Below are 71344 nucleotides of genomic sequence, written 5' to 3'. Positions count from 1 at the left end.
GGAAGGGCGGACTGGAGCAGTGATTATGAGGAGATTTGACAGGACTCGGTGATTAATTGGAGAGGGGAGGCGGCTGGGGGAGGGGAGGCGCTGCCTCTGACAGCGGCTCTAGCATACACGTGCATGCACTCAGATTCAGACCGCATGGTTTCAGGAGTGGCTTTCCCCCACATTCTCCCAAAAGAGCAGATTCGGGGCTCATTCATATCTGGTTGCAGACCCTGGAAGAAGCTGACCTTGGTCCACTCACCACCTGACCTCTGGTTCACGCTGGGACCCCCTGCATGTGTGGGCTCCCGGTCTGCTGCACCGGAAAGCGGGAGTGGGCAGGGGTAAGGGGAAGCCTACGTGGAGGGGAGCCGTGGGCAGGGGCGGGCACAGAAAGGCCAAGGCTAGGCCTTCCCTCTGACAGGTACACACGGCCGCACGAGGACCAGGATCCACAGAGAGCGCACAGTTGTCCACAGGGACTCTGAGAGTCAAGGCACAGGCAGAAGAGACGCACAGAGGCACAGCCTGACGTAGGCTGTCAGACACGGGTCCTGTCGCACACAGCCGCACACCCACACTCAGCCAGCCTCCGACACAGTCAGCCCCAGACAGGTTGCACACTCAGGCTATTGTGCTCAGCCCGAGCCCCCAAGGGCTTCTGCCCCCAGCCTCACACCCCCTCCTTCCTCCCCAGAAGGACAGGACAGAGGGGCCAGCACAGGGGACTGGCAGAGAGACCAGCAGCCAAACGGGGCAGCTGGGAGGGAGGCCTCTAAGAAGGGGTTGCCAAGGCAACAGGCTCCTGCAGAACCAACCAGGGGCTTAGATTCTCGACTCTTATTTTTAGAAGTTGGGCCTGGACTGGTTGGGCCAGCCAGTGGGCCAGGCTTCCCCAGGCAGTGCCTGAGGGTATAGACACCAGCCTCAACCCTGTCCCTGGGGGTTCAAGGTGGGCATTGCTCCTGTGGAGACTTTCACACACCCCCAGCCTCTTCCCCAGGGACAGGCCCTGGGCAGGATCTTCTACTCCCTTCTGACTTCACACAGACCCCAGGTCCTTCCACCAGCCCAGCCTCTAACCTCAGGTCCCAGGACGGGGACACAGCCTGCCCTCCTATCTCAGCCTGTTGCCATCTATGGCTTAATTTACGGCGTGCTGGGGGAAGAAAGACAGATTTCCCCGGGGCAGTAAAGAATGTGCCCGCGACACAGGAGACAGAGGTTCGATCCCTGGGTCAGGAAGATTCCCCTGGAGGAGGGCATGGCAACCCACTCCAGTACTCTTGTCGGGAAAATCCGATAGACACAGGAGCCTGGTGGGCTACAGTCCACGGGGTCGAAAAGAGTCCAACACAACTGAAGTGACTGAGCACAGCGCAGGGGGAAGAAAGGTGGGGAGCTTGGCCAGATTTGTGTGGTGCTGCCTGTGAGGCTTGTGTCTGAATAGTGTATATGTGTGTACTTAGGGGTGATTCTCACCCTCAACTGCACGTGTCCATGGGTATGCGTGTGTGCATGAGTTCTCTCTTCTGCAGGGGCAAAGAGGAGTTCTCCCTTTCTCCCAGCCCCTCTCACCACCCCCACCCTAACCTCCATCCTTGTCTGGATCTCTTAAAAATGGGAAGAAGGCAGAGACCTCAGCAGGAATGGTGGCGGAGGGCCCGGGCTGTGTTATCCCCTCTTGTCCAGACCCTCCCCGGGTCTGGGCAGTTAGCTTCCGGCAGGGAGGGGGCGCGAGACTGGCAGCAAGGACTGGAGGGGCCAGACACACCCAGGTGGACAGGGACGGGCTGCGGGGAGCTTGGGGAGGCTCCAGAGAGCTGACGTTAGGGTGACCCCTCCAGCTGCTGGGGATTTCTCTGTTAATCTGGGACTGCTCCGTTTGCATCTCATTTGCCTATATTTGCATAACAAGGACCTGGCTGGCACCAGAAATTGAAATTCCTAGCCTGGGTAATTATGTGAAAAAGCCTCTGGAGACCAGCAGGAATCCTGGGGCCAGGGAAACAGAGGCAGGGAGCTGGATGTGTCGATGTACTGGTACCCATTAAATCTCAGAGCTCCATTCCTTCCCTAATCTCTGCAGCAGGAGGGGCAGGGATGTCAATGAGAATGGGGTGGGAGGGATAACAAGGTTAAGAATCAAGTCATCCTTGAGAGCCCCAGCACCCAGACAGAGCTGGGCACAGCATTCCCGTGGTGGGAAGGGCCTGGATTTGATCAGGGCAGGGTTGGCAGTCGGGGTGGGGAAGTAGAACTCAGCAACCTCTGCCCCTCCTGTCAGTCCCCTGCCCTCCTCGGCCCCCATCAGTCTGTTAAGAGCTGACTCCAGCCAGAGAGCCTGGGAGCATAGCCTGGGGCTGTCGTTTACCAGCTCCCATATTTTCAGACCTCAGCAAGCGAGGCCCTTGCCCTGAACCACACCCCCGCCCCTCACCGTTTTAAATGACCCCACTTAGGCTCTCTTCTGCACAGGGTGAGGAATTTAAATGTCCACAGGCTCAGGACCTCCCTGGTGCTCCAGTGGCTAAGACTCTCTGCTCCCAGTGCAGAGGGCCCAGGTTTGATCCCTGGTCAGGGCACTAGATCCCACGTCACAATTAAAAATTCCATATACTGCAACTAAAAAAAAAATATCCCGTATACGCAACTAATAAAAGTACCCGCATGCTTAGCGAAGACTGAAGATCCTGCATGCCGCATTAAGACCCGAGTGTGCCTGTGCGCTCACTTGCTTCAGCTGTGTCTGACTCTTTGCGACGCTATAGACCGTAAACCTGCCAGGCTCCTCTGTCCACAGTAATCTCCTGGCAAGAATACTGGAATGGACTGCCATGCCCGCCTCCAGGGGATCCTCCTGAGCCAGGGATTGAATCTGAATCTTCTGCCTTGAGCCACCAGGGAAGCCCCCATTAAGACCCAGCACAGTCAAATAAATAAATTCAATAAAGAAATATTAAAAAAAAAAAAAGTCAAGGTCCACAGGCTCACACAGTTGTGCCCATCTGAAGCTCCAGCCCACTTCGAGACCATACCCCACCCTCAGTTCAGTCCAGTCGCTCAGTCGTGTCCGACTCTTTGCGACCCCATGAATCACAGCACACCAGGCCTCCTTGTCCATCACTAACCCCTGGAGTTCACCCAAACTCATGTCCATCGAGTTGGTGATGCCATCCAGCCATCTACTCCTCTGACGTCCCCTTCTCCTCCTGCCCACAATCCCTCCCAGCATCACAGTCTTTCCCAATGAGTCAACTCTTTGCATGAGGTGGCCAAAGTATTCGAGTTTCAGCTTTAGCATCAGTCCTTTCAAAGAACACCCAGGACTGATCTCCTTCAGAATGGACTGGTTTGATCTCCTTGCAGTCCAAGGGACTTTCAAAAGTCTTCTCCAACACCACAATTCAAAAGTATCAATTCTTCGGTGCTCAGCTTTCTTCACAGTCCAACTTTCACATCCATACATGACCACAGGAAAAACCATAGCCTTGACTAGACGGACCTTTGTTGGCAAAGTAATGTCTCTGCTTTTGAATATGCTATCTAGGTTGGTCATAACTTTTCTTCCAAGGAGTAAGCGTCTTTTAATTTCATGGCTACAATCACCATCTGCAGTGATTTTGGAGCCCCCAAAAATAAAGTCTGCCACTGTTTCCACTGTTTCCCCATCTATTTCCCATGAAGTGATGGGACCAGATGCCATGATCTTCCTTTTCTGAATGTTGAGCTTTAAGCCAACTTTTTCACTCTCCTCTTTCCCCAACCTAGGATCCTGGAATTCCTTCCCCAGACAGCCCTAAGCCAGCTGCCAGGGCCTAATGGTCTCTTCCCACGTCCTTTCTCCTCAAAGCTGAAGGGTTGCAGAAGGGTGGCTCTTTGCCAAGAGCATGGCAAGCAGGAACTCAAGTGTTGAGGCATCAACAGGCATGCACACAAGGCCCCTCGTGCTGCCGCAGGGAGCAGAGTGGGAGAGAAAAGGAACCGTTGGATGGCTAGATGCCTCCTTTTATACTCTGCCCTGGGCTCTCTAAATGCTTGGGGTGGCTCTGACAAGCTGTTTGACCTTGGGCAAACCTCCCTGTGTGCCTAAGTGGGGTTAATAATAGTAACTGCCTCATAGAGTTGTTATGAGGATGAACTGAGTTAATTCATGGAAAGCACTTAGAACAGTGCCTGGCACAGAGTAAGAGCCTGTAAGTGTTAGCTATTATTATCTATTATCCTGGGACTTGGTTTTTTCCTTCCAGCTGCAGAAGCAGCACCTTTTCTCTCACTTTGAGGGTCTGAGGAAGAAGTAGGGGATGGGATACCCTTTCTACTCCGGCCCTTTCTCCCTCGGAGCCCTGGGCCCCCCGCTTTGCTCCCTTCCCAGCCACTGTGCCCCCAGGCCAGGAAGCCCGGATGCCAGAAGGACAGCCAGGTCATTAGCCTGAAAGTAATGATTTGTTTAACATCCTTTTTGGTTGAAAATGAATGAGTTAACACATGAACAAATGAAAAACAGAGACTGAATGGATAAAAGCCCAACAGAAGGCTGGATTGACTGACAGAAGGAGAAACTGACATGTGGATGTTTTGGCTTCGGGGGCCCTCAGATCTGTTTCCTCTCTGCTTTCATTAGGTGGTGGGTGGCTGCTGGGGAATGAGGGGTCTAGCCAGACACTCTCCAAGGTTAGCCCTGGCTTTGGCAAGTGGCTCACGCCTAGTGAGGGGGCGCCTCTGCCAGGGTGTGGGGGTGCCCAAGGGGGAGTGCCAGACACTGCCTATGCCTGGGTCCTTTGGTGTCCCGTGGAGGTCTGAGTGTGTGTGGATGGCTCGCTGTGAATCCCTGTGTCTGTGTCTCTGCTCAGAAGCTCCTCCCTGCCCAACAATGAGAGGCCCTGGGCAGGCTGTATCCGGGTCTCCAGTGGAGAGGTGGGGGATGTCGGTGAGCCTCATTACCTCCTTATTTACACTGTGCCCCCTCTGGCAAAGCCAGGCCTCAGCATCCCCGCCTGTCAGCTGGTGGGTGAGTAGTGATGGAGAACTCTCCAGGGGCCATCTAACCAGGCTAACCTTAGGAGAAGCAGGGGCAGAACCTGTCTCAGGACCACCCTCTGGGCCCTTGGGCTTGGCACTGAGCTCATCTCAGACAGTGGTAGGAGTGGGGGCGTGTGGGAGAGCAGGTGTGTGTACACACGAGTGTGTGATTTTCTGTGTGTGCCAGGAGACGGTGAGTGGGCAGCTAGGTCTGGGAGTGACCGTGAATAGGATTTTACGTGTTTATATTCATGACTGTATCTTTGTAGTCTGGGAGCTCTTGTGCATGATGGAGTATGCCCCAGACCTCAGGCTAAGTGTGTGAGTCCTGGGTCTGGGGGCTTTCCATGAGAAGCTCCAAGGTGGAGGCAGGAGTGGGAAGAGCCCCTTGGGAACTGGAGCTGTGGCCTTGAGAGAAACGTTTCAGGAAACCCTGGCTCAACTTTCAACCAGGAGAAATTACCCTTCAAGTCTATTTCTTCAGGAACTGTTCTCATTCCTCTCCTCCTATCTGGGTGAGGCCCGACGGTGCTGAGTCCCACTCCAGGGGCTGAAAGTCCCTCAGGGGGGAAACCAAGGAGTTCTAGAGGATGCTGGACTGTCCTTGAACCCAAACCCCTGGAGGCAGACCCCGGGATCATCAGAATTTGCAGGCTCCCCAGGAAGCATCCTAGAGACAATTTCATCCACCCCAGCACAGAGACAGGACACAGGGGAAGAGCCACACAGTTACCCAGACCTGGGCGCCGGCACAGCGCCACACAGGAACCGGAAGCCCACGCGTGCAGCCAGATCCGCTGGACACAAGCACCTGCGCACACACCACGACAGGCCAACACCCAGACAGGCACTTAGATGTACAGACACGTGTATGCTTACACACAGAAACATACACTGGTAAAACACATTCTTGCGAGGATATACATGCTTAGAGGTACACGCACACAGACATGCTTACATATGTGTGCACATACGTTCTGTCCCTTCCTACCCTCACCACGGTCCCTCACTACCCTCACTCTCAGACCAATGCCCAGCCATAGCTCTCTCTCACTATGCAAGGCCCTCTGCAAGGTGGACATCAGAGGAGGCAGATGCCACATGCATCTGGGATCCTGAGATCCTGAGAGTACTGAGCTGTGTCTACATGCCCAAATTGCACACGTGAGTGTCACTGTGTGTCTGGCAGTCTGTGCCGCTCTGTGCTGCTCAAGTTGCTCAGTTGTGTCTGACTCTCTGTGACCTCATGGACAGTAGCCCACCAGGCTCCTCTGTCCATGGGGATTCTCCAGTCAAGAATACTGGAGTGGGCTGCCATGCCCTCCTCCAGAGGATCAAACCCAGGTCTCCTGCACTGCAGGCAGACTCTTTACTGTCTGAGCCACCAGGGAAGCCCCTGTGTGGCTCTAGCTCTGTCTAAAACAGGGAAGTGTCTGTTTGCGACACTGTGGGTATTTTCCTGTGTGTGTGTGTTTCTGGCAGGACCAACGTGTAGTTCCATGTACCCATTTATGTGAATGTGAGTGTGGGTGACAGTAAGGAATGTGTGTGTCTGTGTGCATTTTACGGACTGTCTCTGTGAGCATATTTGTATATGTATGTCTATGTGCACGTCTGCATATATGCGCATTTTCCATGACTACATATGACTATGTGGTCCAGAATCCAGACTGGCTGGGCTGGCTCCCCTTCCAGCAAATGCTGCAGCCTGGGGTGGGGCTGGGAGAGACTGGACTGAATCCCTCAGCCATTGACAGTCGTATTTACAGAGCTCCGAGTAAGATGTAATTGCTTCTATTAATCTTTCTCTGGTTGTTAATTGCTCACTTATCGGGTTGTGTATTATGCCGACTGTTGCTCTTAATTCGCCTCCATAGCTGCAGGTGTTTGCCGCCTTATTAACTGTTCATCGGCGCAGCTAGGGATGGAGACTTAATTGGCCCCCAGAGCGGGACACAAGCAGGCCAACTGGGCACTGCCAGGCTCTCAGCCTGTCCCTAGAACCCTTACCTGTGGAGCACAGGTGGCTTCTAGGGAAGGAGTTGGCCCACTGCCATCCACTGGCAAACAGCAGTCCGGCATACAGCAGACTGACAACTGCAGGGTATGGCTCCAACATCATCCCGCCTCCTCCAGGAAGCCAACCAACCAAGCAGAATCCAGCTTCTACACTCCCTCTTTATCACCAACAACCATCCGCCACCTAGGATAGGAGCCAATCTCATTTATTTTAATTACCTGAACTTAACTGAGAACTAAGAGATCAACACAGAGTAGAACTGCCTCTTCTCCTTTAACATGTGCTCTGCCACCTCTCTCACCCTGGCTGTTAAGGTTACATAGAGAGAGAGGAGGACAAGAGGGAGCTTCTGCCAGAGCAGAAAGGTGACACTGGACTCAGGAGGACTTCCCAGTTTTTTAAGAGGCTCTCTGGAACAATTATAGATGGGGCAAAATGGAAACAGTGACAGAATTCCAGTTTTTCTCCCATCTGCAATGATGCTTTTGAACTGTGGTGTTGGAGAAACCTCTTGAGAGTCCCTTGGACTGCAAGGAGATCAAACCAGTCAACCTAAAGGAAACCAACTCTGAATATTCATTGGAAGGACTGATGCTGAAGCTCCAATACTTTGGCCACTTGATGCAAAGAGCCGACTCACTAGAAAAGACGCTGATGCTGGGAAAGATTGAGGGCAGGAGAAGAAGGGGACGACAGAGGATGAGATGGTTGGATGGCATCATTGACTCAATGGACATGAGTTTGAGCAAGCTCTGGGAGATTGTGAAAGGCAGGGAAGCTTGGTGTGCTGCAGTCCATGGGGTCACAAAGAGTCGGACACGACTGGACAAATGAACAACTAGAACAGAGTCCAAGTTAGAATGAGAACTTCCAGATCTGTTGCTCTATCCCAGCCACGCTCCAAGGATCCCTCTCAGCTTCTGCTTTCACAGCCCCAACCGGGAACTCACTTCCTGCCTGGCACTGCTGCACAGCTGCAGCAGTGAGAGGGTTCTCCATACTGAGCTGACTTCTGCCTCCCTTTGCCCCAAGCCACAGCAGAGGAGTCCCAGTTGTTCATAGTCGTCCCCAAATGGGGACACTAAGGACATAAAAGGCAAAGGAGTGGCCCCAGGGTCCCCCAGTCCTCTCTGGTAAGGCTCAGCTACATGGCTCTTCAAGCAAAGTTTCTGGCTGCAGCCTCCTGCTAGATCCTGCTCCATCCCAGACGTCACAGTCCTGGAGAATATTCGCTGGGTCCTCTTAAAACCTCATTTGGTTCTCAAAACTCTCAACTTCACTGCTGCTGCTTTGAGACAGAAGTAGAAGGTTTCTTGAAACGGTTGGCCACTAAGGTGAGGTGATGGCGGTGATGGGCAGGGCGTCCATGTTTTATCAATCTGGCCTCCAACCTCCAAGAAGGACAAAAAGGCCCACTAACAGTCCTCACCGTGTGCCTCAAATCCAGGCTGCTTTGACATCTGGAAGTTCTTCCTGGTGTTTTGTTGTCACGACATGAGCTCCAAAGAAGTCAGTTTGCTGTGGTTGGGGCCTGAGAGGAGCTGGGCTCCATGCAGGGCAGGAGAGAGCTATCATGGAGGGCCTACTGTATGCCAGAAGCAGCAGGAAGTGTACCTAAAAGTGTTATCTCATTGAACCCTCACATAACCTGTTGAGTCAGGGATTCGTATTCCCTTTCACAGAGAAGGACACTGAGCCACAGAGAGGGCAACTAAACTTGCCCAAGGCCACACAGACAGGAAATGGCAGAACTGGGATTCCAACCAGGCCCGGCATTGCCTGGTGGGACTGGGTCTCTGGTCAAGGGTACTTGGACAGATTCACTCAGATAGCTCCATGAGGTGACTGAGGGACCCAGGAAGCGGTGGTCACTATTACAGTTCACCCCCCTAACCCCAAATCTGGGAACGTTAATAAGCGAAACACTCACGCATGCGCAGCCCACGTGCCCATGAGGCGGGATGAGGGAAGAGCAAACGTAACTGTCCAGGGATTGTTGCCCAAACAAGTTCCGACTCCGCCGCTATGTTAATAGCATGCAGATACATATAAATTTGCACAAGCAACCGCTCAAATCTTCGGGAGCATTGGGGTGACACTGGAGCGGTTGCTATTGAAACCCAAAAGCGACCCCCCCACCCTCACCCCCACTCCCGTTCCCTCTACTGCACAAGCAAACGCATAGACACGTGCACAAAGACCCGGGGTTCCTCGCTCCAGGACCCAGAGGTTCGCGGAGTCTCAGAGGGTGTGACCGGAAGGACCCTCAGAGAAGGCGTTCTGCCTGGGGGAAGCAGAAGCCCGGAGAAAATCTCGGGAGAGCACGGCCTTCGGCCGCCCTCTACTAAAACCGAGGGGAGCTAGGAGCCTCTTCAGGTCCGCGGCGGCGACTCCTACTCCGGCCTAACAACGTGAGCCCCGCCCAGCGTTGCTTGGCAACTCCGAGCCCAGCAACCTCCGGCCACGCCCCCTAGTAACAGCTCGTCTTATCCGCGCTTCTGGCCATCTCTGCCAAAGAAAAGGCAAGGGGCTGTGGACTTCGGCCAGAAGGTGGGTGAAGGTTTTGCTGTCCAGACCTCGAGGCAGCCTGAGGATTTACGGGATCACCTATAGTCCTCTCCGCGGCGCAAGGTGCCAGAGGGCCGCATTATCACTCCCATTTACAGAAGGGAAAACTGACGCTCCGAAAGGAAGTTTCAGTCCAGAGTACGGAGCTGCTTCTTCCTTGAGTGCTTGGGAAAGCAGCAAACGCTCTCCTGTCTTCCTGAGAGGAAGCCCTGGGCCTTGAGAGGGGGCGCACAGCCGTCCCCTTACTGCCTTGTATTAAAATAATGACCCAAGTTGCTGCCAAGTCAGCATCCAGCCGCAGGTTGCATGGTAATTTGCGTAATTTGCATACAAGACGGAGGCCCAGACAAGGCCCTCGGAACCCTGCCCCCTCCCCCGTTCATCAATCCAGTTCCCACTGTCCCACCCAACCCCCGCACGTGCTTCCAATCCCTGCCGCTAAATTCCCACACTTTGTCCCTCCCCCAGCTGGGCCTCCAGTCCTGCCAGCCCCGAACTCCATCCCAAGGTCTAGGGCCCCCTCTGCTGTCGATCGCGAGTAGGGCAGCAGCAGAGCTCGTGGGGCAGAGAGGTGGTACACCCCCAACTACTGTCCCAGTGTTCCCAGCCCAGGGCGACCGAGGTAGACAACCGGTGGGAAGTGGTACAACCCTTCAAGCCGAAGCACCGGGGGTAAGGCTGGCATCCTGCCGCAAGTTCTCTCCTCCAATCCTAGCCCTGCTTCCGGACCCTGAGTTAGGCAGTCAGGAGGCAGTTAGTTCCTATGCAGCTCTCTGGAGGTGCACACACACTCAGATACCTTACAATTGCAGCTGCTGTTAGGAGCTCACCCTAGCCCCCAAACAAAGCAGCACCATCCCGCCCTAACAACAGCCTCCAAACCCACCCTGAGAGTCCACATCCCAAGCCAAGACCCTTGGTTTGTCTCCAGTATCAGTCCCTGGGGGCTGGCAAGAGTAACAAAGAAGAGACATCAGAGACCCACAGACAGACACAGAATCAAACGCACACACATGCCCACAGCACTAGACACACAGAGACCCTCAGATGTGCACAGAAACAGAGACATGGGGATTATGGTGGTGACCTCCAGCTATCCAAAGGGGAAAACCTTGGTAACTGAAAAATTAAGAAACCCCTGCAACTTGTTCTCCTTCTCTCCCTAACAATCTTTCAGTGTCTATGCCCTTTCAAAAACCCTCATTTCTTTCTCTCTCCCCAACCTAGAGCTGCCCTCTCTCCCATCACTACTTCTTCCATCCAGTTCAAAATACTTATTAAAATGTTTCCACAGCCCACCATGGCAACAGGTGAACCCTGGCACACAGGGATGGCCCTGGACCGCAGATACTCAAAGCTGCCCCGCCCCTCCATGCCTAGCACTTTAGCTCTGCCATACCTGTGCACACAATCTTCCAGATACACCCACCCCAACCCACACAGGGCCAGTCCCAGGGTCCCTCCTGTCCAGCCAGCAGATGCAGTCTCAACTTTGCCAAATTCTTTATTAAACCAAAAATCAACACCAAGCAAATAGCAGAACAGCAAACGTAAACAGCTAACCCTCTCCTTCCTATATCCCTGTTGCTCTCCCTGGAACACTTAAGAGTTCAGCACTGATGAGGGAATTAAAACCCCTCTTCTATGAGTAATGAGGGTCAGGTCTCTCCAGGAAGGGGACTATCAGTGCCAGCTCCATCTGTAGGGCCCAAAGAGGAGTCCAGGGCTGGGCCAGGGGGCTCTGGAGCTGCAGGGGGCTGGCAGAGAAGGCCAAGAGTCCCAGGGACTGTGGGAGGCTGAGCGGGGGTTTGGGAAAGTTCCTCCTGTCCTGGGGACATCAGTGAGGCTTGGAGCTGCTGGGTCATGGCCACCAGGGATTCGAGATGCTGGAGCAGGGCTTGGTTGGGACAGGAAGCTCTGTGGCGGTGCTGGTCATGGCCAACTGGTGATGCTGAATAGGGATGCCAGGACTGGCACCAGCCTGGTTTTGGAGGCCATGGCCCTCGCCCAGGACCCTGCCAGGTCTCAGGCTCTCCCCACAGACTCCCCCTGCCTCTGGGTGGTCTTTGCCAAGCACAAATTCCCCTTGGAGCCAGGCTGTCTTTGGCCTGGCTCTGCTGCACGGCACCCCCTGGGGGAGCGGAGCCCTTCAGGGCCACATGTGGTCCCTTGTCCTCTGGCTGGTAGTATCTCATCTCCACTTTTCTGTTGAAGGAGACCATTTTGTGAACCTTCCCCCTCAAGGCACCAGATCCTGCCATGGCCGGAAGCCCTGTTTGTGGGAGCAGCACAGCCAGCAACAGGCTTGAGTGAGTGGCTTCCAGGCCTGGAGAAAGATGGAGGAAGAGACCAAAGGCCTGGGCAGAGAGAACTCACAGCCCCCAGAAACTGCATTCTGTCTGTGGCCAAGAGGTCTACAGCTTAGACCCCAAGAGAGCTTTCCAGCAGTAAGATGGGGCCCATGAGGGGCTGAGAAAAGTAAGTAGAAGGGTTTAAGATGCTCTCATGGTGAGAGAACGGGTTCACTGGCTGAGAATAAGGCATGGATAGTTTGATCTCCAGACTGTGATTCTACCGTACAGTCCCCAGATCAGGCAGCCCAGGAACATCAAACCCTCTGCTCAGGAATAGGCACATCCCACTCCTTGATTCCACCCCACCCCCAACCCCCAACCATGCTTTCCTGGAGTCACGCCCTGGAAGCTACCCATGCACAAAAGCCAAGCCTGGCCCAGGACAGCTGTGGTAAGAACATCTCTCCTTTCTCTTTTATTTAGGCCTGGCTTTCAGTCGATTATTTCTGGTTCCTGCCTCTGCTCTGCCGTGTTTGAGTCCACCGTGACTGGCCAGTGAGTTTCTTATCAGCCTTATTGGAGAGGCTGTCTAAGTGGTGCCTAGGAGCCCAGTTTCTGCTACTGACTGACTCTGTGACTCTAGACAAGTCACTTGCTTTCTCCCTACCTCAGTTTCCTCATCTATGAAATGAAGAAACAAGAAACTAATAGTACCACTCTGATAGAGTAATGCTGAGGACTGACTGACTTAATATGAACGCTGTCCGGCACATACTAGGCAGTGTACCAGTCTGTTCTCACATGTGCCTGTCTCAGGAGTTCCCTGCTGAGATGTGCCTGCCTCCACAGAAATGGGGTGACTATGTCAGCAATGCCTGTCTGGCCACCAAGTGAGGGGAGGCAGGGTGTGGGACAGGCGTCGGGCACTCACCTGGACCTCCAAGAGACCGCAGCCTGGAGGGCAGGGGCTGGAAGGCAGGCAGGGGCAGCAGGACCAGCTTCACCTGCCCCATGACTGCCAAGGCGTGGCGCTGCTTGATATTGAGGTAGGAGTACAGCAGGTGGCAGCTCTGGGCGTCCCGAGAGCTCCGTGGGCACAGTCTGACCACGCAAACGTCCTGTGGTCGCAGGAAGGACAGCAGGTTTAGCAACAGTCATGCTTTACTCCTATGAACACGCCTGGTCTCGTGTGAACCTCTGAGAGCCGTGTGAGGAAGAGTGTCCCCATTTTTCAGAGGTGGGAAGAGAGGGACTTGCCCAGGGTCATACAGGAGGTCTTCAGTCACTGGGGGGGAACTGGACCCAGATATCTTAAGCCAGGTCTCTGCTCCAGAGTTGGAGCAAAAGAAAGCTCAGGGCGGGAGGAAAGTGCTAGGAGGAGAGGTGGTTCTCATGGCAGGGTGGTTACCTTGGCCTCAGCTGGGCAGATGCTGGCCAGAAAGTCCCAGACAGCATCAGGGGCGATGCAGCTTGCAGAGCGGATCACCTGGGGCAGGGCCTGCAGGCAGGTAAGACTGCCAGTCAGCCTCCCAGCTTCCCACCCACTTAGGGCAGACTCAGGACCAGCTACCCGAAGTCATAGCCTGTGGCCAAGAGGACGGGCAGGCAGTCGATCAGAGCCCCCCCGGGTTGTTGGGGCCCTAATTACTCCTGGAGGCCTACAGCCTGTCCTGGCCAATCTGCAACTTCTCAGAAACCCCTAACTCCCTCCTTAAACCCCTCATCCAATGTTTTAGCTGATCACTCGCTCATTCCTGGTTTCCTCTGAACCAGGAAACACCAGACCTTGTCCTGGGTCCTTCCTGCTTTATGCTTTGGGTTACAGGGAGTCCTTTGCCCATGTGTGAAGTGCAGCTGGCATCTCATTTGCCCCTACGCCTAGCATGGGGCCAAGCACAGAGAGGGTGCCAATGATTTGTTTCAGAATGATGAGTGTGTCAATGAATGGTGGTGTGTGTAGCTGAGGGGGCAGGTTAGTGTGCGAGGGAGTCCCCAGAGACTAGGGCAGGAGTACCTGGATGAGGCGACAGCTGTGTCCCGAGACCAGCTGGGCCCTGACCCGGAACCGCTTGATGCAGAACATGTCCAAAGACCCCTCCCAGGGCACCTGGCTGGGCAGGGCCTTTGTGGGCCCAGCAGGCATCTGGAGCCTAGAAGGAGGGAGAGAGAGACAGGGCCAGGCAGAACAGGTCATCAGGGCTTCCCCGGCAGCTCCTTAGTTTTCAGAGAAGGTCCTGTGACTCCAGTGGGTGCTGGAACACTGGTCCAAGTAAGGCCTTACAAGGCGGAGACCAGTAGGTGGGGGTGATTAGTTCCATTGCACAGATGGGCAAACTGAGGCCCACACAAGTGGCAAGATTTGCCTAAGGCCGTATGGAAAAGCCCAGGCTTTGTCTGCTGCCCCAGTGGGTGCCTCGCCTACCCACCCTGCTGGGTTGCCCACCTCCTTGCCCACTTCCCCACACCTGTCCTTGCGCGGTGCTAGAGGCTTCTCCTTGTTTTGGGGCATATCTGAAAAGGACACAGGAACCTGGCTTGAGGCTCTCGGGAAAGCATCATCCCGCATCCTCCCTGCAGCTTTGAGGGAGCCTGGCTGCTCACGCGAGGGCTTCCAGTCTGCCAAGAGCAGAGGCAGGAGCTGAAATGGAGGCCAGCAGCTAAGCTGTAGCTAGCCCAGGGCATTACAAACTGGGTTTGAACCAAGTCCTTTTCGAGGTGACCTGGGACACCCTGCCACCATCGCCCCAAGTCATGAATCCATGTTGCTGCTGAAGCCCACGCCAGTCCCGGCCTGCCCGCCGCCCCTGCGCCCCTCCTGTGTCTCCCCCGACCTGTGCAGATGCGGCCGCTGGGGTCTAGGAAGTGGTGCTCGGGCTGCTCCGTGCTCTCCCTCGATGTGGCGGGCAGGGCCGGGGGGCTGCCATCTATGGGCACCATGGGTCCCTAGGAGGCACAAGAGGAGAGAGGGGGTGGGCTGGGCAGGTGGCCGGGAGTCAGGAGGCCTCCTGTTATATGGGGGCCTCAGCAATGTGGTTTTATGTTTCTAAATAAACACGCCTGGTCTCATCTGAATCTCTGAGAGCCGTGTAAGGAAGAGTGTCCCCATTTTCCAGAGGTGGGAACAGAGGGACTTGCCTAGGGTCACACAGTAGCTCTCCAGTCACAGGGGGAACTGGACCCGGATACTGTAAACCAGGCCTCTGCTCCAGAGCTGGAGCAGAAGAGAGCTCAGGGCTGGGGGGACAGTGCTAGGAGGAGAGGTGGTTCTCACGGCTAGGCGGTTACCTTGGCCTCAGCTGGGCAGATGCTGGCCAGAAAGTCCCAGACAGCGTCAGCGTAATACATTCTTTAATAACAAAAGTACCACGAACTTGTTACAAAAAATTTAGAAAACACAGAGAATTTGAAAAAAAAAAATCACTCCTTGTCTCACCACTCAGAAGCAACTGCTGATATTTTGCGTATTCCTTTATAATAGCTTATCTATACCCAGAGTTTTGGGAATCCTTTTGCTAAAAGAGCTGGGGGATTTCCCTGGTGGTCCAATGGTTAACAATCTGCCTTGCAGTACAGGGGATGTGGGTTTGATCCCTAGTAGGGGAACTAATATCCTACATGACACGGGGCAACTAAGCCCGCACACCACAACCAGAGAAGCCGGCAGGCTGTAATGAAGATCCCTAGGGCCGCAGCTAAGACCTGACACAGCCAAATACGTCAATAAATAACTTAAAAAAAAAAAAAAAAAGGAACTGGGATTATACATGCAAGCTTGTCTTTTCATTTTGTCCGTGAACCCCAGCAGAGGCATCTACCATGTTATATGGTCCCTACAGACACCGCACCCATGGGGTGGACTGGAGTGTGTGCATCACCGCTGTTGCACTGTTGAATGACAACTGGGTCATGCCCACGCTTTCACTAGTACAGATAACACTGAGGACATATTTGAGCAGAAAGTATTTTCCTAAACTTTCAATTTACCTCCTTAGGATGAGTTCTCATAAGCAGATGACAGAATCGGGGAGAATGAACATTTTTAAAGTCCTAATGCCCATTGCTAAATCAGCCTTTTACCTTACGATAGAACCAGCTTTAAACACAGAGCAAACATTTCTTTAGGAAGATCTGAAAAGATCTTGAAACTTACTTTTGCCTTAAAACCACCTCTAGAGCAGTGGACAAGGCTCAAGCTTTGGAGTCAGACAGCCTGGGTGCCAGTCTCCCCCACTGCCAACTAAGCGACCTTGGATTTGAGGTGCCTCACCCATCTCACTCATCGTGAGGTCTGAACGAGGCACTGCTTGTAAAAGGGGTGCATAGTAGGTGTTCAACCGGAGGGACTGCTAGTCTGTGTCATCTTCCCCTCCCCTACTCTCCAACCACTCTCTCTACCCATCTGTCTCTGGCTCCTCCCCCTACATTTGCATTCACCTTTCTCAGGGAATGCAGATTGGTTTGGGTTGGGGAGCAGCCACACCCCCTCAGGGCTCTTCTCTGCACTGCCAGCAATGCTGGTTGTTGGCTTGGATGCTGGTGCAGAAGAGTAGGGATTTCTGTGGGTCATCGTCATGGCCGTTTCCCCAGGAAACATGGCTCAAGGGACCTGCCCAACACTCCCCTATCCTGGACACACAACTGATTAGGCCAGGGTGAACATCCAATCCATGGAACACCCAACCAAAGCCAAAGCAGCCTTCTCCTGGGAGTGGTTGAAGTGAGCCAAGGAGGCGCTCCAATTGGCTGCAGGAGGCTGACAATGGATTGGATGGATTCATTGATTGGAGGGCTGCTCCAGCCTGCTGGGCCAAGTGCAAGATGGAGGAGCCGAGGGGGTGAAGGAGCAGGATGGGCACGAGGATGGGGCAGACCCCAGGGGATAAAAGGACACGCTGCACAGCTGGCCAGGACTCCACGCAGCTCCCTGCTGGAGCATCCTCGGTCCTTTTGGGGAACAGAGTAAGCCTCTGCTCCTTAACATTCCCAAAAGTCACTGCCTCAAGCAGCGTGGCCCTCCTGCTTCCCAACCTGGGATGTGGTCGGAGTGCCTGAGGTTGGAGGGAACTGCAGAGACGGGACTCACTACTCCACACGTCGGATTAGGCCAAAAGGCAGGGGAGCAGCACTGAGAAGGTGTCGGCAGGCCCGGTGCCGGCGGCTGTCTCGCCCCATGCTCTCCCAGACCCTGTGCAGCAACCAACTCCAGTTTACAGCGACAACCCTGGGCCTCAGCGCAGTCAGGTGCCTTGCCCACGGCCACGCGGCTGGGGAGGTGAGGGCTGGGCCCGTGGGCACAGGCCCTGCCTGGCAACCACCAGGTCAGGCTCCCACTTACCACCAGGTCCTCCAAGGTCAGCATCTGGTCCATGTCCCGCAGGATCTCGACTTCCCCCTTATGGGTCAGCTTGGAGGCCGGGAGGCTACGTGGCTCCTTCTGCAGCTGCTCAATGATCTCCAGGCCCTGGTAGAGGGGGCAGCCCCTGCTCAGCTGGGGTTGGGGGCTCTGGCCACCAGGAGCCCACGTGCTCCATTTCCTCCTCCAAGGTCCCTCCACTGTCGCTCCCCTGCCATGCCAGCCGGTTCCCTTCCTCCACACCTCCACTTCTGCAGTTCCCTAACCCGGGCAGACCTCCAGCAGCTGCCCTACCTTTCCACAGTCCACTCATTCACCCTCCAACTCAAACCCTGCCTCCCCCAGGAAGCCTTCCTGAACTTTGCTCCTCCCACAAGTCAAATCCGCCCCAGACGGTATCCCACCCACTCTCTGTCCTGGAAAAGAGTGTGTGGTGTTGTCGAGAAAGCAGAGCCGCCGGCCCACCAGCTGCCACTAATAAAAACCCACAACGTGGTGTGGCCTTGGGCAAGCCCTTCGTGGCTCTAAGCTTCAGCTGATCTGTTCTTTAGAAATGAAATTAAGATTGTCATATTAAACAGCTTATATAGAGTGCTTAGCCTAGAGTCTAGCTCATAGTATTTGCTCCTTGTGATCCTTATTGTTGATCAATGTCATCCTATCTGAAATGTTTCTGGAAAGCCTGTCTGTCCCTTTCTAACAACCCCTGGAGAACAGAAGCCCAGTCCTCCCTGTAGGGCTGGATTTGTGGGCATGGGCTCCATGCAGTAGCCCAGGGCCCTGTTCTAAAAGGGCCCCATGCTTCATGCTGCTGTCGTCTTGAAATTCTCAATCATTCAACAAAGTGCTCGCGTTTTCATTCTGCAGGGGCCCCACAGTTTACACAGATGACCCTACTCCCTGACCCCGACAATGCCCCGACAGAAGCTCAGACTGCAGTGGGCAGACGCACCTAATGGATTCCACGCATTAATTCTAACCAGCCTAGTATCTGTCAGAACAAGGGCTTAGTGCCCCCAGTCCATCCGTGGGCCCCACTCCCTCGGTCAGCCCCCCTCTTTCTCACTGAGCCACCAACAACCATTACACAAACATCTCCCAAAGCTGGCTCAGAGCCCACCACACTTCCCCTGTCTCAGAGCCATTCCCAGGGAGGGAGAGACCCACAGACACAGAGTGTGTGGGGGTGTAACTGTGAAGGGTGGGAGGCTGTGGGCTTCCTCACCGGACCTGGGGCACCAGGAAGACATCCAGCCTTTTCTGGAACTTCTGGGGCTGGGACTGGAGCGGAGGCCTCGCACTGGGTCTCCCCACCATGGATGGTGGATGATATTCCTGGACTCCAGAGTCTGGGCCATCATCCCCAGTGCCCCCCAGCCCGACACACACACCCCGAGTCCAGCTCCACAGAAAAGCCAGGAGACGACCACACCTCCAGGGACGTCACCTCTACCAGGCTCTCCATCCTCAACCCCCTTCATTTCTGCCTCTTTTCCCGTTTTATCCCCCCAGTGAGAAGAGTCTTTCTGACTCTCTCCCCGTCTGCCTGCTCTGTTTCCTCATTTCTGCTTCTGTCTATCCTGTGCTCCCATCTCACAGCCTTCTTCCTCACTCTGTCTCTCCAGCTCCATCCTCAGGCCTCCCCCAAGTCCCTCCGCCAGGTCCTGACCTGATCCGACAACTCACCCTCTTCTCCTCCCGGTCCCGCCAGCGGGCCAGTTCTTGGGGGGCCAGCTGGACTGAATTCATCCGCACCAGGCCGTCGGGGGTGATGTCTCCATGAACCACTTTGAGAAACAGCTCCTACAGGGGTAGGAGCTACATAACGCCGCTTGGAGAACCCCCACCCCAACCCTGCCTGGCACTCCCAGCTCAGGCTCCCAGATACTCCAGGGCTTCCCACCTCAGAACGGGCCCCAGCCCAGCCCGGAGGCCCGCTCACCGGGTTCCTGGGGTCCCGCAGGTTGAACAGCAGGCTGCGGTACTTGGTCTTGTAGCGGCCGTTGGTGGCTTGTGTCAGGTTGAAGAGGGCTGCCTCGATGCCAGCAGCGATGCCCTCCACGACCTTCTCACTAAGCACCAGGTCTGGGTGCTTCTGAAGGCTGTGGGGTGGGGAGGGGAACAAGGGCAGGGCCAGGGCACTGAGCCTGAGAGCGGGCAGGGGTGGGGAGCAAGGTTTGGGCCAACTCCGGTTTCTACTCTGAACATTTTCCTAAGTGAACCCCTCTATCCTCACTCTGTGAGGAACAGGTATTATCATTCCCCACTTACAGATGGGTGACTGCTGCTCAGAGAAGATAAGGAGCTTGCCAAGGCCACATGATGAGTGGAAAAGCAAGGTCCGATTGCTCAGCCCCTGCTCTCCCTGACCAGGGAACCAGGGTATGGATGGAGGGGCAGAAGCTGGGGGGTGGGAGGGTGAGGCACTGGTCAGGGCAGAGGATGGAGACCTGGTCCTGGAAATAACCCTGATCATCAGCCACTGACTTGCTGTGTGGCCTTTGCAAAATCCTGCCCTCTCTGGGCCTTGGTCTCACCATTAGTAAAATGAGCGCTCTGAGTTCAGATCTCTGAGATGGTCCCAGCACAGAGTTGCCCCGTGTCTGAAAGCATTTTCTGTGGGTGATATCCACAAGGACCGAGCAGACACTCAGAGCTGCAGTGGCTTAAAGGAAAAGCGCCACCTTGAAGCCAGAGAGACCCAAGTTCAAATCCGGCTCTCCACTGGCTTGCTGTGTGGGCAAATGGCCTCACAGGACAAAACGGGGTTAGTGGTACACACACAAGCCCTCAGAACACGGCACAGCCCCAGGAGGTGGGACATGTGAGGGCAGCCCTTCAGGATGTCCCGGGTGTCGGAGCAGGTGGAGTAAGGCCTTACCGACTCCACAGCGCCTCCTGCATGGTGCGGACCACGGTGTCCCGTACCCCAGTATCCAGGGGTGGCTTCTCCTGTTGGGGCTGAAGCTGAGCTGTGGGGAGAGAGAGTCACAGGCTCCCAGGGGATGCTCAGGGCAAGGGTGTGGGGCAACTCAAGGCTGAGGGGCTTCGGGAGGTAAGGAAGGGGTCCCACCTCAGGGACCCAAGGTGTCTAGGATGTCTGTCTGCTGAGCCCAGGCAGCCAGCAGCCCCACCCCTTTGGGGAAGAACTGCAGGCAGATGGCGGGGGGGGAGGAGAGGAGTCCCAGCAGGGGTCAGGCCAGGAGCGGGGCATGAGCCCCGTGTGTCCTCAGAAATCCCTGGCAGACGGGCGGCTGCTGAAGGGCGCCCTCCACAGCCGCTCACCTGAGTCCTCGGCCCCTGCTTGTCCTCCGGGTCCCTCCTCTTCAGCCTCCACTGGGCTGCACTGTTGGGGAGGGGCGAGGGGCTGAGGCCTCGTCCCTGGGTACAGCCTCCCAGCCCCAGGGTCGGGGGCAGGGGCACTGTCTCTCCAGTCACCTGTGCACCCCCACATTCGCCCTGACCTGTGCCCAGGGAGGGAGACCACGTGGCCAGAGCAGAAGCACTCACCCCTAGACCCTCAGCACTGGGCTTCTGAACACGAACCCTCACCTGCAACAGAACGAGGACGCAGAGAAGAAGGGGGAGTCCCTGGGGTGCAGGGAGTGACTCCTGGGGATGGTGAAAGGGGTCAGAGAGACCACCAGGATCCCCCTCCCCGAGGGAGGTGGCTAGAGGATCTCGGAATGGCGGGACATGCCAGTTGGCCAGGAAGGAAGGTCCATGACCACTCTCTCCCCAGATGCATGAAGGCCACGGGCCCTCCCTCCCTCCCTTGCTGCAGCCAAGCTCCTGAACTCAGCGGTGCAGAGCAAGGAGCACACAGACACCAGGTTAGAAGACAGTCTAATGCACCCCTGGCTGTCACATTCTGTGTGGCCGTGGGCAAGTCACAGCATCGCTCTTGGCTGCAGCAACGACTCTGTGAACCACATGCCCATGTGTCTCTCCCAGCAGGATTAAGTGACGTCAGTGTAAAGACCCTGTTCTATACCTGGCGCCTCATGCGGCCCCGGGCCCTGCACCTTTTCTTCTTTCTGGGCCTCTGGACAGATGAGGCTGAGTAGGCCTCCATCATGTCCTCCAGAACCTCCAGTCTTGGAGGTAGCTGCCCCCCTGCCTGGCTGTAGCTCACGGCCCCCAGGAGGTAGATCACTGGTTCGGAACCAACCTGCCAGGGGAGAAGTGCCTTTCAGACTGCTAACCTCACCTGCAATTTACGGTCCTTTCTCTTCCCCGCTGAACTGTAAGCTCCATGAGGACAGAGAGCATGTGTGTCTTGGCCCCCACTGTACTCCCAATGCCTGGAAAAGGCCCGGCACACAGTAGGGTTCAGTAAATGTTTGCTGACTGCCTGGTCTCCATCCCAGGAAAGGACCCTGGCTTCATTTTCATCCTCTCGGCTTCACCCTTCCTCCCAGCCACGTTCACAGTTACCTGGACCCTGTACCGAGACCCTTCTCACCCTCATGACCAGAGGTGCTCATATCCTGTTCTGAGTCCACCCTCTCTCAAAATCTCTGTCAGGCCCCTTTTTTGGGGTCAGTGACTTGCCTTTTCCCCCTGAAGCAGACACATGGTGAACATATCCATCACCCCTCTGAAAGCCTACTGATCATCCCTCTGTTACCCAGAGAGAAAGCCCTTCATGACCCATTCAAGGTGCAGAGTAGTTCTGGGTCTTCTGATGACCTATAGAACCTATTGTGCTCCCCTTTCTGCTTTGGCTGCCAGGAAGCTCAGTTTTAACTTTAAACCTAGTGGTTGTACCTTTCCAGGATTGGTAGAGTAAGGGGTTGTTACTAACAAGATTTCCCCTTCCCCTTGCCCTTTTCTTGCTTTCTTTAGACTTTTATCCCATTTCAGTGTATTTTGATTCTTCCAATTTATTACAAGTCACCAGGAGTTGTTTTGAAAGTAGATGGGTCTGAAAACTAATCCTTGAGTGAATGATCATGAATGGTCAGGTTCCAAGGTTTGGGGGAAAATGGAAGTCTGAGATTCACATCATAGGCAGTGAGGATGCTCTGGAAGAGGGCAGGCAGGGGCAAGGGGCTGGGATTGTCTCTGGGGAGGACCCCTCCTACCCCCAACAGACCTCAAAAGCGGGAGAAAGAAGAGCAGTAATAAAAAGCAAAAACCTACGTAACACACAAGCTTCACTCCATGGGCCATTCTCATCGCCTCCTTGGAGAGAAAGAGGATAGAAAGATTAGAATTCAGAGGACCCAGTGACCACCCCCCTACAGCAGTGAATTCATAAGAAGACACCCACACAAAGGTGAAAGATGTATATTCAGTGTTCACCGGGTTGACATTTGTAACTAAAACATGGGGTACAATCCAATGTCCATCAAAAGGAGAATGGTTAGTAAATAGCAACATATCATACTATGGATTCTAAAAGTGAAAGCTGCTCAGTCGTGTCTGACTCTTTGAGACCCCATGGACTATAAAGGCCATGAAATTCTCCAGGCCACAATACTAAGTGGCCATTAAAAAGAGTGAGTCATCGTAAAAACCACGGTTTGTTGAGGGCTCATAAAGCAGCTGGCTGTGGAAGGAGCACGTCATACATGATCTTACTAAGATCTCTGAACAACACCATGGACTATGTACTATTTCTACCCTCATTTTACAGATGATGAAACTAAGGCTCAGAGAGGCTCTGAAAAGTCCCGTAGCTACTAAGCAGCAGAACTAGAATTAGAATCTAGTTCTGTCTGACTCCAAAAGTCCAGGCATTTAACTGCTGGGCTATGTGGGGAGCACTGCCAGATGTGGTAAGATTCATGGAAAGATGTCAAGCTGCACAGTTTGGAGAAAAAGAAAAAAATAGGTTATGGAGCAGTACATGTTGCATAAGCCAATTTATGTAAATATATATTTATAGACACATAAGACAGGTTATCTCTGGGGAATGAAATTCCAGGGGGACTTTCACTTTCTAGTCGTAGACACCTGGGTATTTATGTTATTCAAAATGAGCATGTGTTTCTTTTACAATTACATACTATATTTAAAATTAGAAAGTTCAGAACAATGTGTGTAGTGTGCTACCATTTGCTTTAAAAAGAGACAGAATTTTTAATTTGTATTTGCTTGCATCTGCATAAAATACCTCTGGAAGTATCCACAAGAACCTGGTAACAGAGGCTTCCAGTGGGAAAGGAACTGGGAGCTGCGAAGGAGGTTTTTCACTTTTTTTTTAAACCATGGGAATGAATCAGCCTTTCAAAAAAGTAAATTGAGAAGAAAAAAAAAAGGGGAGGAGATAAGAAAACAGGATATCTGGGAAGGAAAGCAGGCCAGAGATTAAGAATGGTCTTTTCCAGTTTAAAACCTTTAGGCTGGCCCTTCTTCTCAGGAGTCCACATACCAGTGTTATGAGGCTCCAAACAACAGGCAGCAGAATCAGACCGGCAGACTTCAGATACTGGACTTATCAGACAAGAACACAACGTATGTATGTACAATATGCTTAAATAAATAAAAGGTGAGGGGACCTTCCTCATCGTCCAGTGGTTAAGAATCTGCCTTCCAATGCAGGGACATGGGTTTGATCCCTGGTCAGGGAAGTAAGATCCCACATGCCTCAGGGCAACTACACCACCACACTGCAACTAGAGAAAGTTTGCATGCCACAATGAAGACCCAGTGCAGCCAAAAAAGAAAGAAAAAAAGAAAAGGCGAGGTCAAACATATCAGTCAGTTCAGTGGCTCAGTCGTGTCTGGCTCTTTGCAACCCCATGAACTGCAGCATGCCAGGCTTCCCTGTCCATCACCAACTCCCAGAGTTTGCTCAAACTCCTGTCCATCGAGTCGGTGATGCCATCCAACCATCTCATCCTCTGTCATCCCCTTCTCCTCCTGCCTTTAATCTTTCCCAGCATCTGGGTCTTTTCAAATGAGTCAGTTCTTTGCATCAGGTGGCCAAAGTATTGGAGCTTCAGCTTCAGCATCAGTCCTTCCAATGAATATTCAGGACTGATTTCCTTTAGGATGGACTGGTCTGATCTCCTTGCAGTTCAAGGGTCTCTCAAGAGTCTTCTCCAAAACCACAGTTCAAAAGCATGAATTCTTTGGTGCTCAGCTTTCTTTATAGTCCAAATATATGATGAAGGGCAAAAATACACATAAAAGACCAAGCATATTTGGTTGGGAACCAAACACAACTTCTGGAAATGAAAAATATGATAATAAGTATGAAAACTTAAAAAGTCAATATATAGGCCTAACAGTATTAGACAGCTGAAATAAGCTAGTGAACTAGAAGATAAGTTTAAAGAAATTATCCAAATTATTCACAGCACAGAGACCGTGAAACACAATCAAAGAAACAAAAAAGTCAGAGTGAAAAGCACTGATTTCACTCAAACCAAAGTTCCAGAAAGAGAGAACTGAGCAGAGGGAGTATTTGAAGACAGATGACTAAGAATTTTCCAGAATTGATAAAAGACAACAATTTACAGATTCCAAAAGCTTGGTGAATTTCAAAAAGTTTAAGTAAAAGTAGATTCACACCTAGACACATCATAGTGAAATTGCGCCACAGCAATAAGGACATCCTAAAAGCAACAAGAGAAAAATTAACCATCTAACACTTTGCTAGCCATCTAGCACTGACAATGTGCTATCACTGTTCTGAATACTCTCCATGTTAGTTTCCTTAATCTGCACCAAAACCCTGTGAGTCAGATATCGGTACTATTATTGCCCTTGTTTTACAGAAGTGGAAACTGAGGCACACAGAGGTGCAGAAAGCCTAGTCAGTTTCCTCAGTGTCACACAATTAGTAAACCAGAGATCTGAGATTTACATCCTGGCAGTCTGATTTCAGGGGTTTTCCCTGGTAGCTCAGCTGGTAAAGAACGTGCCTGCGATGCAGAAGACCCCAGTTTGATTCCTGGGTCAGGAAGATCCGGGGGAGAAGGGTTAGGCTACCCAGTCCAGTGTTCTTGGGCTTCTGTGGTGGTTCAGATGGTAGAGAATTTTCCTGCAATGCAAGAGACCTTGGCTCGATCCCTGGGTTGGGAAGACCCCCGTGGAGGAGGGCATGGCAACTCACTCCAGTATTCTTGCCTGGAGAACCCCATGGACAGAGGAGCCCGGTGGGCTACTATCCCTGGGGTCACAAAGAGTCAGACATGACTGAGCACGCAGCACAGGCTGATTCCAGAGGCCACATCTTTAACCACTGATGCTACAATACATGTATGCGCTCAGTCATGTCCAAGTTTTTGTGAGCCCCGTGGACTGTAACCCGCCAGGCTCCTCCGTCCATGGAATCTTCCAGGCAAGAATACTGGAGTGGCTGCCATTTCCTACTCCAGGGGATCTTCCCGACCCAGGGATCTAACCAGTGTCTCTTGCGTCTTGGCGGGTGAATTCTTTACCACTGTACCATGGGGGGAAGCCCAACGCTATAATGCCTCTCACCAAAAGATATTTTACTTACAAAGAAATGGCAGTTAAACTAACAGCTAACTTTTCAATAGTAATATGGATGGCAAAACATAGCAGAATAATATTTTTCAATGTGTTTAAAGAAAATAATGATCAATTGTACACCCAGACAAAATATTTTTTGAGAACGAAGATAAAGATACCATAACTTACAAAACAGAAACAGACTTAACAGACATAGAAAACAAACTTACAGTTACCAAAGAGGATAGCAAGGTGGGGTATAAATTAGGAGTATGGGATTAACATACACACACTACTACATATAAAACAGATAAACAACAAGGGCCTACTGTATAGCACAGGGAACTATATTCAGTATCTTAGGATATATTGAATATAGTTCCCGGGAACTGTATTCAATACCTTAGAATATACTGAATATAGTTCCCTGAGCACAGGGAACTGTATTCAATACCTTAGAATATACTGAATATAGTTCCCTGTGCTATGATGAAAAGAATCTGAAAAAGAACAGATTCAGTGAATCAAATCACTTTGCTGTATACCTGAACCTAACATAACATTGTGAATTAATTATACTTCAATTTAAAAAGTTTTAAAAATTTAAAAATAAAGATATCATAGATAAAAACCTAGAGAGTTTTTTTTATATAATTTTATCTTTCTTAATAAACGTTAAAAGATGTACTTGAGGCAAAAGGAAGAAAACATGATCCAGACAGAAAAGCTGAGATGCAAAGAGGAATTCAGACCAAAGAAAATGATAAGTATGTGGTTAAACCTAAACAAACACAGATTCTATGAAACTATAATATTTGGGTAATTTGTGGGATTGGAAAAATAACTGAGGACTAACTTCCTAGATAACAACATCACATAAATTGGGAAGGTGCATGCCTGGAATTAAAGCATTCCAAAATCCTGTTATTTCAGAGGAAGATAGTAACTACCTTTATACTTTGATAGCCTAGGTATTTCTGTTGACATTTCTAACAGACATCAAAAGAATATAAATAGGACACAGAAGACTTCCAAACTACTAGAGAGATAAAAAGGAATGAGAAAAAGCAGTCAATCTAAAAGGAGGTGATAAGCCCCACTTGGCTGCCAAAGATGGCGAAAGGGCAGTTCATCGTGCTCAGCGCCGGGAGCCATCATGGCTGAGCAGGTGCTTCTGGGCCAGAAGGTTGTGGTCGTGTGCTGTGAGGGCATCAGCATCTCTGGCAATTTCTACGGAAATAAACTGAATTACCCGGCCTTCCTCCACAAACGGATAAACACCAGCCCCTTTCTGCGGCCCCACCACTGCTGAACCCCCGAAGGCCTGAGCCACACTGCTCCGCAAGACCAAGCGAAGCCAGGCCGCTCTGGACCACCTCAAGGTGTCTGAAGGGGTCCCACCACCCTACGGCCAGAAAAAGCAGATGGTGGTTCCTGCCTCCCTTGAGCTTGTGCGTCTGAAGCCCAGGCAGAAGTCTGCCTACCTAGGGCACCTGGCTCATGAGGTTGGCTGGACGTACCAGGCAGTAAAAGCCACCCAGAAGGAGAAGAGAAAAGAGAAGGCCAAGTACCATATGATGCTTTAACCTCTGCACCACCAGGGAGGCCCATTCTCGGAGACAGTAGTAGCTAATGAGGCAACGGAAGCAGGCCGAAAAGAACACAGAAGAAAACTGAAAAATTCACAGAGGTCCTCAAGACCCGTGGATTTCCAGTCTGAGGCCAATAAAATGGTTTACTCCTCCTGCTTGGCCTGGCCTGGCCTTCCTCCATCACCACACTAGGCTGCAGGGGACCCCCAGGGGCTGCCATCCAGCTGCCACAGGCAGCCTGGGGTTAGAACACTGGGTGCAGAGGGGGGGCCTCTGCCACGGCTGTCTAAGAAAGGCCTTTTTAAAAGTGTAGACAGGGCTGTGTTGTCTACATGGTCTAAGGGCTGTCAGGCATAACTTGCCTGAGACCTATTCCTTCATGAGAGTTTTGGAACATAGATGGTTGGAACAATCAGTGCTATTGCAATACTGGCAAAAGTGAGCTGGAAGACTTAGTTGGAAGGGACACCACACTGAGTACAAGGAGTCTGCTTAAACTTCCCACATGGTTGGATATATACTCTGCAGCTGCTAGGATGTGAGACAATGGTTGGGCAGGAAGAATCTGGGGTTCTAAAAGGTATTTATGGAAGGGAAGTACAGCCAAGGGGTCACAGGCATTGCCCTTGTGTCTTCCCTATATTTTGTGATCCAATATTAATCAATTATTTTTAAAGAAAATATAAATAAATAAAAGGAGGCAATAAAAGGGAGAAAGTGTATAGAAAATGCAGGGTATATTCAAAGTATAAAATAAGGCAGTAGGAATAGGTTCAAATAAATTGGTAACTACAACAAATGTAAATGGACTAACACTTCAAATGAATATAAAAATTATCAGATCTTTAAAAGAGAAAATCCAATTATAAGATATTTATGAAGGAATTTGAACGAGAGTAGATATGTGTATAACAGAATCACTTTGCTGTACACGTGAAACATATGTGTTAATATATTCCAATATAAAATTAAATTTTAAAAATAATAAAATTTTTAAAAGGGAAAAAAAGTATTTGTAAAACCTATTTCTAAAACACAGTGATGCAAAAAGGTTAAGAGAAAAAGATGGAGTAATATGTGAATGGGTAAATACTAACCAAAATAAAGTTTTATAGCTACACTAATATCAGATAAAACAGATTTTAAGGCAAAAAATAATGAGGTAAAGACCTTATTACATAATGACTAGCAGTTTCACCAAGAAGTTGCACCAATTCTAAATGTATACGCATCTAGTAACAGAACCTCCAAAAACAGAAAGTAAAAATTGGCAAAGCATGAAGAAAATGACAAATCCACATTGCAGCAAGAATTTTTTATGTATTTCTCTTAATTATTGTTAAATCTAGCTGAAAAAAATCAGGAGAAAAAAGATTCAATGAAAACAATGAAGCAGCTTAACCTGTGTACATATATAGAACACTGTTCTTAACAACTAGAGTCCACATATCTTTTCAAGTATACATGCAACATATATGAAAATTAAACACAGCCTAAACCATAAAGCAAATCTCAGCAAGTTTCAAAAAATGAGTATTTTTTAGACCAACACTGCCCAATTAAATATGAATGTGAGCCATAGGTGTATTTTTAAGTATTCCAGTAGCCACATTAAAGAAGAGTAAAAAGAAACAAGTGAAATTCATTTTACATTTTACTTAACACATCCAAAACATTATCATTTCAACACGCACTGAGTTGGCCAAAAAGTTCCCTCGGTTTTAAAACTAAAAACAAAAGACACATTTTTCATTTTCACCAAAAACTTCACTGGGCAATCTATGCACTGGTTGTTCCACTACCTTCTGCTATTTTTCAAGCAACTTCATAATTCCATCTCCATAAAACTTATCTTTTTGAGCAAAGAATTGTTCCAGCTGCCTTTTATAGTCTTCCAGGAAACTGAATTTTTTTCCACTAGGAGAATTTTATAAGGACGAACTAAAAAGACATCTGAAGGTGCAGCGTCTGGGGAACATGCAGATGAATCAGAATTTTCCAGCCAAGCTGTTAACCATTTTTGCCTGGTCATCAAAGAAACATGTGATGTTGTGTTATCCTGATATACGCAGTCTGTTGACTAATTCTGGATGCTTTTCATCAAGTGCTGCCTTCAGTTGGTCTAACTGGGAGCAATACTTGTTGGAATTAATTGTCTGGTTTTCCAGAATGAGCTCATAATAGAGGACTCCCTTCCAATCCCACCATATATACAACATCACCTTTTTTGGCTGAAGACTGGCCTTTGGTATGGTTGGTGGTGGTTCATTTCACTTGCCCCAAGATCTCTTCCATTCCACATTACTGTACAATGTTCACTTTTCATCGTCTGTCACAGTTTGTTTTAAAAACGGAACGCTTTCATTATGTTTAAGTAGAGAATCACATGCAGAGATAGTCAAGAAGGGTTTTTTTTGCTTAACTTAGGTGGAATCCAAACATCGAAGCAATTAACATGACCAAGCTGGTGCAAATGACTTTCAGCGCTTGATTTGGATATTCTAGTGTGTCGGCCACCTCCCATGTGGTGTAACACTGCATCTGTGCTCACTCAGTGGTGTCCAACTCTTTGAGGCCCCATGGACTGCAGCCTGCCAGGCTCCTGCGTCCACAGGATTCTCCAGGCAAGAACACTGGAGTGGGTTGCCATTTCCTCCTCCAGGGGATCTTCCCAATCCAGGGATCAAACCCACATCTCATGTATCTCTTGCACTGGCAGGCAGATTCTTTACAACTGAGCCACCTGGGAAGCTGGGTATAACATTAATTTTAATCGTTCTCAATTAATGCCTCGATTTGATCCCTTTCAACTTCAATGGAAAGATCTCCCAGAGAAGGATATGGCAACCCACTCCAGTAGTCTAGCTTGGGAAAGCCCATGGACAGGGGCCACCTAGCGACTAAACCACCATCAGCACCACCCAACCATAGAGCATCATCCAGCAAGCAATCTCCAGCATGAAACTTCAAAAACCACTTCTGAAATGTTTAATCACTCACAGCACCTTCTCCACACACTGCACAAATCTTTTTTTGCATTTCAGTTGTGTTTTTACCTTTCTCGAAATAATAAAGCATAGTATTCTGAAAATGTTTCTTTTTATCTTTATCTTTAATATTAAAATAGCTACTATTGTAAAGTAAAATAAAGTAAAAATAAAAATTAAAAAAAAGAAAAAGTGAAAAAAAATAGCTACACAAAAATTGAAGATTGCAGGGAGAAATACCAATAACCTCAGATACACAGATGACACCACCCTTATGACAGAAAGTGAAGAGAAACTAAAGAGCCTCTTGATGAAAGTGAATGAGGGAAGTGAAAAAGCTGGCTTAAAATTCAATATTCAGAAAACTAAGATCATGGCATCCAGTCCCATCACTCCATGCCAAACAGATGGAGAAAGAGTGGAAACAGTGACAGACTTTATTTTCTTGGGCTCCAAAATCACTGCAGATGGTGACTGTAGCCATGAAATTAAAAGATGCTTGCTCCTTGGAAGGAAAGCTATGACCAACCTAGACAGAATATTAAAAAGCAGAGACATTACTTTGCCAACAAAAGTCCATCTAGTTAAAGCTATGGTTTTTCCAGTAGTCATGTATGGATGTGAGAGTTGGTCTATAAAGAAAGCTGAGCACCAAAGAATTGATGCTTTTGAACTGTGGTGTTGGAGAAGCTTGTTAAGAGTCCCTTGGACTGCAAGGAGATCCAACCAGTCCATCCTAAAGGAAATCAGTCCTGAATATTCATTGAAAGGACTGATGCTGAAGCTGAAACTCCAATACTTTGGCCACCTGATACGAAGAACTGACTCATTGGAAAAGACTCTGATGCTGAGAAAGACTGAAGGGGACGACAGAGGATGAGATGGTTGGATGGCATCATTGACTCGATGGACATGAATTTGAGCAAGCTCTGGGAGTTGGTGATGGACAGGGAAGCCTGGCGTGCTGCAGTCCATGGGGTCACAAAGAGTCGGACACGACTGAGCAACTGAACTGAACACAAGAATTCACCAATTTTGATGTTTTTTAAAATGCATGCCGATATGACATGCCTAATAATCCCTCTAAAACATTATTAATGAAATTTTAATTTCTTTTTTTCAGTGACTAAGTCACTGAAATCCAGTACTGTATTTATAGTCATAGTACATCTCAACAAAGGTCCGTCTAGTCAAGGCTATGTTTTTCCAGTGGTCATGTATGGATGTGAGAGTTAGACTATAAAGAAAGCTGAGCGCCAAAGAATTGATACTTTTGAACTGTGGTGTTGGAGAAGACTCTTGAGAGTCCCTTGGACTGCGAGGAGATCCAACCAGTCCATCCTAAAGGAAATCAGTCCTAAGTGTTCATTTGAAGGACTGATATTGAAGCTGAAACTCCAATACTTTGGCCACCTGATGCAAAGAGCTGACTCATTTGAAAAGACTCTGATGCTGGGAAAGATTGAGGGCAGGAGAAGACGGGGACAACAGAGGATGAGATGGTTGGATGGCATCACCAACTCAATGGACATGGGTTTGGGTGGACTCCGGGAGTTGGTGATGGACAGGGAGGCCTGGCGTGCTGCGGTTCATGGGGTTGCAAAGAGTTGGACACGACTGAGTGACTGAACTGAACTGAACATCTCAATTTGGACTGGCCAACTTTCAAGTGCTCAGCAGAGACAAGTGGCTAGGGGCTACCACATCAGACGACTCAGATAAAGATCATTTTCTCAGGCCACAATATGTATTAGTTGAAAAGCAATAATAAAGGTTTCTCTGGTGGCTCAGTGGTAAGGAATCCACCTGCCAATGTAGGAGACACAGGTTCGATCCCTGGTCCAGGAAGATCCCACACGTCACAGAGCAACTAAGCCCGTGCCCCACAGCTGTTGAGCCTGTGCGCTCGAGCCTGGGAACCTCAACTGCTGAGCCCACGTGCCACAACTACTGCAGCTCTTGCATCCTAGGGCCTGTGCTCTGCAACAAGGGAAACCACTGCAATGAGGAGCCCGAGCACGGCAACTGGACAGTAGCCCCCGCGTGCGGCAACTAGAGAAAAGTCCACACAGCAGTGAAGACCCAGAACAATCAAATAAATTAATTTTAAAAAGGATAACAAAAAAAGAGAGAGAGAAGGAAAGTAAAGAAAGAAACTCATACGAATGGAAATTAAGAAATACGCTTATAAATAGTACACAGGCCAAATAAAATGAGTAGTAAAAATTATGAAATACTGAGAACTGAATTATAATAAGAAAGGTTATATACAAGAGTATGTGGATGCAGCTAACATGATCATCAGAGGTTCCTTTGTAACTTTAAATGACTTTATTAGAAACGAAATAGAGAAAATTAATGAACCAAGCATTATTCTCAAAATATTATAAAAATAAGAGAATAAATGGAAAGAAGTGTGACACTAAAAACAAATATACAACAGACAGGGTCAACAAAACCAAAAATCGGGTCTGTGAAAAGACTCAAAAAGCAGACAACTCTCTGGCAACAATAAGGAAAAGAGGGAAGGTACAACAAGACAATATTTGCAATGAGTAATCATGTATTTAAAAAAATTAGAGGATTTGTAAAATACTTTATGCCAACATGCAAGTAAATTTGAAGACTCAGATTAAGTGGATGCATTTCTAGAAAGATGTTCAGTTCAGTTCAGTTCAGTTGCTCAGTCGTGTCCGACTCTTTGCGACCCCATGAATCGCAGCACGCCAGGCCTCCCTGTCCATCACCAACTCCCTGAGTTCACTCAGACTCGCATCCATCGAGTCAGTGATGCCATCCAGCCATCTCATAACTTACCAAAATTGACTCAATGAAAATTTTTTACAAAACTGAATAAACACATAAGCATAGAATTAATTGACTCAGTAGGGGAGGAATTATCTTCCCTAAGAAAACATCCGTCCAGATTTTTCTTTAACCAGTGATTCTACTGAAATGTTCAAAGAACAAGTAATTTCAATTTTATACAAACTGCTGCAGCAAATGGGAAAAGAGAACACAGTCTACAATTCATTCTTTGAAGCTGCAAAACTGAATACCGAAACCTCACAAGGGCAGTATGGGAACAAATCATTTCAGGCCAGTTAACTAACTCATCAACAGAAACACAAAATTTCCAAGCCAAATACTATCAACAAGAAGACATAAGAAACATAAAACACATCATTTTGTTCTGGAAACAAACACAACACATGTTTATGTTTTCAGAAAACATAAACAAGATACAACATGATCAACTGGGGTTTATCCTGGAAATGAAAGACTGACTTAACATTTAAAAAATCCAACTCTTTAAATTTACTAATATTAGTAAGAGAATAAAAATCATATTATTTCAAAACCTGTAGAAAACATGTTTCTTAAAATGTACTTTCCCTTCATAACAAGCAAATCAGGAATAGAAGGGAGTTCCCTTACAAATATATACTACATATAATATATTATTATATTATATATTAGTTATTATATTATATATTATTATATTATAATAAATAATTTATATTATTAATAATATATTATTAATTATAATATAATAGTATATATTATATAATATATATTATAATGATATATATAAATACAAATATAGCAAATATACTGGTGAAATGGTGACCACATTCCCCTTAAAATCCAGAACAAGATAAGGGTCCCTGCTATCACCACTTATATTCAATGTTATGCAGGTCTACACAATACTATAAAGGCCTCAGCTAGCACAGTAAGGAAATGGAGTCGGGGAGATGTAAGAATTGGAAAGGAAATAACAAGATTGCCATTATTTGCATGGTTCATGACTGTCTACATACAAAACAAACAAAATCCTAATAGATAAATTATATAAATAAAAGATTTCTGCAAAATCTATTGCATTTTATATACCATCAATAGCTAGAAACTGCAGTTTTAAAAAACTACCATTTTATAGTACATCAAAAATACAAAGAAATAAAATGAGACATTATATGCTTTCAAATTAGTCTGCTTCCCAAAAAATAAAAATACTAATAAAAAAGAAAGATAATTTTTAAAAGACCAAAAAAAAAAAAAAACCCCACTAAAAACAAATTAGTCAGCCCAGAACTTTGAATCTATACCTAATTAAAGCTCCAGATTCAACCACCACTTCACAGAAAACACAGAAAACAGAAGATCAGGTCTCACTATTCCACAGAGATGCAATAAGCTACAACTTAGTAAATAAACAACTTAGTTTCTTCAAAAACAGACTTCAAGAGACTTAGAGAACAAACTTGCAGTTGCCAAGGGGGGAAGAACAAAGGGAAGGGATAGTTTAGGGAGTTCGGGATTAACATGTACACACTGCCATATTTAAAATGGATAACCGGTGCACTGGAATGACCCAGAGGGATGGTACGGGGAAGGAGGTGGGAGGGGGGTTCAGGATGTGGAGCACGTGTACACCCGTGGTGGCTTCATGTTGATGTATGGCAAAACCATACAATACTGTAAAGTAATTAGCCTCCAATTAAAATAAATAAATTTTAAAAAATAATAAAAATAAAAAATAAAATGGATAACCAAGAAGGTCCTACTGTATACCACAGGGAATTCTGCTCAATGTTATGTGGCAGCCTGGATGGGAGGAGAGTTTGAGGAATACATATATGTATATACATATATGCATATACATATATGCGTATACATATATGTATACTGGAGTTGCTCTGCTATACACCTGAAACTATCACAATATTGTTAATCAGCTATACTTCTATATAACATAAAAATATTTTAATTTAACAAAACTTTTTAAGGTTCAGAAAAAACACGATTGGAAAGAGATCTATGGGTTGTGTGTGCATGTTCAATTGTCTGACTCTGCGACTCCATGGACAGTAACCCCCCAGGATTCTCTGTCCATGGGATTTCCCAGGCCAGAAAACTGGAGTGGATTGCCATTTCCTCCTCCAGGGGATCTTCCTGACCCAGGGATTGAACGTGCATCTTCTGTGTGTCCTGAACTGGCAGGCAGATTCTTTACTACTGAGCCACCTGGGACTCCCATCTATAGGTTAAGAGAGGCTTAAAAAGCATATCAACCAATTCTAACATACAGATCCTATTTAGACCCTAACTTTAAAAAAAAGTATAAAAATAAATGATCATCTTTATGAGACTATTGGAAATTTGGATATGGCTACAGTCCATGGGGTCGCAAAGAGTTGGACATGGCTGAAGCAACTTAGCCTGCGTGCACATTCACAGCAGCATACTTACAATGGTGAAAATAACCTAAATTTCCATCAACAGATGAATGGATAAACAAACTGTGGTAAATACATACCATGAAATGTTAATTCAGCCTTAAAATGGGAATGAAATTCTGACACATGCTACAACATGAACCTAAAGACATCATGGTAAGTGAAATAAGCCAGACACATTAAGGACCACTATTGTACAACTTTAGTTATGTGAGGTACCAAAACAGTCAAATTCAAAAAGACAGAAAGTAGAATAGAGGTTATGAAGGGCAAGAGGAGATTGGGGAATTATTATTTAATGGGTACAGAATTTCAGCCTGCGAAGATGAAAAAGTTCTGGAGATGGATAGCAGTAATGGTTGTACAACAATGTGAATGCACTTCATGCTTAACTGTACACTTAAACATGGTTTTAAAAGGGAATTTTTACATTACATATGTTTTATCACAGTAAAACAATTTTTAATAATTAAAAATTTCTGGGACTTCTCTAGCAGTCCAGTGGTTAAGACTTCGAGTTTCCACTGCAGGAGGTACAGTTTTGATCCCTGGTTGGGGAATTAAGATCCCACATGCTGTGCGATGTGGCCAGACAACAACACCAACAACAAAAAAAAGAATTTCTACCTATCAACAGATACCATAAAGAAATCAAAATATGAACTTTGGGAAAATATATTCGCAAAACATATAACAGGCAATGGGATAGTATCTAAAATATATACTTATTTTAAAAACTCCTACAGAGCAATAAGAAAAAGTTAAAACAACCAAAATGTTTTGGTAAAAGACTGAACAGAAAATACCAGAATTTATGCCGAGTCTCCTCAGTAATAGGGAAATGAAAATTAAAACACTGAGACACCATAGCATATCCTCACTCTGGCAAAAACTGAAGTTTGATAATATCAGGTGTTGGTAAAGATACGGGGCTACTAGAATTTGGCACTGCTGATGGGAGTACAGACTATTTTCAATCATTTTAGACACATCTGGCCCTAAGTTAAAGACATGTACACTCTATAACCTAGCCATTCCACTCCCAGCAATATTCCATGGAGGCATTCTTGCCCGTATGTACCAAGAAACATACAAAACTGTTCATCACAGCAGCACCAGACGTAAAAGCGAAAACCTGCAAACAACCCAAATGGCCACATGGAGTCAAGGAATAAATAAACTGTGCCATATTCATGCAATAGGATACTTGCTGCCAATACCTAGGATCTGTGTGATCTTGGGAAAGTTACTTAACCTCTCTGTGCCTCAGTTTTCTCGTTAGTAAAATGAGGATCATACCAGTTATCAACTTCCTAGTGTCAATGCAAGGATTATTATCATTATTCAAGGCTCTGACAACAGTGCCTGGAAGACAGAAAGCTCTCTCTGTAAACTTTGATGTTGTTAAAGAATCCTTGGTTCCTGTCCTTGAGAGATTCCCTCCTGGTACCTGACCACACTTCAATCTCTCCAATTCCCTTTAAACAATGTTCAGTTCAGTTGCTCAGTCGGGTCCGACTCTTTGCGACCCCATGGACTGCAGCAGCCAGGCTTCCCTGTCTATTGCCAACTCCCGGAGTTTACTCAAACTCATGTCCATTGAGTCAGTGATGCCATCCAACCATCTCATCCTCTGTCGTCCCCTTCGCCTCCCACCTTCAATCGTTCCCAGCATGAGGGTCTCTTCCAATGAGTCAGCTCCTCACATCAGGTGGCCAAAGTATTGGAGTTTCGGCTTCAACATCAGTCCTTCCAATAAATATTCAGGACTGATTTCCTTTAGGATGGACTGGTTTGATCTCCCTGCAGTCCAAGGGACTCTCAAGAGTCTTCTCCAACACCACAGTTCAAAAGCATCAATTCTTTGGTGCTCAGTTTTCTTTATCGACCAACTCTCACATCCATACATGACTACTGGAAAAACCATAGCTTTGACTAGACGGACCTTTTTTGGTAAAGTAATGTCTCTGCTTTTTAATATCTAGGTTTAATATCTAGGTTTTTAATGTCTAGGTTGGTCATAACTTTTCTTCCAAGGAGCAAGTGTCTTTTAATTTCATGGCTACAGTCACCATCTGCAGTGATTTTGGAGCCCCCAAAATGGAGCAATGTTATGCTCACTGATCTTTCCCACCTCCTTCCTCCCCTCTGACCCTGTCCCCCTACTGCTCCTCTCCGGCAGTGCTCCAGGCTGCCTCCTCTGTGCTTCTGCATGTGCTCTGTCCTTCCTGGGATGTTCTTCCTATGTCTTGGCCTGCTGCACACCCACTTTCTTTGCTCAAACCCAGCTCCAACAGCCCCTCCTTCTGCTCCACCCTACCTCCAAGCCTTCCCTCTCACCCCTTCCCAGGGAAGACTCAATTGTCCTCTGGGGATCCAGAACATGCCAGGCTTCTATCTGCATTTCAGTTCTGGTTACTTTGTCTCCTCTCCCCTGGACTTTGAGATCCTAGAGGAGCACCCCTGTGTGCTGAACAAATAAAGTCCCATAAAAACCTAAATCCTCTGGACAGACCTAGAGATCGTCACACAGAGTGAAGTAAGTCAGAAACAAAAAAACACGTATCATATAATATATGGAATCTAGAAAAATGATACAGATGAACTTATTTGTAAAGCAGAAATAGAGACACAAAAGTAGAGATTAAAGTTATGGATACCAAGAGGGAAGCACTGATGGGATGAACTGGGAGACTGGGTCTGACATACACACACTACTATGAAAAAAGGAAACTATGAGAACCTACTGCAGAGCGCAGGAAACTCTCCTCAGTGCTCTGTGGTGACCTAAGTGGGAAGGAAATCTAAAAGAGAGAGTGTACATATACGTATACCTGATTCACTTTGTACAGTAGAAACACAACACTGAAAAGCAATTATACTCCAATAAAAATTAATTTAAAAGAATAAATAAACTGCATTCTCCCTCAGGAGGGAAAAAAGTCTAAATCTCGTAGCTAGGCCTTTGGCAGCTGGGCTCAGGGTACACAGTGGAACAGGACAGGCCGGGATTCAAACGCTGACTCCATCACTTACTTGCTGTGTGACCGTCAGTCAGTCACTTAACTTTTCTGAATCCCAGTTTTGTTAATCAGCAAAATAAGCATACTAACACTGAATTTTCATGCTACTATGAGGATTAAACATGAGGTGATGACCTATGTGAAGCTCCTAGTACATAGTAAGCACTTAAAAGAGCTATTTTTGGGCTGTCCATCTGCTGGAGACATGTGCCTCCCTCACACACAGCCTGATACTTTGTAGCTGCAGACAGGGTACCTGAGCTGAGAGCCTAGTGGGGCCAGAGGAGCTGTGTACCTCCTGCACTGTGAAAGGCAGAGCAGGGGCCCCTGGCAGAGCTGCTCATCCCACGCCTCCTGCTATCCCAGCCACAGAGTGGCTCCAGATCTCACTAACCACCCTGGGGATCAAACCAACTTCTCCACCCTCCTCCAAGAATCTCTGTATCAAACCAAAAGAACACAACACAGCCAGCCTCTCACACCAGATTCCCAGTAGTTCTGGGGCCCAGCTGATCCCCCCGCACCATTTCACAGAGGAGGCAACTAAGATTCAGAGAAGAGATGTCTCTAAAGTCACTCAGTTGTAAGAAGCAGAGGCTGACCTTGAACCTGTCTATCTGTTCCTGATATGAGCTGAGCGGTCTCCAGGAGAAGGTGCCAGAGTCCTGAGAGGGGATCCAGATCAGCTGGGCACTACACCCACACCTACCCACACCCTACTCAGCCTTGGCCTCAACCACCTGCCTATCCCTGTTGCAGTACAACCTCCATTCTTCTCCTGCAGCTGGCACCAGTTTGCCATGGCAACCGGTTGTTTGGGATGCTGTGGGATGAGGGACCGTGTCGCAGACCGTGTCGCAGAGTCAAGGATGGGACTAAAGCAGAGAGCAGCCGTGGGTTGCTTCCCGTCAAGGCGGGCAGGCACCTGCCTCCACCACCAAATTCAAACACCCCCTCAAAACACTGCAGACCCAGGAATCCCACTTCTGGGCATCTGGCCCACATAGATAATCTGAAATGGGGAGAAGCCAGATGCACAGGGGTTCACCTCGGCAGTCCTTGGAGGAGGACAATGTATAGTCGGTAACATTTCTGAGTATTTTTCTTGTACCAGGCACTGTGCTAAATACCGAACATAGGTACATGTCATCTCACCTGCCCCTTACCACTGCCCAGTGAGGTAAGTAATTTATTGCCTCTATTTTACAGATGAGGAAATTATGCTCGGAAAGGTGAGGCCACTTGCCTAGGTCACATTCAGATAGCAGCAAAGCCAGGCCTGAATGCCAATCTGTCAGCCTCTGAGCTTCATGCTCTTAACTACAGGACAGTGACCAGAAATGAGAAAAGCAAGTCCCAGCCCACCCTCTGGTCCCAGCAGTGCCTGTAGACAGACATGATGCAGCGTTCAGGGAAAGCACAGATTTGCCAACTTGGAAACGTCTTGAAACTCTAAAGCATCTGAAAATCAAAAGTACAAGTCCCAGAACAATGAGGCACGGCATGAGCCTACTTATATATAAAAAGGTATGATGAATATAAGATGTTCATATATGTATAGAAGTTCATAAAAAAGGAGACTGGAAGAATGCTAACCATTAACATCAAACAAAGGGCAACTGGGTCAGGAGACACTAAAAGGGATTTCCTCATTCTATGTCAACAAATTCACTGTAAAACCAATTTTTAATACCTAAAAAATCAAGTTATAAATTTTGATCTGCATGGTTCCATTTCTAGGCAAAGAAAAGATATATATGTATATGAAAAAAATGGAAGGAAGGATATATACACCAAAATGTCAACAGGAGATAGCTCTGAATGTTGTTGGCATTATGGGGATTTTCATTTCTTCTTTATTTTCCACAATAAACATGTATTCGTTTATTAAAAATTAATGTTTTGAGTGATATTTACACAGATAATGTAATAGTATCTCTAATGTAATTATAGTCCAAATAGTGATAAATCACCACAGGCAGCTGATTGGTTCCTATCCTAGTTCAACTAATTTGCTTGTTTGACCTTGACATACTCACTTTACCCGTCCGAGCCTCAGTGTCTGCATCATTAAAATGGGTATATATCAACAGCATCTTCTCTATAAGGGTGTTAGGAAGACTGAAGATAAGTGCTTGGGAATAGTGCCCAGCATGTAGTAAGCATGCCAGGGGCCTTTACTGCTGCAGTGATGGTGGGGAATGCGCGCAAGCAGGCAATGCAGTAAGCTTTCCGGACAGACTGCCTTCTGCATGCTGCCTCTGTCATTTGCCAGCTGTGAGACCTTGGGCCCGTAACCTCACCTCTCTGGGCTTCATGTGAAGACTAAATCAAAAGCACTCAGCACACAACACATATTCTATCAAGGGGATAAAAATCCAACTATGTGACTATGATATATAAAATAGGTAACCAACAAGGAGCTACTACATAAAACAGGAAACTATACTCAATATTTTGTAATAACCTATAAGGGAAAAGAATCTGAAAAGAACATTCAGTTCAGTTCAGTTCAGTCGCTCAGTCGTGTCCGACTCTTTGCGACCCCATGAATCGCAGCTCGCCAGGCCTGCCTGTCCATCACCAACTCCCGGAGTTCACTCAGACTCACGGCCATCGAGTCAGTGATGCCATCCAGCCATCTCACCCTCTGTCGCCCCCTTTTCCTCCTGCCCCCAATCCCTCCCAGCATCAGAGTTGTTTCCAATGAGTCAACTCTTCGCATGAGGTGGCCAAAGTACTAGAGTTTCAGCTTTAGCATCATTCCCTCCAAAGAAATCCCAGGACTGATCTCCTTTAGGATGGACTGGTTGGATCTCCTTGCAGTCCAAGGGACTCCCAAGAGTCTTCTCCAACACCACAGTTCAAAAGCATCAATTCTTCAGCGCTCAGCTTTCTTCACAGTCCAACTCTCACATCCATACATGACCACTGTAAAAACCATAGCCTTGACTAGACGGACCTTTGTTGGCAAAGTAATGTCTCTGCTTTGAAATATGCTATCTAGGTTGGTATATATACATACATATTCAGTTCAGTTCAGTCGCTCAGTCGTGTCCAACTCTTACATATATATAATTGAATCTCTATGCTGTACATCTGAAACTAACATGATGCTTCAATTTTTAAAAAATTCAACTATGTCAGAAATATACATCAAACAGAGCAATGCCATTTTCTGCCCTTGGCATATAAACATATTGACCATGATTATTAATATTAATAAAATGACAATTATTATCATCAATAAAAGAACAATGGAAAGGGAAGCAGTGAATACAGGGAACATGGCTAGGCACTGACTCCCTTGCTGTGTGAGCTTGGGGAAGTTTGTTAACTTCTCTGAGCCTCAGCTTGCCCTGGGAATATAGGGCTAATGCCTATCTCACAGGACTATTGTAACACTCAAGGAAAAGTACATTTAACATAAATAGATTTACCTTGTGCCTTATGCTGTGCTAAGTACGTTATTTCACACCATCATCTCATTTATTCCTCAAAACAACCCCACTAAAGTGGAACTAGTATTCCCTTTTCACACATGAGGAAACAGCTTAAAAAATATTCCAGGGCCACTCAACTAGGAAGTGGGCAGAGATAGGATTAGAAGACACGACTCACTGACACCAAAAGATAACGATGCTCTTCCCATCCCAACCTCTCAGAGTCAGCTTACCAGCCTGGGGCCGCCTCCTGGGCTGGATTCTTCTGTTTGGTCCTGGTTGGAGCTGTCTGGCCATCTGTTAGTGCCCTGATCCTGGGCACCAGGCACTGGGTCCTTTTTCAACTGTTTAGCACACTTGGAATTTATCTGCCTCGTGGATGGGCCTGAGCTAGCCTTGCTGGCTACAGGCTCCAGGAAGCTGGAGGGGGTGTCACCAAGTCCCTGCCCTGACCTCCCCCAAGACACTGGTCGAGCCACAACCTCCAGCTCCTCCTGGTTGTGTGAAGCACCAAGGCCATCACCATCGCCAGGCCTTATGATGTGCTCAGCTTCTTGCTGTGCTGTGGAAGCCTTTCCAGACCCTCCTGGGCACAGCTCAGGGCTCTGGAGAGGATCCCGGGCAGCTAGCTGAAGTGACAGTCCTCCAGTGGGCACAGGGGAGCTCACAGGGTCCCAGGGGCTGCCTGGCGGAGTCCCACCCCTTACAGTGGGCAAATATTCAAACTTCTTAATCCCTGAGTCACAGTCCACCCAACCTCCACCTGGGTGTCCAGGCCCAGACCCAGTGTCCTTGCAAGAGAGAGGACTGCACGGGCCTCCCAAGGACGCCATGTCAGCACCTCGCAGGGGGTCTCCCACAGCCTGGGGCTTGCTCCCACTAGGGCTCTGACCAAGCTGTAAGAAGCTACCTTCCTGACCCTCTGAGGGGGTCTCAGACTTCCTGCTTTTCTTTCTTGCCCCCACACACCCACTACAAAGATTCCTGGGACAACTTCCTGCTAAGATGTCGTGCAGAATAATCTGGACCCTCTTGAAGGCCTGAGCCCTCCCCTGGGCAGGCTCTGTGGGTAGGCGACAGCAGAGCCTGGGGCTGGGCACCAAATTCCAGCTCTGTCCCACAGCTTGCAGCCCCAGGACCACAGGATGGGCCGTGGCCTCTGGGCTACCCCCAGGAGCACCCACTGCCTGGGAGCTGGCACCTTGACAAGACTCTTCCCTGAGGACCCTCTTCCCACTGCCAGCACAAACGGGGTCCCCCGAGCTCTCTCCTGACAGGTCTGGTGCCAGGCCTGACATGGAGCTGGTTTCTTCCATGTCCTCCTGGGAAAGTCCAAGGCTGTTGAGGGGACTGAGAACGGGGTCCTCCATGCTGGGGCCCACTGGAGCCGCCTCCTGAGACATGTCTGTTTGCCTCCACCGGCCCAGTGCAGAAGGCAGGCCCTGTGAGGAGATAAGAGGGGGGTCTGACCTGCCGGCCCACTCAGGACACCAAGCCAATGGGAACCTCGGAGGCAGCCTCCCTTATAGGTGGCACCTCCAGGGCACCCAGGAACCACTGACGTAAGCACCCCCGCGGGACACAGTGCCCCAGATGAGGGAGGGGAGGCCTGTCTCCAAACAGGGTTGAGCTACAGCCACCTTTTATGAGGTCTTCCCCTCTTCTGAGAGTTCACATATTTGCTTGTATGAGCTTTAAAAACAAGTTATCATTTATGAATAATGTACTTCGGTGCATTATTTCATTTCATGCTGGCAGCCACAGGCGAGGAAACTGATATCCAGTGGCTCGCCCAAGGCCACGCGCATATAAAATGTGGAAGACACGGGATTCGGCCCCCGAAAAAAACACCAGCTCTAAATCACTCAGGTTAATTGTCCATCACCCTCACATCGGGCTGCGCCTGACAGACATTCCCAATTACGTTCCCAGCCTGACCAGGCAGTCTCCCACCGCTCAGGGAATCCAGAACCCACCAACCCACTCGCTCTCACCTGGGGTCTGGGGTCTCTGGGCTCCCCTTCTCGGGGTTCGACACCCAGGTGTAAAGGGGCTGAGATCACATGATGCGGAGAGCCCCCGAGGGATGGGGGCGGAGTCTGCTGATACGCCAAGGGCGGGACCTCGGCCGTGGTGGCGTCGCTGCTCCGGCAGAGGGCGCCCTCTTCCACCCAAGGGCTTCCGGGAGGAAGTGCCTGGCGAGGAAGGGCCTTGAATGCCTGCGTGAGAGTTTCATCTTGATCCTACGGCAATGGGGCGTTACTGAAAGTACCTGAACCTCTAGAGGAGTATCAGAATCAGATCTACATTTTTCCTCAATTATTTATTTTAATTATTGTTGTCTCAAATATAATTTATGTAGATGAACACGCAACACCCAACCCCAACAGAAAGGTTAGAAATTAAAACCTAAAAGTGTCCTCTCACTTGCCCAGCTCTTGAGAACAACTTTCTTTCTTTTTTTATTCATGTGACTATGAATAATAGACTTATACTTATATTCCTTGGTTTATTAATGTCTTTGTTGTTCAGTCGCTCAGTTGTGTTCCTCTCTTTGCCACCCCATGGACTGCAGCTCGCCCGGCTAACAGTATTTATTGACTAACTGCTGTGTGATTTCATTACCGATCCTTCCTGTTTGCTCCTCCCAGTTTTTGTCTTTTATATTTATATATATTTTTTGTTTTTCGACTAGTTGCTATTACAGTCGTCCCTTTGCTTGAGGAATTCAGTTCTCCAATTCTCAGGCACACCAGAATTCTGGAATGCTCAAGTCCCTTATACCAAATGGCATAGCCATTGTATGTAATCTATGTACATCCTCCCAAATACTTGTCAACTCTAGACTTGTATAATTCCTTGTACACTGTAAATGCTGTATGACTATCTTGCATGTGCTTAAGAAATCCAAATTTTGCTTTTGGAGTCTTTCTTGAAATTAAAAAAAAAAAATTTCCATCTGGAACTACCCTGGTGTTCCAGTGGCTAAGATTCCACACTCCCAATGTAGGGGGCCTGGGTTTGATCCCTAGTCATGGAACTAGATCCCACATGCAATAACTAAGAGTTCACAGGCTGCAACTAAAGATCGTGCATGCCACAACTAAGACTCAGTGCAGCCAAATAAATGTATATATCTTTTTTAAAAGAAACGTTGCTGACTTTTTAAAATAATTAATTTATTCCTGGCTGCTCTGGGTCTTGATTGTGCAGGCTTTCTCTAGTTGTCGTGTGTTAGTTGCTCAGTCATGTCCAACTCTTTGCAAAACCATTGACTGTAGCCTGCCAGGCTCCTCTGTCCATGGGATTCTTCAGGCAAGAACACTGGAGTGGGTTACCATTCCCTCCTCCAGGGGATCTTCCCCACCCAGGGATAGAACCCGTGTCTCCTGATTTGGCAGGTGGATTCTTTACCACTGAGCCACCAGGGAAGCCCCATTTATAACATTATGACTATGTAAATACTTTCACTGTAGAACTAGAGATTTGACTGAGAAGTAGATGAAATTCCCCAGCATGAAACTTGTGCCATGTGAGACCACAAGAAGCTTCCAGTCAATGGGATTACTACATTCAGTTAGAATTAATACATTTAAATATTGGCTTGACCAAAAAGTTCATACAGGTTTCCATACGATGTTATGAAAAAACCCAAACAAAGTTTTTAGCCAATCCAATAAAGATGTTGGATGTTAAAGACATGATGTTGAATTTAGAAAGCAAGAAAATGTTAATGAAGGAAATTGAGTGCTGGGTATATGGAAACTGTCTGTACCAATCTTCATTTTTTCCCCTCCAAATCTAAAACTCTTCTAGAAAATAAAATCTAAGGGGAAAAAAAGGAAGCTGTAGTGTGATCTATATTGAAAACTCTAATTATATGGCCGTCAAGGTCACAAATGAGGTTAAGAGGTGAGATTGGATGTTACCAATGACCACAATTACTGCTCTAAAGAAAAATTTTTGAAGATGACTTCACCCTGTGGAATATCCTGGTCATGATGGCAGAGACATGGACCAGGGCCATTAAGACCAAGCAGACTATTTTTCTGGCCCATTTAGATAATGAAAGTCTCCCACAGTTGGACAAGGAAAGGAGAAGCAGAGGTATCACATGGCATAGAGGATAAAAGGGCAATGGTGACTGATAACAAGTAGTGCTACTTCAAGCCAAGGTTTCCATACGTTGTTACAGAAAAACCCGAATGAACTTTTTAGCCTATCCAATATCTCAAAGACATGATGTTGAATTTAAAAAGCAAATATATGTTAATGAGGGAAACTGAGGGCTGGGTATGTGGTCTATATCCTTAACCTATATTAATCCTATGTTTACCTCTTTTAATTTACTTTTAGTAAATTGGTTTAAAAACCCAGCAGGTCTCACTGTCTCCTGATATTCTAAACGTCTTGTCATACAAAGTGATCAAGGTAAAGTTTTGCCAGGTTTTGGCCCAATGCCCTTTACTGAATTGTTTGCTGATTCCTCTACTGATTCATGACGTCTCTGACGTATACCTTGTTCCCAGTAACGCCTGGGTTTATTTCTGGATCCTTTGTTCTGTTCTAGTGATCAAGTTGTCTATTCCTAACTAATATGCCATTATTTTAATACTATGGTCTTGTGATAACATCTTGATACCTCGGGGGCAAGTCCTATCCCCAACTTGGTTCCTATGTTTCATAACTGTCTTAGCTGTCTACATACCTTTATTCTTTCATATGAATGGTAGAACCATTTTTTCAAGTTCCCTGAAGAATTCTGTTTGGAATTATACTAAAATTTCATTTAATGTACAGATGGGGGTATAACTGAATATGTATAATACTGAATCTTCTAACCTATAAATTTGATTTATTTCTCTCCATACTTTCAATTCAATTTTGTGATTTTTCTCCACCAAAACATTGTGCATTTTTATTAAGTTATTTTGTGCTCTGTAATCTTTGTTACTTTTTTCTTCTTACTTTTCCACTTGTTTATTACCAGTGAAAAAGAAGAGTTATATTTTGTGAACTGTATATCCAGAAATTTTGCTGAACTCTCTCATTAATTGTAATAATTTTTCTATTGGTTTCTTGTAATTATATGTAACTATGTGATCATTAGGTCTGAAAATAATAACAATTTCATCTTGCATTGCATTAGAGTTATAGTTCCCTTTTTTATTTGATATCTTTTATTTAGCCTGCATTTTCATTATATGTCATATTTCTTTTTCTAATCTTGCATTGCGTAGCGCTTGTAGTGCCATTTTGAATAGATGCATGGGAATTTTTTTTTTTACTTAAATGTAAATTTCTAAAGTTTCACAATATTTGCTGTAGACTTTTGGTGAAGTGAAGTGAAGTGAAATGAAGTCGTTCAGTCATGTCCGACTCTTTGCGACCCCATGGACTGTAGCCTACCAGGCTTCTCTGTCCATGGGATTTTCCAGGCAAGAGTACTGGAGTGGGTTGCCATTTCCTTTTCCAGGGGATCTTCCCGACCCAGGGATCAAACACAAGTCTCCCGCATTGCAAACAGATGCTTTACCTTCTGAGCCACCAGGGAAGACTTTTGGTAGATAATATATATTACCTTAAGGAAATTCCCTTCTGTTATTATCACTAAATACTTTTTTCACTAATGAGGCAAATTTTATTGTATGTTTGCTCCACATCTTTTGATACCTTTCTACCTAAAACAATGCAATAAAATGCATTGATAGCATTTTCTAATGTTGAACCATCTTTGCATTACTAATACAGTCCTTAGCTAAGTATGATTTAAAAAAAAAAATAAACACCACCACATTTGATTTAATACAGTTTAGTAGGGTTTTTGCATCTATGTTTAGAAGAAAAATAGGGTTAAGATTTATTTCCTTATTCTGCCTTCTCTGGTTTTAGTGTCCAGTTTGTACTAGTCTTATAATATGAATCAGGTAATTTTTTTATAGCATCTTTTATAGCATTGTGTGAAGATTTTCTACTCCTTATAACATTTGGTGAAATTCACTGGAAAATTATATGGTGCCACTGGCCCATGAGACATTTTACTACTAGCTTGATTTATTAAATGACTCTTGGTCTATTCAGTTCTTTTTCTTTTTGAACCAATTTTAGTAGTTTATGTTTTATGTCTATCTTATCTAGGTTTTCAAATTTATTTATTTCTTTTTATATGTGCTCCCCATCCAGAACCCCCCTCCCACCTCCCTCCCATGCCATCCCTCTGGGCCATCCCAGTGCACCATACCTGAGCACCGTGTCTCATGCATCAAACCTGGACCAGCAATTCGCTTCACATATGATAATATACACGTTTCAACACTACCCTCTCAAATCATCCCACCCTCGCCTTCTCCCACAGAGTCCAAAAGACTGTTCTTTACATCTGTGTCTCTTTTGCTGTCTCACATATAGGGTCATTGCTCCCATATTTCTAAATTCCATATATATGCATTAATATACTGTATTGGTGTTTTTCTTTCTGACTCACTTCGCTCTGTATAATAGGCTCCAGTTTCATCCACCTCATTAGAACTGATTCAAATGAATTCTTTTTAATGGCTGAGTAATATTCCATTGTGTATATGTACCACTGCTTTCTTATCCATTTGTCTGCCAATGAACATCTAGGTTGCTTCCATGTCCTAGCTATTGTAAACAGTGCTGTGATGAGCATTGGGGTACATGTGTCTCTTTCAGTTCTGGTTTCCTCGGTGTGTATGCCCAGTAGTGGGATTGCTGGGTCGTATGGCAGTTCTATTTCCAGTTTTTTAAGGAATCTCCACACTGTTCTGCATAGTGGCTGTACTAGTTTGCATTCCCACCAACAGTGTAAGAGGGTTCCTTTTTCTCTGCACCCTTTCCAGCATTTATTGTTCGTAGACTTTTTGATAGCAGCGTAGGTTTTCAAAGTTGTTCATAGTATGGCACAAAGTTGTTCACAGTATTCCCATGAGTCAAAAAAAAATCTCGGTTGTATCAGAGTTATAATCCACTTTTCATTCCTAATACTGTTTATTTGTGCTTTTACTCTTTCTCTCTCTCTCTCCTGATCAGTCTTTCTATGTTTTGTTTTGTTTAAGAATTAGATTTTTGTTTATTTTCTCTGGGCTTTTGTTTTGTTTTTGCCATTATATTTTCTATTTCATTACCTTCTGCTCTTTCTCTCATTATGTAATTTCTTCTGCTTCTTTTGGTTTACTATTGTTCTTTTAATTCCTTCTCTTTTTATAACTTTTTTAAAAATATTTGTTTATTTGGCTGCACCAAGTCTTCGTTTCGGCACGTAGGATCTTTTGTTTGCAGTGTGTGAGATCTTGTTCCCTGACCGAGGATTAAACCCAGACCCTCTGCACTGGGAGCATGGAGTCTTAGCCACTGGACCACCAGGGAAGTCTCCTTTTAATTCCTTCTTAACCTGAAACTTCAGTCTTTTTTCTTTTTAAATAAATTATTTATTTTTAATTGGAGAATAATTGCTTTAAAATGTTATGTTAGTTTCTGTCATTACATCAGCATGAGTCAGCCACAGGTATACACATGTCCCCTCCGTCTTGAACCTCTCCCTAAGCCCCACTCCATCCCGCCCCTCCAGGTTGTCACATAGCACCAGGCTGAGCTCCCTGTGTCACAGGACAGATTCCCCCTGGCTCTCTATTTCACATAAGGTCATATGTTTCAGTGCTACTCTCTCAATCCAGTCCACTCTCTCCTTCCCTCACTAAGTCCACAAGTTTGTCCTCTCTGTCTGTGTCTCTATTGTTGCTCTGCAAATAGTTTCATCAGCACCATTTTTCTAGATTCCATATATATTCGTTAGTATATGATGTTTGTTCTTCTTTTTCTGTATAACTTCACTCTGTATAACAGACTCTAGGTTCATCCACCTTAGTAGAACTGACTCAAATTCGTACCTTTTATGGCAGGGTGATATTCCATTGTATATGTGTACCACAACTTCTTTATCCATTCATCTGTCGATGGACACCTAAGTTGCTTCAATGTCCTGGCTATTATCCATGTTAGGGATCTAGGTTGTCCGTTCCTGTATCAAAATCTAATGCCTGATGGTCAGAAGTAAAGTTGAGGTGGTCATGCAGCACTGTGCATTTTAATTGTACGTTTGCATCTGCCAGCGGGCTTTAAATCAGAATCTTCAGAACAGGTGAATGTTGATGTTCATCACTGAAGCCCATCTGTGCTCCCAAGTGTTTGTGCCAACTTACACTCCCACCAGTCATTAGGAGAAACCCCCTAAAGACTCTGCATCCTAATAGGTGCTATTTTTTCACTTCTTAATGACCACTTTCTTTTTAATTTAATTTTAATTTATTTTATTGAAGTATAGTTGAAGTATAGTTGTGTTTATTTCTGCTGTACAGCAAAATGACTCAGTTATACATAGATACATATATAATACACTCTTTTTTAATATTCTTTTCCATTATAGTTTATTAAAGGACATGGATTATAGTTCCCTGTGCTATACAGTAGAACCTTGCTTTTTGTTCGTTCTACATATAATAGCTTGCTTCTGCTAATCCAAGCTCCCAGAGCATCCCTCCTCCGCTCTCCTCTTGGCGACCACAAGTCTGCTCTCTATGTCTGTGAGTCTGTTTCTGTTTCACAGATAGGTTCTTGCATTTTTGACCACTTTCTAATTCTTAGTACCCTGCCTCTCACTCACTTTCTCCCTCTCCTTCTTCTTCTTCTTTCTTTCCTGCAATAAATATGTGTTTGGGGCATATATTTCTTTTCCATTTTTAAGGAAAAACAATCTTTCATGTTTTCAAGGAGTTGTTTGTTGAGAGTGTCATTTGCTACAGAAGGGCCTGGAAATATATATATTTTTTCTTTTCTTTTCTTTTTTTGACCAACCTACATGTAGGATCTTAGTCCCAACTAGTGATTGAACCCATGCCCCCTGCATTGGGATCACAGTCTTAACCACTGGACCACCAGGGAAGTCCAAACATGGAAATATAAAGACTAAATAAGGAAGGGCCCATCGTGTTACACATGTGGAATCTGAAGTATGACACGAATGAACTTATTTATGAAACAGACTCTCACACACAGAGAGAAAACAAACTTTTGGTTATCAAAGGGGAAGAGGGTGGTGGGGGATAAATTAGGAGTTTGGGATTAGCAGATACAAACTACTATACATAAAATAAAGAGACAACAAGCCACTGCTGTATAGCACAGGGAAATATATTCAATTTCCTGTAAAAAGCCGTAATGAAAAATAACAAGAAAGAGCCTAACATGGAGCCCAGGGGCATTGGTGACTCTAGCATGGGAATGACAGAAGGGAATGAAGTAGGAGGTTTGCTAGCAAAAGGAAGGGGAGGACTGCAAGGTCAAGGGGAGAGGACTTCCAGGAAAAGGAGCATTGAGTTTATGGCCAAATGAGAAGGAGCCAGGGAAGAGGGGATGATGGAGACACAGGAGCAAGAGCTAGCTCAGTGTTGAGAGCATATGGGCATTACAGCTCTCTCCTTTTGTGCAAAGAGCACTCACTTTAAAGCTGAACAGACATAGGTTCAAATCCCAGGACTGCCATTTGAAAGGGTGACAACACACTTATCAGAGAGGTATGAGAGTCACGGAGCACCTAGACCGGTAGCCACTCAATGCTCAGTGGTTCTTTCCCTCCCTTCCTTCTCCCCAAATGTCTGAGGCCCAAACTAGGTTTGGAAGCTGGGAGATGACCCTCGGCCAAGTGGGCTGCAAGGGCAGAAATTTCCTGCCTCCGAGGAAGGAAGAGGGATGGGGAGAGCTAAGGCCGGGAGCCCAGCCGGGGAGAAGCAAAGGGGCTCCTGAGAACCAGGGAGAGGCAGCGTGCTGATGGGGGAGACCTTGGTGCTGTATGTTTGGCAGGGAAACTGCCGCTGATTGAGGGCTTGGGGGCTGGGCCTTCCTGGCTGGGCACCAGCTGAGTGAGTGGATGTGGAACCCCAACACAAAGGGCTTTGTCTTCCTGGCCCAAGAGGTGCCATCTCCGCTCCCAGCCTGCAGCCAGCCGGTGTGGCCCAAGCTGGCTTCCTGCCCCACCTGCCCCTCCTCCTGCATCTCCATCTCCGTGTCCTGAGGTCCATCCACCAAGTCCTCCCAGGCAGAAACCTAGAAGTCAACCCTACCTCTCATCAGCCATAAGGTCTACCAGCCCCACCTCTCCCTCTGCTTCTCCTAGCAGTTCCAGGGCTGGGGACCTTCCCCAGGCACCAGGCAGCTCTCCGCTGGCAGGATTCCCTCCAGTCAATTACTCGACAGGCTGGGCTTTGACTGTCCCATACCCCTCTGGCCACCACACCAGAGGCTACTACAAATTCAACTAGCGGGAAGGTCTCAGTCTTGACTCCCTGAGATGGGCTGATTTTTGTCAGTCAGCTTCTCCAGCTGCTGGGGAGGGGCAGAGAGGACAAAGTTTCTTTTCCATGGATACCTTTGTGCATTTTCTTCAATTCTGGCTTCTCAATCTGTGGGACCCAGGGAAAGAAGGGAGGTAAACTCATGACGGGAGAACAGATGTCCCTGGGAACCAAGCTTCCCCAGAGGCACCGCCTGCACGGTCAGTCCCAGGCTGGCTTCCACCAGCCAGCAGCAGCAGAAGTCAGTGGGGCGGCTCGCTCAGAGGTCACCGTGCCGTCCCCCTCCACTAAACCTGGCCTGCACAGGCCTCTGGCTCACCATCGCAGTACCTCCTCCCAGCTTCCTCGATTTGCTGAAGGACGAGTTGTTGACTTAAGAACTGGAAACCAGAAGCAAACCCTCTGGGCCCCAGGCAAGAGACTCTGGAACACAAGGCGTCAGCTCTGTGTCCCGAGGCACGGACTCATCTGAGGACAGGCACCATGGGACTTTGCTGAGGCTGCCAGCTGCTGCGACCCCAGCCCCTGGGACCTCCTCTCTGGCTCAAGGTCATGCCCTGTACACTGTGAACTCTGCAATCCTCGCCAAGGTTGCTGGGCACTGCCGGACCTCTGACTGAGCCCTCCTAAGATGTTCCTGAACCTGGCTGCCCCTCTAAGTTCCGGGCCGAGGCCGAAGGTTCTGGATTTCCTGTGCCTCTGAGCTCCTAGCAGCAGAGGCGATCGCTGGTCAGACGCTCCAAGGCTCCTGATCCTCAGCCTGCAGGGTCGTGGACAGACACAGCCAACGATAAACCAGGGCCATGGCCACTGCAGGTGGACATGCTTGTGTTTATGCAAAGCTACTGGCACCTTGCCCAAGGCTGCTGATGCACACACACATCATATCAACGTGACTGCTTATCATTGCCGACCTTCGTCACCTGGCTGAGGTCGCATTTGTCAAGTTTCTCCACTGGCAAGGCTTCGCCACACCTCCCCTACCCCCCTCCTACCCCCGGTACTCTTAAGAAGGCAGCCACTGTGTGCAACCCACACGTAAACAGTGGGGAGTTATGCTCTACTCCTTGAGGGCAGAATGTCTACATAAATTATTTGGAATTCTGCATGGGAGGTTTTTCTCTCCATAATCATTTATTTATATCATTTATTCAATCATGATTTGTAATCAGTAAGAACTCATGGGTATTTATTGTGTGCTATGGGTTGTAATCCAATGCTACTTTATTTTCTTTTGTTGCTCAAACTGTTCCAGTTTTGGTCACTGGCAGCTCTTTCAATTGGCTCCTGTGTCCCTTTGACATTTGACACACCCCCATTATTGTGTGTGTGTGTGTGTGTGTGTGTGTGTGTGTGTGTGTGTGTGTCAGGGGGCAGGTATATTTTCTACCTCCTTGGAGACTTTTGATGTCAGTTATCAGATGCGGCTGAGACTCAGAATGATCCCACCCCGCTTTTTCACTCGCCCCAGCCACTTGCTACTACGCCTCTGACTATGAGAGACCTCAGAGTAGCTGGACAAACTGAACTTGGGACCCTGCCCTTTCCTGCCTCCCCAGTCATTGCCCTGCAGAAACAATGCCCTTTCCCCTGGCTGAGTCTGTCTCCCAGTTTCGGCCCCAGAAAAGCTTGTTGACCATAGTGACGTAATTGCTTTCCTCAGTGTGCGTGAATAAACATATTTAAAGAACAAAACAAAATAAAAATTCTGCTTCCCTATGATCTTTGCAACCTACCTTATCGTCTTCATTCCTGAATGTCAGATAAATGTTCTTTTGCTGGAAACTGTTTTTATGACCTGCCCTCCCATCTGGTCACGGTAGCCATCAAGGTCTTTGGAATCAACCAGACTCGGATTTCAATCCAAGTGGCCCTGGGCAGTCACTTGACCTCTCAACGCCTCAGTATTCTCATTTGTAAAAGACAGATAATAATAGCCTCCAAATAGCTACCACTGAATGAGCCCCTGATCCATGAATTAGGTGGTAACTTACTAAATGCATTTAATACTCCTAACATACATAGTAGGTGCTCAATAAATGGAAGCTATTACTACTGTTACTAGTGGGAATCTTCCTTTGTCTTCCTCTCCACAGTCTCTCCTTCAAATCCATCGTCTACTCTACAGCTCAGACATGGTAGTATCACTCTTCCACTCACAATCTTTCCAGAAACCAGAATTCCAGAACCACTCCGCATCCTGGGATTGACAATCTTACAGAATCTGTGTTGCTTAAGGACCTGGCCTCATCTTCCTTGTCAACCTAAATCCCACCAGACTCTTAACTGTTCCCCAAACAGGCCTTGCACTTCAAATGTCCTTGCCTTTGCCTGTGTTGTTCCCTCTGCCCAAAATGCTCTTCCAGGCTGGAAAGAGTGTGGACTTAGAGTCCCACAGAACTGCGTGTGATCTTCATTTGGACCCTGGCTCTGCAGCTTATCAGCCGTGTAGCCTCGAGCAAATTCTCTAACCTCCTTGAGTCTCATTTTCCTTACTCATAAAATGATGATAATAATATAGTCATTTCACAGGAACGTTGTAAAGATTTCAGTAGATGATCTACATGAAGCATTTCGCATAATGGCCAGCACACAGAAAATGCTTAATAAATGCTCCCTGTCTCTCTCTAACTAAAATCAGGCAGCCAGGAGTTGCCTGCTCTGCTTATTGATGGATTCAAGGCTAAAAATAGAACTGCAGCCTTGGGGAGTAGGTCCTTCCAGAACTGGGAATTGATGCCCTTGGTACCACGGATGGAGAAGGAGCTTGCCTTTCCCTCTGGGGGCTGCTCAGAGAAACACAAATCTTAGTGCCTCCGGCCTTTCTCCATTATTTCCAGGGCAGGCCTGTGGAGGCTGGACCAGCCCAGGCTGACAAGCTCTCCTAGTAGCGAGCTCTGCGGTCCCACAAGCTGGCTTCTAATTCCTGCCTTGCCATTTACTGGCTCTGTGACCTTGGGATGACAACTTGCTGTCTCTGAGAATCATTGTTAGCGCTAGCCTGGGAAACTGACAATGGTAATAACCTAGTTCGTAAAAACAAATGGGCTTCCCTGGGGGCTTTCATGGTAAAGAATCTGCCTGCAATGTGGGAGACCTGGGTTCAATCCCTGGTTTGGGAAGATCAGTGGAGGAGGGCATGGCAACCGACTCTAGTATTCTTGCCTGGAGACGAGCCTGGCAGGCTACAGTCCATGGGGTCTGTAAAAACATAGCTTACCACACACAGAGGCCTTGAAGCCAATGACTGCCAGCTCTAGGACTTTGGGTAATGACTCCCCTGTCTGAGCCTCAGTTTCCATATCTCTGAGACAGGCACAGTAGTTTTGAGCCTACAAGGCTTGTCATATGGGTCTAGAGAAGCCAGGGACAGCAGCCGCTGACAGCAGTGGCACCTGACGGGAACCTGAGTTATCCAATGGTGCATTTTCCCACCTGAGAGTTGTAAGGAGCTGAGACAGAAATTTATTTGAGCTATTTGTAGCTATTGATCCACCAGCCTTGGAAAATGTAAAGAAATGCATCCAACAGAAAAACACCTGTCTTTTGCTGCTAACAGGCAAATCCTGCCAGTGAAGGGACCACTTGTGTGTGATCGACTTCCCCTGCTGTCAGTTTATGCTCCGGGCGAGTTGTCTTGTCTCCCAGAACAAGATGCTGACTTAACAAAAGCAGATCCTGCATTGCAGACAGGAGCCCCCATTTTCCCTTCTGTAGTAGTAGTCTTGTTTTGGTATTGTTTTGTTTATTCATGTTTTTTTTTTTTTTTTGGCTGCGCCAAGTCTTCATTGAGGCACACAGCATCTTCAATCTTCATTTCGGCATACAGGCTCCTTCGTTGTGACATGTGGGATCTAGTGCCCTGACCAAGGTTTGAACCTGGGGCCCCTGCATTGGGAGAGCAGAATCTTAGCCGCTGGACCACCAGGGAAGTCCCTGCAGTGGTCCTCTTAATAGCGAGGTCAAGGACATGCCTCCGGCTTCCAGGGGCACTGAGCCTGCCTTCTTTGATTGATTGATTTATTATTTTTGGCTGTGCTAGGTCTTCGTTTTTGCTCACAGGCTTTCTTTAGTTGTGGTGTGCGTGAGCCCCCCTTCTTCACAAAGACACAGACATACGGGACTTGGATGGCCCACAACCCCCAGGCCATATACCCTGCGTTGTTTCTCCCCTTCTTCCCTTTCTGGGACAGTCCAGTCAGGCTGTACCCCTCCCTTATTTCTGACCTTGGGATAGATACAGAATTGAATTATGATAACATTAACAAAAATACACAATCCCATCACCTAGCAGTCCTTGGGGCAGGAGGATAGTGCAGAGATTGCTGCAAGAGATCAAGAGCCCGGGGCCAGGGCACCACATGCAAAGGTTTTCCTCCCAGCCACCTGCAATCTGTGCACCTGAAAGGAAAGGAAATCGTGTTCTTCGGCACAAAAGAGGGAAGACTAGATGGTCTTCTCAGGCCAGAAAACCTGGAGGACTGGTACCACGAGGCAGGGGCACTGAGCCAGCGGCTTCTAGGATGAGATGCTGCCTCTGGATCCTCACCTCCTGGGTTCAGATCTCAGCTCCACCACTGGGGAACTCTGGGCAAACCCCTTGGTTTTCCTAGTGTGTGTATTTATTTGTTTGTCTGCATATTCACAGCACTCTTGCCTGCAGACAATGGGGTCCACTCTGGCCAATTTAAGTAGAAAGGGAATTTAATTAGGGATGTTAGGCTCATTGGACGATGGAGAACTCAGCTCTAGATCCAGCTCAGGAGCATCTCCAAGAAGCACACAGCAGCACTGAGCTGATGGGGGAACTGTTGTTGCCATCGCAAACCCCGGGACCAGTCCTGCCTTGGCCACCATCCAGGCCAGCAAAAGGTGTGCCCCACACACAGCTGCTCCCACACAGCCTATCTTCTGGTTGATATCTCAGGAGGATGAGTGTGATTGGAGGAAAGTAGATCACATGCCTATACCCTACAAGGGGAGATGACTTCTGCTTTGAGAAGGAGAAACTTAAGATATAAAGGCTAGTCAATATGTAGAAAGGAATTGTTTTTAACTGTTAGTCAGTAATGAATGATAAACTTTCAGTATATCCTTCTTATCTGCTTCCCCCTACCTTGAGCAAAAGCTCCGTGAAGCAGGTATTATCTTGAACGTCTTGCTTTTTTTTATTATTTAATGTATTTATTTTTAATTGAAGGATAATTGCTTTGCAGTATTGCATTGATTTCTTGCAAACATCAACATGAATCAGCGATACGTTTACCCATGTCCCCTCTCACTCGAACATCCCTTCCACCTCCCCTCCCTCTGGGTTGTTACCGAGCCCCAGTTTGAGTTCCTTGAATGTCTTGTTCACCTCTGTATCTCTAACACCTAACATGGAGCCTGTGAAGAATACACAGATTAAATAAAGTATGGGCAATGAAAGAACACCTGTACTTTGAGGCTACTGGCCAAATTACAGTCTCTGGTTGGGGAAGGGTACAGCTTCATGCTTTTGGGAAAGCTACTCCTTTTCTTTTTTAAAAAATAATTTAAATTTTGACTGTGCCATGGCTTCGTTGCTGCACAGGTTTTTCTCTAGTTACAGTGCAAAGGTTTCTCATTGCTGTGGCTTCTCTTGTTGTGAAGCATGGGCTCTAGGGTGCGCAGGCTTCAGTAGTTGCGGGCTCCAGACAGATTCTTCACCGCTGAGCCACCAGGGAAGCCCCAGAGCTGCTCCTTCTTTGTGGAATACCCGTTCCTCCCATCCATGGGACTCTCCAGGCTAGAGTACTGGAGTGGGTTGCCATTGCCTTCTCCATAGCAGCTTAGCAGCATTCCTCCCCAGCCCCTTACCTGATGGTGAAGGTGTCTTCATCTCTCATTTCTCAGTCTTATCTCACCTCCTCCTGGAGGCCTTCTTTGATTTACAGCCCCATCCCTTACCACTGCCATTATCACCACTGTCACCACCCTGGGGATGCCCTGGGGTAGTGGTTAAGAAGGCAAGCTTTACAGCCTGGCTGCTGCTGCTAAATCACTTCAGTCGTGTCCGACTCTGTGCGACCCCATAGACGGCAGCCCACCAGGCTCCCCCAGGCTTGCCTGGGATTCTCCAGGCAAGAATACTGGAGTGGGTTGCCATTTCCTTCTCCAATGCATGAAAGTGAAAAGTGAGAGTGAAGTCGCTCAGTCGTGTCCGACTCTTAGCGACCCCATGGACCACAGCCCACCAGGCTCCTCCGCCCATGGGATTCTCCAGACAAGAGTACTGGAGTGGGGTGGCTGATTTCAAATACTGGCTTCAGCTCTTTCTAGCTGCTGGAGCTCAGGTAAGTCTTATAATCATTCTGAGGATCATTTTCCTCATCTATAAAAAGGGGTAATAATAGTTTTTAAGTCTCAGAGTTGTGCTGCTTCAGTGAGAGAGTAAAAGCAAATTCTCAGAACAGGGCCTGTTGCAGAGAAACAACTCAGACCACTGCTGATGCTGGAACTAGTGCAAGCCTTCCTGTTCATGATAAGGCAGCATCATGACTGTGTTCATGCCTGTAACATCAACTTAACTGAGACCTTCTGGAAATCAAGAACTGGGGTAACTTTTCCTCCCTTGCCCCATACCTTTCCATGCGGTTCATCTACCATGTGGTGTTTGTTGGGTAACTGATGAACTCAACCAAAGAAATCACAAGCGCAAAGGAGGCTTTCCTGGTGATCCAGTAGTTAAGAATCCACCTTGAAATGCAGGGGATGCCAGTTTGATCCCTGGTCCCAGAAGATCCCACATGCCACAGGGCAGCTAAGTCCGTGCGCCACAACTACTGAGCCCGTATGCCACCATTTCTGCAGCCAGGGCGCCCAGAGCCCGTGCTCTACGAGAGAAGCCACCGAATGAGAACCCAAGCACCGCAATTAGAGAGTAGCCCCCATTCTCCACAACTAGAGGAAGCCTGGGAGCGGCAATAGGGCCCAGTGCAGCCAAAAATAAAATAAACAAAGATCTTTTAAAAAACACAAAAACTGATAGATGAAACACTAAGTTTTTCTATTAGAAAACAACTAAAATGAAATGAACCCAGAGAGCGGGGAAAATGGCAAACAGTTAGTGCCTTCATTATGTAAAGATTTCGTACACAGCGATAAAAAATATCAGAGTAGCTAAGACAGATCTGGACAAAGGTCACGAGCAGGCAATTCAGGTGAGGAAATAGAGGAGTAAGTAAACATGGAGGAATAGTCAACCTTCTGCAGGAGAAATAAAAATGAGATTCCAACGAAAGCAACAGTAATGCAGAATACAGAATTCGAGGTGGAATTATTTTGACACTGAAAAATGTCCACTGAAAAAAGTGGGAAAATGGTTACGTAAATAATGACACATTGATTCAATGGCACATCCACCATGAAATAATCATGAACACGTTGAAACAAGTGCTTAGGAAACAGTAAGTTTACAAGCAGAGTGCAAAATTAAATTTCAAGCATGATCACAAGTGCAAAATGTTCATATGGACTTGATGAAAGCTTGGCAGAAGCTTTCTGAAAATTTAAAGAAAATGAAAACCATTGCCTTCCTAGAAAAAAAGAAAAAAATTTAGTGAGTATCCACCAGACCCCAGACACTATGCCTAAGGAATCCCACAAACCTGATCTCACTTACTTCCCCAATTGTCCTCAAATAATCCCCATGAGGAAGGTGTTGCTCCCCTTTACAGTTTAGGCAGCTAATGCAGAGAGAGGGCCAATATCCTGCCCAAGGTGGCACAGCCAGGAATCGGCAGGCTGCCAAGCCTGGTGTGCTGGACTCCAAGCCCAGGCCTCTTTCCAGCACATCAGATGTGTAAGATGGATGGGGTCCAGTGGCTTCTCTTTCTTTTTAAACATTGCCTTTAGTGCTGTTTAAATGTCATGTGTGCGATCAAAACACAATTAAAAGAACAACCGAAGCTGTCTCAGGCAGCTTAGCCCTGGTCCCTCCGAGAGTTCTGTGGACCAGCGCCCCACCCTGCCACTGGCTGATGCCCATGGTTTTGCCCAAACAATATCAGGAAAAAAACCTTGCTGACTCTTCTGTCCCTCTTCACTGGATTAAAAACCCCTGGGAGGCACCTGGCCTTTCCTCACTAAGACCCTCCTTCCCACCCAAGGTATCCCAGGAACTCTGGCTACCCCTGCAATGGGGACCCCATTACTAACGTCAGAATTTCAAAAGGCCAAATAGGAATTGTGCTTTCACCCTGAACAAAGCCTCGTGGGCTACTGAAGTGTCCTGTGTCACTGCTTGAACGGTATTAGGGCAACATGGGGGAAGATAACGGAGTGTCCTGACTCCGAGCACCAGGAGGAAAGGTGCTGAGCACTGGAGACTTGATAGGGCAGAGGAAAGGCAAAGAAGGATGATTCAAAGTCTTGAAGAAGGAAAGATGCTGGGCTTTCAAGGAAATGAAACCAAAGAGTTCACTGTGGACAGAGTGGAGAACATTGAAAATGAGGCCAGAGAGGTTAACAAAGGCTCATCCCGTGAATCCTGTAGGCTCAGCAGCCAATCACTGTAGAGGAGAGAAGTGAAGTTATTCACGATGCAGTTGGAATGCCCTATTTGAAAAAGTTGGTCCTTCCCCACTTCTCCTGCCATAAAGCAACAAGAAGGAGAAAAATGAAGCAAAGGCTATCTTTGAGGAAACCAGGAGAAATCTGAAATGGAAGCAGATAAAAGCAAGGAAGCTTGGAACAGAGCTTCAGGGGGAAGTAGAGAATTCATTTTTCAGAGTGAGATGGTAACAAAAGGAAATAAGCTGTCAGGGTTCAGGGATACTATTGGATTGCCCAAAAAGTTCATCCAAATTTTTTCATAATATCTTATGAATAACTTTTTGGCCAACCCCATACAATGTCGCAGAAATGGAAGTCAAGCTGAAAGTAACACAAAAGAGAACAGGCTTTGCTGAAACACTGTAAGGGACAGAGGGAGGAGAAATTCTAAAGTGAGAAACCTGAAATGAAAAGGTTTTTTTTTTTTTTAAGTTTAACTGATGAAATAAAATGACAAAGAGAAGCCATATGTATGTAACAGAAGAAGTAAACCAAAATAATGGCATCAAACAATATTATTGCAAGATACAGTTCAAGAACATATTTTAGGGGGAAAAGAGACATTGAAAAGTTAATGAGACCCATGAAAACTGACTCAAAATGATCCATACCAAATATATTCTAAGAAAGTGGTGGGATTTCCAAAGTTCAGAAAGAATCCTTTGGGCAACTCCATGAAAGGGAACAAATCACTTACAAGGTGGGGAAATAAGGCTGGCCTCTGACTCGGTGGCAGAATCCAGTGTTGGAATTCAATAGAGCACCACCTACAACGTCAGCAAGGAGAGAAAGTATGACTCAGGAATTTTATTTTCAGCTGAAGTGTTGAGCCAGCATAAAGGCAGAAGACAACATTTTTAAACACATGTGGGAGTTTGGAGGCTGAAGCAAAGCCGTCTAGATTTGTTGGAAGAAGGGGACTTTTTTTTCCTTTTGGTGATCCAGAATCTTAGGGTTCATTTATGTGTTTGTACAGGCTTCCCAGGTGGCGCTAGTGGTAAAGAACCTGCCTGCCAATGCAGGAGACATAAGAGACGCTGGTTCGATCCCTGGGTTGGGAAGATCCTCTGGAGGCAGCCCACTCCAGTACTCTTGCCTGGAGAATCTTCCATGGACAGAGGAGCCTGGTGGGCTACAGTCCACAGGGGTCAAGTCACAAAGAGTTGGACCGACTGAGGTGACTCAGCACGCGTGTGTTTGTGCAACAGATGCTTAAAGATTCTTGCATGTGTTGGGGCCTGTGCCTCAGAGTCTTATGCATGTAAGCCTTGTGCATAAAAGAGTCTGATGTTAAGTGCTAGAGAGGGTGGGAGGAGAGCCTCCTTGGAGAAGTGAGCTGGCCTTGGAAAGATGAGTGGGAGTACATGAAAGGGAGGGTGTCCCAGACAGAGGGAAGATCATTATACAAAGGCAGGCAGGCATAAAGGCACAGAAAAAAACAGTCTAAATTATAATTCAAGATGCCATCAAGGGTGTGTTCTAGGATGTTCAGGCATTTGGAATGAATGTGTGAACTCTGAAGATTTGAGATTGGGAAAGGGTAAGAGGCCTTTAACACTGGTCTGTTTTTTGGGGAAAAAAAAAAAAAAACTTTACTGCCTTAGGCAATGTGGAGTCCTGGGGTGGTTAAAACATGAAAACCATTGTTTAGTTGCAAGAAGAAAGAGATCAGTTCTGTGAGGACTCAGATTTCACCATTCCCACAGTTTCTTAAGCTAGTGTTCATACTGGATGGAGCACATTCTAACTATCTCTTCTAAAGTCAGGAACAATACAACATTGCCCACTATTACTGCTTTTGTTCCGTGTTGCATTGGAAGTTCTGGCCAGCACAGAAAGAAGAAAAATAAAAACTTAAGGATTACTGTAAACATCTGAATACTGTTCAAGCACAAGGAATGTGCTTGTATATTTCCTTATTTTGCATCTTTATCTTTTCCCTGGAGTTTTAAAATATCTTTCCTTTGTTCTTGCCCTTATTATTAAGAATTTTCCCAACAACTAGGTAAGATTGGTCTTCTTATCCCCATTTTTGAGATGGAGAAGGAAGGGTTGACAAAGTCCAGTCGATACACAGTGGAGCTAGGGTTCCTCTCTAGCTTAGCGGGACAACTCTATCAACTCCTAGGCTGGCTGTACTCAGGGATAAAAGACATGCTGGGGAGACAGTGGTGTAGTCAGGGTATGACTCAGTTATTTGAACTTTACAGAGTTCACAAAGAGGAGGATGGTTGCAGGACATTCCAAAAGGCACCTGATTGGTGAAGATTCTATGAAAAGATGGATGGAAAGCTTCCCTGGTGGCTCAGTGGTAAAGAATGCTCCTGCCAATGCAGGGGACACAGGCTCAATCCCTGATCCAGGAAGATCCCACATATAAGCCCGTGTGCCACAACTACCGAGCCAACACTCTGCAACTACTGAAGCCCACTCACCTAGAGCTCTTACTCCACAACAAGAGAGACCACTGCAACGAGAAGCCTGCTCACCGCAACTAGAGAAAGCCTGCGCACAGCAAGGAAGACCCAGCACAGCCATAAATAAATTAAAATTTTTTTAAAAGAAAAGACAGATGGAGGGCCAGCAACCCTGGCCAACATTCAGTTCCCCAAAAGGGCCAAGCAACCTCTCCCCAGCCTCAAAACTTTTGCACACACTGTCCTTGTGTCTAGAATGCTTTCCGCTGCTCTTCATGTGTCTGGCTCCTCCTCAGCCTTCAGGGCACCACTTTGTTCCCCTCCACAGAGAGCTTCCCCGCTTACTTTTCATCTCGATTTCCCTGGGTTGCTCAAGGTTTTGTTACCAAGTCAGGCTCCCTCCTCCCTGGGGAGGCTGCCTCTAGAAGGCTCCCTAGGCCTCACACAAAGAAGCCCTGGGTAGTCTCTCTCACCAGGTCATCAGATTGGCCCATTCCTGCAGAGGTCCCAGGCTGGGTGCTGGAAGACGCCATCCTGAGCCCTTGCAACAGGAAATAAAGCACTTCGCCAATTCCTTGTTATTGGGCACCTGCAAGCAGAGAACTTCTTTTGAACACAAACAAGAACCCCTCAGGGGCTTCCTCATCTCCTTCTCTAAACCCCACATCTAATCTTCAACTTATTTAATAAATTTCTTGAGAGCATCCCACGTTCCAGACCTGTGACACACAGGGAGGGTGACTCACTGCACAAGAGCACCCAGGACAAGGACAAGCTGGGATCAAGATGCAACATACACCCAGCCACGAAGATAGGGGCTCACAGAGCTGTGAGCTCACAGGCATCAAAAGGATGCCTTTTTCAAATTCCCTGGAGAGGACTGGACGGGCTAGCAGCAACCCTGCACATTTATGAATGTGCAGTTCGAGATGGAGCCTACCCATGTGGAATTACAGTCCAGTGGGAGACAGACAAATAATTAAACAGCTGAATATATAATTAGTAAAGTGAAAGTGCTAGTCGCTCAGTAGTGTCCGACTTGTTGTGACCCCATGGACTGTAGCCTGCCAGGCTTCTCTGTCCATGGGATTCTCCAGTTAAGAATACTGGAGTGGATGGCCGTTCCTTTCTCCAGGGGATCTTCCCGACCCAGGGATCAAACCTGGGTGTCCTGCATTGTAAGTGGACTTTTTACCACCTGAGCCATCAGGGAAGCATTCACACTTATTTTGCTCATGAAGACTCTAGGCTTCTGAGAAGCTAAGCAACTGGCCCAAGGCCACTCAGTTAGTGAGGAGCAGTCAGGGTTCAAACTCAAGTCTCCTGGTTTCAAAGTCACAGTCTGCTCTGCAAAGTGAAAGAGGCATTTTAGCTATATCAGCATTAATGATGAGCATCAGTGCTGACCTCCAGCCTCTGCATTTCTCCCTCTTCCTGGCCTTTTGATGACAAAGTCGGGTCTCTCTGATCCTGAAGGTCGACCATCCTCTTGCCCTTGCCGTCTCTTCAGCTCAGCTCGCTTGAATTCGCCTGTTGCCTATTGCAGAGGCTTTTGGTGAAATGAATCGTGTAATTTTTACTTCCTGCCTCATGTGTCTTTTGGACCCCGTCATTCATCTGAGGGGCTAGGCTGGGGATAGACCTAAGTGACAGCCCTGTGCTACACTCGTGATTCCATTCACAACGGGAACTAAAGCCACTATATATCTGGGACTAAGCTGCTGTGAATGAAATTATAAAACTTTACTGAAGGACATAAAAGGAGATCTGAATAAGTGGAGAGACACATCGTGTCCCTGGATGGAAAGACTCGGTATTATAAAGATGTCACTTCCCCCCTAAGTCACCTATAAATTTCATCTAATTTTAATCAAAATATCGAAGTTTTTTTTAAATGGAATTTGACAAGCTAATTCTTAGGTTAAACTGGAAGAAAAGATATATAGAAAATACACACAAATAAAAAACAATTTTAGATTTTTTACTGTGGTAACATATACATAACATAAAACTTATCATTTTAATCATTTTTAAGTGTATAGTTTAGTGGCATTAAGTACAGTCACATTGTTATACAGCCATCACCACCATCCATCTCTGGAATTATTTTATCATCTCAAATTGAGACTCTGTACCTATTAAACAATAACTCCCCATCTCTTCCCTTCTCCCACAAGAAAAAAATTTAATGAATAAAACTAAGGGACAACTGCCAGTCCAGAAATAAAAATACTTATAAAACAAGGGAAATTCTAACTATCTATCACAAGTGTAACATTTCAAATCCATAGGGGAAATTCAGGCTATTTAATCAATGGCATGAGGACAAATGACTGTCCAATTTGAAAAACACAAAATTTGAACTCCACCTCACACCAGACACATGTACCAAGTACCTTTGATTTAAAGAACTACATGTAAAACACAAACCTCATAAACCATTGGAAGAAAAGTGGAAGAGGTGGATAGATTTGACTACACAGAAACATTTCACTTCTGAATGACAGAAGACTATGGGAGCAAAGTGAAAAGACATGTAACAGCCTGGAAAACAAACCTGTCATTGACATGCAGGAAGGCAACACAAGCACATCTCGAAATAACTATTCTTTTATTTTCCCCACTTCCTCACGTCAATCAGAGGTCCCACTTTACCTCCAGGAGAATGAGTGCTTTCATAGCAGGAATACAAAGAGAAGGAAACAGCCAACATTCAGATGTCATTGTTTTTTAACTTCCCAGATAGTCTGCTGAAGCTCACATCAGAAACCACACGTTTGAAAGGCAGAGCCTTTGATTTGCAAGAGACTGCTTTTGCCGAGAGAAGAAAATGTTCTTGAAAATCGAAAGGGAAGGTCCTGAAGGAAGCTGGAGGCAGAGTTTATGCGTTAACTATAGATGGAAAAGAGAACAGAGACAACCCAGATCACGTGCCATCTGGGGAAGCAAATGGGGTCACTGAGCTGGGAGGGGGGTAAGGAGCGGGAGGAAGCATGACCTTGGAAGAGGTCGGTGGGTAGGGGCCTGGGATGAGGGAACTTGACGTGTGGGACCACAAGGAGGGGAAGGGAGTCAGTGCCCAGAGACTACTAAGCCCTCTCCATCACCACTACCAGGGGGCTTTCTGGGCACTGGACCATCACCAGCAGATCTTCTGTGGCCACTTAAGTGGGCACCAGAGGCCACCTTGGCCGAAGGGCCACATTAGCTATTGACTCTTCACTGACCAATCTGGGCCTTCATTGGCCGCTGTGTGGAGTGCTCAGCAGGAGTGATGGCTACCCTTGTCCTGAGTAGCACCCTTGTCCTGCTCAACTTTGCTGAGCAGCCCCGTCTACACTTACCCTTATTAATACATTCCTTTTTCAAACAGTTCAGGACATTCACCAGGCTCCCAAATCAGGCGATGGGATCTTCAGCTCACATAGAAGAGGTCAGTCAGTTCAGTTCAGTTCAATTGCTCAGTCGTGTCCAACTCTTCGTGACCCCATGGACTGCAGCGTGCCAGGCCTCCCTGTCCATCACCAACTCCTGGAGTTTATTCAAACTCATGTCCATCGAGTCAGTGATGTCATCCAACCATCTCATCTGCTGTCATCCCCTTCTCCTCCCACCTTCAATCTTTCCCAGCATCAGGGTCTTTTCAGATGAGTCAGTTGTTCGCATCAGGTGGCCAAAGTATTGGAGTTTCAGCTTCAACATCAGTCCTTCCAATGAACATTCAGGATTGATTTCCTTTAGGATGGACTAGTTGGATCCCCTTGCAGTCTATGGCCCTCTCAAAGGTTTTCTCCAACATTGCAGTTCAAAAGCATCAATTCTTCAGCATTCAGCCTTCTTTATGATCCAACTCTCACATCCATACATGACCACTGGAAAAACCATAACTTTGACTAGATGGACTTTTGTTGGCAAAATAACGTCTCTCTTTTTTAATATGCTATCTAGGTTGGTCATAGCTTTTCTTCCAAGGAGCAAGCGTCTTTTAATTTCATGGCTGCAGTCACCATCTGCAGTGAGTTTGGAGCTCAAAGGAATAAAGTCTGTCACTTTTTCCACTGTTTCCCCATCTATTTGCCATGAAGTGATGGGACCAGATGCCATGATCTTAGCTTTCTGAATGTTGAGTTTTAAGCCAACTTTTTCATGCTCCTCTTTCACTTTCATCAAGAGGCTCTTTAGCTCTTCTTTGCTTTCTGCCATAAGGGTGGTGTCATCTGCATATCTGAGGTTATTGATATTTCTCCTGGCAATCTTGGTTCCAGCTTGTGCTTCACCCAGCCCGGGATTTCGCATGATGTACTCTGCATATAAGTTAAATAAGCAGGGTGACAATATACAACCTTGACGTACTCCTTTCCCTATTTGGAATTAGTCTGTTGGTCTGTGTCCAGTTCAAACTGTTGGTTCTTGACCTGCATACAGATTTCTCAAGAGGTAGGTCAGGTGGTCTGGTGTTCCCATCTCTTTCAGAATCTTCCAGACTTTGTTGTGATCCACACAGTCAAAGGCTTTGACATAGTCAATAAAACAGAAGTAGATGTTATTCCGGAATTCTCCTGCCTTTTCAATGATTCATTGGATGTTGGCAATTTGATCTCTGGTTCCTCTGCCTTTTCTAAATCCAGCTTGAACATCTGGAAGTTCATGGTTCACATATTGCTGAAGCCTGCCTTGGAGAATTTTGAGCATTACTTTACTAGCATGTGAGATGAGTGCAATTGTGTGGTAGTTTGAGCATTCTTTGGCATTGCCTTTCTTTGGGATTGGAATGGAAACTGACCTTTTCCAGTCCTGTGGCCACTGCTGAGTTTTCCAAATTTGCTGGCATATTGAGTACAGCACTTTCACAGCATCATCTTTCAGGATTTGAAATAGCTCAACTGGAATTCCATCACCTCCACTAGCTTTGTTTATAGTGATGCTTCCTAAGGCCCACTTGACTTCACATTCCAGGCTCTAGGAGAGTGATCACACCATCGTGATTATCTGGGTCATGAAGATCTGTTTTTGTATAGTTCTGTGTATTCTTGCCACCTCTTCTTAGTATCTTCTGCTCCTGTTAGGTCCATTTAATTTCTGTCTTTTAGTGTGCCCATCTTTGCATGAAATGTTCCCTTGGTATCTCTAATTTTCTTGAAAAGCTCTCTAGTATTTCCCATTCTATTGTTTTCCTCTATTTCTTTGCATTGATCACTGAGTAAGGCTTTCTTATTTCTCCTTGCTATTCATATAGAAAAGGTGGTAGTAGGGAAATGAAGACTCCCTGCAACCTATATGTGACTAGAACCAAATAATGGTAAAAAATACCCTGGCTAAATAGATCCACAATATACAAAGATCTCCTATAAACCAATAAAAAATAGACTAGTAATCCAATAGAAAAACAGGCAACGGATATGAAAAATAAGATTCACAGACAAACATCCACTAAGTATTGATACATGAAAAGATGTTCAGTATCAGTTCTAATTAGGGAAATGCAAATTAAAACAGCACTATCATACATTTTCCTTAGCAAATTGGCAAAAATTAAAAAGTCAGATAAGAAGACAGAGCACAGTCATGTGCCCTTGATGGAGATATTCACTGGCGAAGTTTAGTAAAGGGTAATCTGGCAATTCCATAGAAATTTTAAATGTGTATACCTTTAAATCCAGGAATTCCACTTCAATCAAAATGTTCCTCTAGAGGATGGTTGAGAAAATCATCGATAAAATGTGTGCAGTAGAGCTGTTCTGCAACATCGTTGTTAGAGTGAAAAATTGGGTAGCAAATTGGGAGGGCAGCTGTCACTGTTTAGATGGGTTGGTCACTGCAGTTTTGGCCAAGAAAGTGACCCTTGAGTAAACCCTTAAAGGAGGTGAGAACTGATCCATGCAGACTTTTGGGGAAAAAAACATTTCAGACAGTGGGGTTAACCAATGTGAAGATCTGAGGCTGGAGCACACCTAGCACGTTCAGGAAAGCGAGACTGTCATTGTGCTTGGAGAAGAGGGACAGTGTCCAGGAGGTGGGAACCTTCAGGGTTCCCCTCATAGGCCATCTTAAAGGCATTGTGGGTTTTGCTGTGACATTGGAAACCACTGGAGGGATTTATTATTAAGATTAAAAAGCAACATATTACATTAAAAGTATAGGATGATATGGGGCTTCCATGGTGGTTCAGTGGTTAAAGAATCAACCTGCCAGTGCAGGAGATGCAGGTTGATTCCTGGATCGGGAAGATCCTCCTGGAGAAGGAAATGGCAACCCACTCCGATATTCTTGCCTGGAAAATCGCATGGACAGAGGAGCATGGCGGACTAGAGTCTGTGGGGTAGCAAGGGAGTCAGACACAGCGAAGTGACTGAGCAACAACAGCAAAATAGGAAGATATGCTTAAAAACTCATTTTTTAAAGACTGAAAGGAAATAACCAAATTGACCACAGCTGTTGAGTCAGATGAAGGGATTGGTAATTTTTTCCTCTCTCTAACTTTTAATATCTTTACAGTATGTTTACAATCTAAAATTTTTATAAGAGTTTTGTGTTTTTTTAAGTGGCTCCTGTTTGAAAAGCAGAAAACTATCCTGAAGGAGGAGCAAGGAAACAGAGCCATGGAGAGTTCCAGGCGGAGGCCCAAGGCCTGACAGAGGCAGAAATGGGACCTGTGGTCGGGACCCAGGCATTGGGGTGGGAAAGCAAGGAAGAGACAGCGACAGATGGAGAGCTGGGGAAGAGTGAGGCTGAGAGAGCCTGAGAGATGAGAGATGGCGACCAGGGTCTTAACAGGATCCAGGCCAGGGACCAGAGACAAAGCACCTGCCTGGACCTATGGAGGGGCTCAGCCCCACTATAACCCCACCAAGCCCTCAGTACCCCTGTCAACCCCACAGTTCCAGGTGCCTGACCCAGGCAGCTGAGCAGCAGCCCATCCTCCAGCCTCTTTTCACCATCTCAGGAGGTGCCCCAGGGCTGCTGGGCTGATCTTAAACAGGAAAGTGACATGTTTGAACTTGAACGTTCACAGAGCCCATGTCTGTGAGGAGGAAATGAGCTGCACCCAGCACAGAAACTCTGAGCACCACCTGCTGTTACAAGTGCCTTCACACTCCCCCCTCCACACACACACACACGCACACACACATCACACATCACAGCCTGCTTTCACAGGGGAAATTCTGGTACCTGGTGAGGACCGGAGGTATCTGCAGGAGGTACCCAGTAGCAGGGGTAGCAAAAGGCATTTGTTTTTGAGAACACGTGAGAATTTGCCAATATGCTTCCAGACAACGATGGTGTCCCTCCCCACAACCCTTTGGCCTGCTGACTCCTGGCAGCTGGGGAGCCAGTTTTGTGTACCTCACCCTGCCACCCCTGGGCTCTGTGGCTTCCCTGGGCTTTCTGCTTTGCTGGGGAAAGCCACTCAGCCTTCCAGCAGGCACAGTTTGGAAATGCAGAAAGCTGATGCCCTGAGAGTAACCTTCCGCCGTGGAGTGCACGATAAACACCTCAACTCTCTGGTCTTACCAGGCACAACTCCAAAGCCTGCTCCTCGTGGGTCCTCAGAGGGGCCCCAGTGGTACTGGGCCTGTTGCTCACCAGGGTAACTAGCTCAGAGAACAGCGTGTTGAAGAAGTCATTTGTCCTGTAGAGTGTCCTCCATTCTGGATTTGTCTCCCTTCATCTATGCGTATCATTCATCTCGTTCCTCCTCGTGGAGCTCCTGTCACTAGAAGTCAACTCTTCCAGCAGGACACAAAGCAGCTGGAGCTGATGCCTGGCTAGATCCTCTTGGTCAATCCTAGACTCCACTTGCAGACGTGCTATACCAATGCCCTGCTGAGTCTTGCACACTGAGGGCATTCTCTGGGGTATTAATACAACAGAAGTGAAATTTAAAAATTGTTTTTATTTATGTATGCATGTATTATTTATTTATGGCTGCACTGGGTCTTCATCACTGCACACAGGCTTCCTCTAGCTGCGGCAAGCGAGAGCTACTCTAGTTGCGGTGCTCGGGTTTCTCCTTGGTGGG

General features: G+C 47.1%; 2 protein-coding genes and 1 pseudogene across 2 annotated transcripts; 1 reads left to right on the top strand and 2 right to left on the bottom strand.

Annotated features, from left to right (window-relative positions):
• Positions 1–11837: 11837 nt before the first annotated feature.
• LOC138076652 (SPOC domain-containing protein 1-like) lies at positions 11838–18994 on the bottom strand. The gene is made up of 7 exons (XM_068968919.1): positions 18932–18994; positions 17228–17353; positions 14724–14835; positions 14357–14508; positions 13907–14056; positions 13301–13390; positions 11838–11924 (listed from the first exon to the last, which is right to left on the bottom strand). The coding sequence occupies exons 1-7, from the start codon at positions 18992–18994 to the stop codon at positions 11838–11840; spliced, it is 780 nt and encodes a 259-aa protein (XP_068825020.1).
• Positions 18995–19048: 54 nt separating this feature from the next.
• Positions 19049–52037, bottom strand: SPOCD1 (SPOC domain containing 1). The gene is made up of 9 exons (XM_068968505.1): positions 51876–52037; positions 43958–44206; positions 42197–43405; positions 22391–22432; positions 21240–21416; positions 20531–20797; positions 20127–20197; positions 19149–19347; positions 19049–19063 (listed from the first exon to the last, which is right to left on the bottom strand). The coding sequence occupies exons 1-9, from the start codon at positions 52035–52037 to the stop codon at positions 19049–19051; spliced, it is 2391 nt and encodes a 796-aa protein (XP_068824606.1).
• Positions 26408–27395, top strand: LOC138075550 (large ribosomal subunit protein uL13 pseudogene; annotated as a pseudogene).
• Positions 52038–71344: the final 19307 nt, after the last annotated feature.

The sequence above is a fragment of the Capricornis sumatraensis genome, chromosome 3, assembly GCF_032405125.1.
Source record: "Capricornis sumatraensis isolate serow.1 chromosome 3, serow.2, whole genome shotgun sequence".
Classification (NCBI taxonomy): Eukaryota; Metazoa; Chordata; class Mammalia; order Artiodactyla; family Bovidae; genus Capricornis; species Capricornis sumatraensis.
This window is presented reverse-complemented; position numbering and strand designations above follow the sequence as displayed.

Coding starts and splice junctions, on each gene's coding strand:
- LOC138076652 (XM_068968919.1), bottom strand. CDS start 18,994: ATGAATTCAGTCCAGCTGGCCCCCCAAGAACTGGCCCGCTGGCGGGAC. Junction 17,354..18,931: donor GGGACCGGGAGGAGAAGAGG/GTGAGTTGTCGG, acceptor CCCCTCTACCAG/GGCCTGGAGATCATTGAGCA. Junction 11,925..13,300: donor TCTGCCCAGCTGAGGCCAAG/GTAACCACCCTG, acceptor ATCTTTCTCCAG/GCCTGGAAGCCACTCACTCA.
- SPOCD1 (XM_068968505.1), bottom strand. CDS start 52,037: ATGGAGATGCAGGAGGAGGGGCAGGTGGGGCAGGAAGCCAGCTTGGGC. Junction 44,207..51,875: donor GCTGGTGCCCAGCCAGGAAG/GCCCAGCCCCCA, acceptor CCATTGCCGTAG/GATCAAGATGAAACTCTCAC. Junction 43,406..43,957: donor CCAGAGACCCCAGACCCCAG/GTGAGAGCGAGT, acceptor ATCTCCTCACAG/GGCCTGCCTTCTGCACTGGG.